The sequence below is a fragment of the Pinus tabuliformis genome, chromosome 2_1, assembly GCF_031772625.1.
Source record: "Pinus tabuliformis cultivar Carrire ecotype Pingquan chromosome 2_1, CPIR1, whole genome shotgun sequence".
Lineage (NCBI taxonomy): Eukaryota > Viridiplantae > Streptophyta > Pinopsida > Pinales > Pinaceae > Pinus > Pinus tabuliformis.
Genome location: NC_142299.1, coordinates 294,977,945 through 295,050,033, shown reverse-complemented (window position 1 = coordinate 295,050,033; position 72,089 = coordinate 294,977,945). Strand labels below are relative to the sequence as shown.

At 37.4% G+C, this 72,089-nt stretch overlaps 2 protein-coding genes and 2 pseudogenes across 2 annotated transcripts; 2 read left to right on the top strand and 2 right to left on the bottom strand.

Moving 5' to 3' along the window:
• Window positions 1-8,691: 8,691 nt before the first annotated feature.
• On the bottom strand, window positions 8,692-9,325 carry LOC149199964 (laccase-12 pseudogene; annotated as a pseudogene).
• A 14,174-nt stretch (window positions 9,326-23,499) lies between these two features.
• Window positions 23,500-27,234, bottom strand: LOC149199963 (uncharacterized). Its single transcript, XM_089400790.1, has 2 exons — window positions 27,179-27,234; window positions 23,500-24,016 (listed from the first exon to the last, which is right to left on the bottom strand). The coding sequence occupies exons 1-2, from the start codon at window positions 27,232-27,234 to the stop codon at window positions 23,500-23,502; spliced, it is 573 nt and encodes a 190-aa protein (XP_089256916.1).
• Window positions 27,235-41,502: 14,268 nt separating this feature from the next.
• Window positions 41,503-45,731, top strand: LOC149199962 (pentatricopeptide repeat-containing protein At1g73710 pseudogene; annotated as a pseudogene).
• Window positions 45,732-47,587: 1,856 nt separating this feature from the next.
• LOC149199961 (amino acid transporter AVT6A-like) lies at window positions 47,588-49,104 on the top strand. Its single transcript, XM_089400788.1, has 4 exons — window positions 47,588-47,774; window positions 48,088-48,291; window positions 48,407-48,872; window positions 48,960-49,104. The coding sequence occupies exons 1-4, from the start codon at window positions 47,588-47,590 to the stop codon at window positions 49,102-49,104; spliced, it is 1,002 nt and encodes a 333-aa protein (XP_089256914.1).
• The last annotated feature ends 22,985 nt before the right edge of the window (window positions 49,105-72,089 follow it).

Genomic DNA, 72,089 nt, shown 5'->3' with positions numbered 1-72,089 from the left:
ATGGAAAGCACTCATTCGTTTGGAATTAGGGTTTCCAAACATAGCCAAAGGAATTCTTACCCAATTCCTTTCTTTTACCTTCTCCTCGTTGCAATTAACTCTTACTATGCACTGTCATATCACCCAACTGTTTGTTATAAAAACACATCAACTATTACCATGTCAAGCTAATACCAAGCATGTTTCCCTACAACTGCTCAAACATGTTAGTCTCACGTTCCAAAGATTAAGACATTATGTATATTAATTTGAAATCAACCTTTACCAAGTCTAATAACCATGTCGTACTCAACAACCAACTCACATTCATTAGTCGCAATACATAATGCTACCACCATCACCTACTTACACTCAAGTATATATCAATTGTCTCAACACATATGTGTTAGTACAATCATCTTAAAAAAGATCGTTTGAACACATACTCATATTATGCAATTCATCAAACATTCAACCAACTTGCAAACATATCATGTTAAATAAATCAACTAGACAAGATAACATACACCAAACGTTCAAACACCAAATGGACATCATAATCAAACAATCAACACCAAATATATGACATAAGCAATCTCATACCTTAATGTATCTCAAGGGAGGCTATATTGTCTGCACAATCAAGCTAGATTAACATGATATAACTTCACAACATATCATCTCAAACATAAACAAGGTAATGATATCCATAATAGTCACTAGCTAACATGTTCACATCCTAAACTCATAAACAATTATCATTCATACATAATAATCACATCATTATAGTCAGTCTAGATTAGTATGACATAATATCACATCACATTAACTCATACTTGAATGTCAAAACCATAACCATTTGTATAGAACAATCCAACTTAGTATGGTACACATAACATCAAGATAATAACCCTAATCATCAAGTTACTAGCATATAAAAGAAACAAGTTATATATCATTCTCATTAACAACATATAACCTCATCATCAAGCTACATATCATATAACAACAACAAGTTAACCTAAAACATACTTTTCAATAACATAATCATCAAGTTATCTGACACAAAACAACACTAGTAATGTGTACAACCATAGATTACTATCATTCATGGCTATCTGACACATATGCATATTACTACACTAATCAACTAGCATCTATCTTACATGTAACCACAACAACAATGGAACGAAAAGCATATGCATAACCATAATGCATATAACAACCCTTAACCTACATACCTGCATGCCCAACATACAAACTTGTATGACGACATGTTCTTGCCTCGAGGTCCAATGTTGGACCCTCAATTTAATGATCTTCATCTCCTACTCTATCTCACCTCTATCTCAACTAACATATCAGCGTAATAACAAACCAATATAATCATGATGGCCTAATTGTATACAATAACTTCACAACGCATGTCTGACCTACCATACATGCATAACCATAACCATGACAATACATACGTAACACCATATAGACACTAACATACATAACAAATGCATATACAACCGTATAATAAATACCACTTTTTACAATAAGTACTTGAATATACAACGCAAAATATGATACAAATAAATCTCCTTCTCCTTTATTGTAAATAGTTGATAAAGTTCCATCACATAACCTAATATTAAGACTAGATAACTATAACTTCAAAATAAAAATAAGAATGAATAATTATTAGGACCTTAATTTCCAACCTCTCGTTAGTATGAAATATTGAATTGCTTTTAATGTAGGTATCGTGCACATGAAATGGTAACGTTGCCATGTTCTTTATCAATATTCACTTTCCTCGAGCATTTGTTCGCATTTGTTCATGTTAAAATGATCTGTCTCAAAAAAAAATATAGTAATTTAAAACTCATAGTTGTCATTTTTGCATCCACATTTTCTATATGGAATAGTTACATACATTTATCAAAATACATCTCTATTTTACAAATTTTTAAAATGTGATTTCTAGTTTATTTATGGTTAACTCATTGCTGATCCTTGTAAAAATTACTGGGATGTGCTAATGATTAAATATTAGAATTTTAAAGTTATTTATAATATTGGAATAAGAAAAATATAATTCATTTTCTGTTGACATGTGTTCACATGGGTAATTTGAAAAAATATATTAATAATAAAATAATTTATATTAATGTTTATTTTATATATATAATTTCTAATTGTACTTTAATGAATTGAATTTAAAAAAAAAGAAAGCAAACTTACTTGAAATCGAAACATAACACTTAAAAAATAATAATAATAAAATTTATTTCAATGTGGATGGTGATTAAAAAATTCCAATTTTTATGATTTTCTTTAACTTAGTATCTGCAAATTGTAATTATGTTTTTTATTAATGTTAAATAAAATTATAGGTTTTTATAGAAAAATATTATAAATATTTTATTAATTAGAATTTAGAATTGACATATAATATTAAAAAAATAATAATACTTTGAAAATATTTCAATTTAAATTATAATTAAAGTATGGACTTTTAATGGGTTAAAGTATTTAAAATTTTAATATATTAAATATTTCAAAGATCACATTTAACATATGATGATTTGGAATTTAGAATAGACTTTCATTAAAACATTTCTATTAATTAAACCATTTTTACAATTTATTGTTAATAAGATATTTACTTGAAACTAAATGTTTAATTCATCTTCAACATAGTATATGTCATGTTATATATATAAATAAAATAAAATAAATTATAACATATAATATAAGAGATTCCTATCTATAAACATTTTCATCAAATATTATAGACTTTTCATCATAAAAATATTTGATTTTATGTGTCTTAATGCATTATACATATAATACACACAGAGTTAAAGTAAATCTATACTGGTATAGAATTCATGTACTTGCAAAGCTCCTTTTATATATATTTAGCATAGTGTTAACATAAAACACAAGATGTAAATATTTTTGGCGTAAGCCTTTTTCAATCTAAAATATATGATTATATATGTGGCAATGCATTATACATATAGAGTTAATGTAAATCTATATTTAATCACATATTATGCGTTTGCAAAACTACATTTATGTGAAACGTAGTTAATTTTTGACATATATATAAAAGAAAAAGATTGAAGTAGATTAGATTACTCTATAATACCAAGAGAAGTATCAAATCGCTCGTGTAAAGCTTTTTAACCCTAAAGGATTTGATTTTATCTTCTCAATGCATCATTTATATGTAGTTAAAGTAGATGTATACTTATATGGAGTTCAAGAGAAGTACACACTATTGTAATTGTGTATAATTGTTTACGGATATGATTATTTGGGCTAATCACAAAAAATATCAAACTATACAATGACACTGGTTCCGTTTTGAATACTTGGGAATTGTTGCAGATAATTACTCTCGTTAGACAAATAAAGTATTGACCGACGTATTGCTTCCGCCTCCTCACTATTGCAACATCGCCTTCACTTGTTCATCTTTGAAGTGGTGCGACCACCATAACTCTATCAATCTAAAGGGACTTTTACCGAATAAATTTAGATGATCATGGATTGAAGAGGGATACACAGTGAATTTCATAAGGTAGTTGTAGTTGCACATTGTTGTAATAGTAGTTGCATAGTTTGCTTTTGTAGTAGAGGACTATTGTAATTGTCTTTAGGTTTTGGAATTTTGATGTTTGTAAACACTTGTTTGAGTTATTTTTAGCAGTTGTATCTATGTGTTGTTTTGAGTTTTTTAAGTGCTATTAGAGCTTGGCGAGATTTTGTTTTGAAGTCAGATTAACATAACCAGAAGTTAAAGAGATTTGTGTGAAGATTGTGACCTCAGTGTGCAACCCTTTGTATGAGCATGAGTCTTGCGATCTCAGATCGCGTGAGTTGTAGTGAAATCATTCAAACCAATACATCTTTTTCTCAATACAAAGACAACTAGAATATCAACTGATTTTTTTGTTTTTGATTATATAAGTGTGGATTTATTTGTTGTGTGGTCTGTTAAAAACCGATAGGGCAAAAAAAATTTCAATCCATTAATCAATTATGATATTACATATATACAGAAGTATTGTCTCAAGAGAGGAAAACTATCTTGGACACACAATCTGTTGATTGAGAGAATATCTCAACCACACACAAACATAGGAACATAGTTAGGAACAAATTCCTCTAGATAGAAATAATCACAATTGAGACAAGTAGGAATTACATATTCCAACACACCCCTTTAATGAGTACTTGTCTCAATATCAATTTGCAAAGTCTAGTTGTGGTTAAACATAACAAAAGAATAGGTTGATGCCCATATAAAGGAGAAACCATCCATTGGAATGCATGGGTGTTAACCTCCACAACCATCAGTCTTATAGGATGTCCTTCGCATACATGGTTCTTTCAACCATTATAACTGCATACATGTACCTGTACCTGTAAATCCCCCTCCAATATCATAATGGGTTTTATCAGATTACCTGTAACCATGCTTTGGGTTTTATTGGACCACCCTCAAACATACCACCAGGGGCTCTTATCCACCAAGGCTCAACACAGCCACGAAGGCTCAACTCAACCATGAAGGCTCTAAGACAGCCTTGAAGGCTCACCACAACTGCTCTGGGACACAAATATGCCACTAGGGCACTCCAGCCACTCTGGGCTACAAACTTTCCACTAGGGCACTCCAGCCACTAAGGCTCACCAAAGACCCAACTCAACCAGGCCGAGGGTTTTCTCGGCTAACCCTAAACCATGCCAATAGGAATATTTGTCGCACTTCACTCTTACATGTAGTTTCTGGCTTACCACAAACCAACATTGCAAATACAAAGTGGTTTTTACATTATCACGAACTATATGGGGTAGACATGCCTTACAAGGCTTACACCACAACTTCAAATTTTGGAGTTACCAGGTACATACATTACAAAGACCACTACAAAACATCATAGACTTGCTTACACATGTGATTCACATTACAACATAAGAGAGTCTATTCCACAAACACAAACAAATTCACTCTAACTTTCACCTAGTTGTCCATCATCGTTTAATCGTTGTCGCTGCTCGTTTTACATCTTAGACATATTTTACTTTGTCAATTAAATCTTGGAACTCCATGCTTAACATGTTGTCATTTGTTAGAGTCGTGAATTCGAACAAAATAACATTACTTAAATTGAGTTAGCTAAGCTCAATAAGACGCATTAATTTTATCCATAATTCCAAGACATAAAAATAACTTTCATGTTAACCAAACATCATATTTTTATATCTCTGCCCAACATGACTTTTGACCACTATTTACAAACAAAAACAATAACACAACAACCCACTCTCCATCCAGTTGAACTCTAGAAAACTCTAGATCTGCACCGATTTCGCCTTAAAATTAAGCGTAAACACTCCTAAAACCCTTATACGTTCAGAATTAAGCGTGAAACCCCTTAAAACCCTTAAATAGTGATCACCCTAGACACTTCTACTGACAACTTCATCGCTGGTGTGCACAAGCACCTCCGCAGACAACAACATTTGCAGAACCAGCTAGTGGTGCAACAACCATAATGATTTGCACGCTTCCGCTGCGCAGGGTGACTCCATATCATGTTAAATTTCAACACACAGGTATGTCAGGTCTTATCTCTTCAAGCATTCCAACAAATCTGCAATATTTTCCATACAACAATGAATCTGCTCGTTTTTTGTTTGCCCATGAATGTAACGAATGAAACCAAAGAATTCATCCCGCACTCAGGTCCACGACGCAAATTCATGCAAGCTGACAACTCGAACCACGGGTCCGTTGCAGGCTCTTCACACTACATGCAGCTTCTTAACCAAGAACTACACATCACTCGTGCTCACCACATATCTTTTGATCCTTGTTTACATGGCCCACAACGTCCAAAACTCAAGATTCACTACTACATGTAGGGGGGTTTTAAGACAATATTTGAGTCAATTGTCTTAACTTAACACAAAAAGAAATTTGTGTATTGTCTCAAATAATCTCTTTAAGTGGGTGTCTCAAAATATAATGTCTCAAAAATTTGTCCCTATAAAGACAATATAGAACACATATTATTATTGTCTCTATAAAGACAAGAATTATTGTCTTTTTAGAGACAATAGCTAAGATTAAAAACATATTGTCTCTATAGAGACAATATGTCCATAATTCAAACTATTGTCTCTCTAGAGACAATATAAAAAATTATTTAAAAAAAAATAAATATCCATAATTCAAACTATTGTCTCTCTAGAGACAATATAAAAAATTATTTAAAAATAAATAAATGTCCATAATTCAAACTATTGTCTCTCTAGAGACAATATAAAAAATTATTTAAAAAAAATAAATGTCCATAATTCAAACTATTGTCTCTCTAGAGACAATATAAAAAATTATTTAAAAATAAATAAATGTCCATAATTCAAACTATTGTCTCTCTAGAGACAATATAAAAAATTATTTAAAAAAAAATAAATGTCCATAATTCAAACTATTGTCTCTCTAGAGACAATATAAAAAATTATTTAAAAATAAATAAATAAAATCATTTTGAATGTGTGCTAGCCCGTATCATTCTCACCTGGAATAGATTCGTAAGATAATAAGCAGGAATCTTCCACACAATACATATATATAATTTCAGTTCCCCATTAATGATATTTAAAGGGGAATTATAAAACAAGGGTGAGAATATTTGCAAATCTATTCCAAACATTAAAATTCAGGCTAGAGTTGGGACTTACATTTATAATACATTTTTGCAATTTCCAAAGACTTAAATTTTAGGAAACAAAGAATGTGTGCTAAAAAAAATTTGATACCTTCCTCTTTGGCAAAGCGAAAGTTAGAAAGGACATGAGATAAAATGTTTCCAAAACAAAGCCTGCACTATTGATTGTGAGGATCATGGTACTATGGGGTTTGACGAAGGGGCTCCCATAGAGCAGCCCAACATAGCAATTGAATAGGGTGAACACATAAGGAAGGCCAGAGTACTCTTTCGTGGACTTGAACTTGTATATTCTCTAGAATGTTGACCTGCAATTCAGAATTTCAGTATCAGGCCTGTCAGATCAATCAAAACTGCATAGAATTTCACTCAGAAATAAAGTAAACATTAAAAAAGGAAGCAGCCTGCCACAAGAAAAAACAAAGAAAAGAAACAATAGCACTGGTAGCAAAGGGTGCCCTATACTTACATAGGGGATAAGTAGAGTGCTAGAGATGTTTCATTTCCTGTTATAAACATCACCAACAATTTAAGCATTATTTTCTCATTCCAGCACAATATAGAAAAAATTAGCTCTCAGATACTCAATTTCAATGCAAGGTGCACCTTTTCTTTCTCAACATAATACCAATTTATCTAGCAAAACTGAAATTTGCAAAGACAGAATCATTTGTATAAGAAAACTACAAACTGAACAACATGATGGACTGGGTTTTCTATAGGAATTGATTATAAACCCACCATCCTTCACAAAAAAAAATAAAAAATTCTATTGATTATATAAAGTGTAGTTAGGTGCATTTGCAGTTTACTAGATGGAACAGATTTATAATATTAGGGAAACATAGAATTATAAATAGAAACATAATAATAATAAATAAATCAAAATTATGATAATATTATATATATTTTTTAAACATCTCTATTTCTTTTAATACTTTGCTTATTAAACCTAGATTCATAAAATTAAGTTTTTAATTCCTTTAATACTTTTAATTACCAATTATGTCTATCTATCCGAATAATTTTCTTAGCCTGAATAGAAGATTCTTCAACCACACTTCTGTATTCTGCTCTATAACCACGAGGCCTCTTGTTTTGGCCCCATTGTAGGAGAAGATCTCCTCATTCTGCAATGCAATGCCTTGAGGGCTGGTTTTCTTGGCTAGTCTTTCTATCTTCACTCTTCTCACGGAACGGTTCCGGAATGGAGTTTACGTATTCGAGAGCTTTCTGGTGGTTCCTGTTGCTGCTTGTCGATGACCCTCCTTTCGTCAAAGAGAAAGAAGAAACAAAATTTAGGAAAAACTTTCTTCTATAATGGTAATTGTGTCCTCCATCTCTAGGTAACAAGATACTAGAAATAAAAGAGAACAGTGGGGCATCAAACTAGATAACAATAGTTCTTGCCAACACCAAGGCTGGCACTACCAAGCAAATACAATTTTGCATTACCCGTGTCTTCTCAGAAAGACTGGTTGGGCTTTGGGGATGATAATAGAGGTCTTTAACAACATCTCACTAGACAAAATCCAAATGCAACAATCATGCACAAAACAAGTAAAACAAAACAGTTCAACATGCTCAAACTTATATGCATCACTAGTAGTGAAGCAACATCTCAATTTAAACATACCAGCCCTTTAACAAGCTCCATTTGACCCCTCCTGAACGTATTCTCCAACATCCACTGCAGGTTCACAAAGGAAATGAAGATACCATAAGGGAGAAAATATATTGCTCCTCAACAAATCATTAACACACAAGCTAAAATCAACAATACGATTTTGCATAATTAACTTCTTGTATTTTATTGAAGTGAACACCATTCAATCAGTGATTTTTACCTCAGTGATAAATACATGAACTCACTGGCCATCAGTAGTCCTCTTAAAATCACCATTCAAACCACCACATAGAGCACAGTTCATACCACAACCTGGCATACCATGGCTAGCTACATTTGGACGCCTCATGCCTTGGAGTTGGTATTGCTACCGTGACCGTTCTTCACTAGGAACACCATATTCAATCCCCACGCTAAATGGTCGTCTAAATGGTAGTGTAGAAACCACACTCCTGTCCAAAGAACGAAGATAATTTGCATTTAATATCGAGCGAGCTGTAATTTGGGAATAAAATCGGCAGGATAATAATCAAATTGAAGAGCAAATGAGTTTATGTATGTATATACCTGGATTGTCAGCCTTGAATCTTATGGCAACCCACCCACTTATTGGAGCGATGACGGTGTTGCGCTGTGGAGGATCAACCAGATTAAACTTAAGCGGGTCGGTTATTGGGTTATAGTTCCCGAAACCTTGTCCCACCACGTAAAAATCGTAACCATGGAGATGCATCGGATGGTTCTCTGCCACTAAGATGTTTGTTATCTGATACACCAGTTGTACTATTGAGTTGTAGGTGACAACTCTCACCTTTGTCGCCAGTTCAGGAGCCCAAAGTCTTTTGGGAATATTGTCCCCTGTATAGTTGAATCTAAGGGGAGGTTTTGATGGAAAATCCGTCAAAAACACGCCATTAATACCGAAATAATAAGCTTGGAGGAGGGCGACACTGGGCAATACGAATGACATGTTGTTCATGCTTGCAGTGAGCCTAGTTCCGTTGGGATGAAAATAAACTTTAGCATTTACAGAAAACTGTGTAATGTAGTCACCACCGCGAGGGTATGCGAACTTTGTGGCCAGAGTTTAGCCGCTCTCTCGAGCAAGCAGTAAAACCCATAAGATTGCACGGTACTCACCAAATATACATGCTAAACAGATAAATCCAAGAGTATGTACTAAAGAGTAAACTCGACTCTGAATGCAAAATTTAGGAGCTAATTCTGTAAATTTACGAGCAAGAATTAACTAAAAGCCCAAACCCTGTGAAGCATAAACCCTTGTCATCATGCGGTGAGCACTATGCCATTCATTCAAACATTATAAAATGTTGTATGCAATGATAAACATTATGAGAAGCATTATGAAATGAAAACCCTGCTGACCAAACCCAGGGATGCTTAAAATCATAATACATATAAACAGTTATAAAATGCTTTGTTGTAGTCTTGGAAATATCATAATTTTAACAGTTCAGAAACCCTGATGTGGGTGCATACATTAAGACTGTCTAGGTTATGGTGAGACGCTGTAAGGAAAGCGCTCATCCCCTGCCACAGAACTCCGGCCGTAAAGACCATTCAACAATTCAAAAACTGGCATATAAATAAACATAAATTCGCATGAACTGGAGCATTCAAATAATCATAACAGGCATGGCTAGTTTGTGAACTAGGAAGCCATCAAAATGCCTCAAGGAAAATTAACTTGAAACCAACATTATTTAACAATGATTCACATAGCAAGTTGCAAGAGAGCTCGAGGCTCATAAAAACATAGTTGACTGTTCAAACCCTTGCAAGGGCTAAATTTCCCAAACCATACCGAAGTTGGCAGGCCTGCTAGGCCCAACATCGGCCAAACCCTCTGTGCATTCGACAAATAAAACAATTGTAAGGGCTGGGCCAGAGTGCCATCTCAATTAAGGAAAAAAAAATATAATAATAACAGGAAAATGTTCTCTTCACGCTATGAAGCCTGCACTACTTACTGTAGGGCAATTAGATAACCAGAGGAAGTTGCGGGAAACCATGGGTACATACCGGTTCACTGAGCTCTTAGCGGAGGAGACCCTGAAAGCTGGGCAGCCACTCCTGCGCCCTTGCACGACTTGCTGGAGGAAACCGCAAACCTTGTCCCTAGCAAACAGAGACAAGCCGAGGCACATTAGGAGCTCGGCCGAACAGAAATCAAGAACATCAAACACTTTAGCAAACAGCATAGTGAACAATTACCTCAGGGCAACCATCATTTAGAAATGAACTGGTCTGAGTTGATCCGGAGCCTGGCTACGCTTCAGGGCTCTAGCCGTTCGTCATCCCAGCAAAGTTCTGCGAGTGCTCGGCACTAGGTAGGAGAGTGAAGCTGTAGCAAGGCCGGGACACAATGCCTTGGCAAACCACAATGGTGCGACTAGCTGAGTGTCGTATCGAGCAAGCCTCACCTCGGGTGGGCTTCCATGACTCCGCACCGTCGATCTGGGGAAGAGCCGAGGCGCAGTGGTAGAGGGTGCAACGACCACACCCTCATCACGTGATCGAGCTGGCGGGAGTTAATGCCATAGCCAGGTGTAAGAACATCAATAACAGCATTTAAGTTTGACAGATAGCTCTCTGTCCTCCATGGAATATTTTCCAATGCACCCGTAAATGACTAAGGATTTTTACCTGAAGCAAATATTAATATGGAACCTGCGCGAAATAGTATTGGTTGTGAGTATTTAGATATACCATGATAATTGAAAAATGTATGTGGTTGAGAACCCATTACGCATTTTAAAAGACGTGATAATAACCAACGTTAATTTTGAGGTGTACATTTCAGAGCCCAAATACACTCAAAATTGGTGAGGTATATTTGTGATACAATGCTGGTGTGTATTGCATCAATATGCGTTGTTCAAGGAGTGATATCGGGAACATGGGATCCGTGAAACGATCTGTGGTGGATATAATATCTTTTAACCATACATATAATGATTGTATACCAAACCAGAATTTGAATTTGGATCTGGATCGAGATCGTGCGCATGGTACAGTGACTTGGGACCAATAAAACACAATTCAATCGATGATAAGTTATTTAACCTTTATATTTTTAATTAACTATTTTCATTATCATTTTTTTATTTAACAACTTTCATATATTAGCAAAATAATACTTAAAAAATATTATTTCTTTATTATTATGAGAAAAAAGAATAATGAAAGACCCTCCATAGTTAAAGAAAAAAATGATATTAATATTTATTTATGAGTTTTTTTTTATATATTTATTTATGACCTTCAAAAAAAACCATGAGAAGAAGAATAATTATCATGAAAAGGGAAAAATTAATAAACCAAAAAGATAAAAAGTTAAAATATTTGTGTGGAAAATTCAAAATTATATATCTAATTTTCTCTTTGAAATTTATAATATTTAATATTTAATAAATAAAAAAATTGTTGAGTCTATATGCTCATTCGATAGTCCAATATCCAATGTGAAGGCAATGTATAAGTATATCCATTCCTAAATAGAAAAACAATGTCGACTATAATAAAAATGAAAAAACTGTTATGCTTATTTAATTAATTGTCCATATAACCTAATATAATTTCATGTAAAGTAATTAGAAGTACAAAAAGATATGCAAGATATTTAATATGTCACATCAACTTCATATATATCTATATATAGAAACAAATTTGTTAAAAGAAAATATTTTAATGTTGTATAAAATGAAATATCCAATGTAGGTTATCAATAAAATATTTTAATATTAATTAACATTGACATATATTTAAAAATATATCAATAACAAAAGATGAATTAGGTTGTTTTTTGCACTCTCAAATAAGTTTACACAATATGAAATTTGATCCTTATCTACTCAGGTTAGATCTGTGGTTAAGATGGATCTGTGCTAGTATAATTAGTCATATGAAATTTGATCCTTCTCTTCTCAAGTTAGATTTGTGGTTAAGATGGATCTATGCTAGTATAATTAGTCTTGAGTGAGAGAAATGGAATAATTAGGTATCAATGGAAAAATGGGCTAGGGATTTGGGTGAAAAATCATGATGGCTAGGGATTTGGCTGAAAAATATGAGGTCTCTCGTCACGGTAAGGAATGCATCACCAAATGAAACACGTAAAAATATATTGTAAATTTTGAAACACGTTTGGTGTTAGTTACTTCACAACGGCACTAGGAATTTGTACTTTTAAAAAAATGTATAAATAGAATTTTCTGAATCTTTAATGGGAAAACATTATTAAAATGATAGATAGATACTAATATACGAAAATTTAGCATTTGAATATAACACATTTAAATACATGTTTTTTACATTTACATATAATGTGGAAAATATGCACCCTTTGCATCTTCAACAATGAAACAACTCATTGCCCATACATCCACATGATCAACAATGTGACACATCAACATGGGTATTCGGTAGGCTAGCATAGTGTTTTTCTTTTCACATGAACACAAGTATCTGGTAGGCTAGCATAGTGTTTTTCTTTTCACATGAAAAACCATCTTGTATCCCACATCTAGGGGAGAGATGTCTAATGTTGTGCAGGGACCAGTAATTGATATAGTACTAGTCCCACCAAACCACAAGTTGAGACTTGTGCCACCAATATTTAAACAAAAGTAAATAATATTAAGTGCAAATATGTTTTAATTTATGTCCAAAATTTCCCCAAACATTGACTGGGCCCACAACTATCCATAAATAGTATCTTGATACTTAAGAGTACAAATCATATTGACCGAACTAGAAAATAGATAAAACCATAAATCCTTCCAAAATGGTCTATTCTAGAAGTACAAAGTAGCAGTCACGTCAACCCCCACTCATGAGAACTGAAGCTATGTATCCCAAATAAATGTCCATACCTACACATAATAAAAGTGAATTTATGTCAACCATAATTCCTATGTTGTTCAACATTTAAACTCATTGTGTTCAATAAATGACACCCAACCCAATAACATTTAAACCCACTATGTTCAATAAATGACACCCAACTCAATAACTTCAATAAATGACATGCAACCCATTCTATTTCCCATTAAAATAGACCAAAGCACATGGATCAACAAAAAACAAATTCCTAGCCATTGGATCACATCCAATTAAATCCAGGTCACACATTCAAAAGGAAGCCTTTGCAATCCATGTCCTTCCTTGCCACCAATTAAATTCAAGTGCAAAAAACTATAAAATAAGTTCAACCACTACTGAAGTTTGATGTTTAACATTCAAACTATTCATCGGCCCTGGAGACAGACCATCACAGAACATTTGACAGTATATTAGAATATCATACTTAGTTTATCTATATGTATTTACTTTTAAATCATGCATATGATATCATGGGAAAATTAAATAAAGTTTGGACACAACATTGTTTGATCACAATTGCAACCTAGTAGATTTCCTAGTGTTCACAAATATGTATGTTTATTACTTCATCTCATAACTAAAATCTCACAAGAAAACGTGACACATATGTATCTAAGTTGGGGCAAGAGGAAATAAAGAAATTGAATTAGCCAAGAGTAAAAAAATTGCAACAATATAGTAGCAATAAAGGTTATTTTAGTGAACAATATAGTACAAGTACCAACATTGTTCGACAACCTGGTAATTGGGTCTTTTGGCTGTAGTCTAAAAGAAGGAACCAGTTAAGTACGTTGGTCAATTGGAGGAGCACCAAGGACCACACTTTTTGTCAATGGCACCAAAACTACCATTGAAAGTACATCCAAGAGAAACCAACATACCATGGGGAAATAAAATATCCATCTTGCATATAAATAATATGTCCAGTAAAGACAAATAACATAGTGTGGAAGACAAACATCCACACAATCAAGTTAATCTATTGTGATAATTTGATAGTCATCCATATAGTCATCCAATATATTTCATATACTTGTGAGTAGAGATTGCATTAAAAGAGTCAAGAGGGGTCTCCCTTTGTAAACAAGCATCTGTAAGAAAAGTCATGACCCTCTGTCTAGCATGATTGAGTGGGTCATTGCACAAATCAGGATACAATTTTCTTACATGATGAAGTGGAGATAAGTTCTTATTAGTTAGAGGAAATTATAAGCATGCAAACATAAGACAAATAAATACACAAGCTTCTACTTGAATAAAGGATTTATATTATGTAATGCCCTCCTCCCACATTTACCCGTGATAATCGGTCCACCGGGGTAAACATGTGATGAAGAGTTACTATGATATGATTAAACTCCCTAAGTGCAGTTAAGGAAGTGGAACCGACGAAACAACTCTTTACAGACCTCCCTCAGGTGCTACAAGACCCCTAGGAACCAATCCACTAGTCTCGGTGCCCAACCCTTGAGTTAACCTAGCCTTTCAACCGTATCCTACATCACTTGGTCTATGTGACACTATACTCTACATCACTACATAAATGACACTTCAAGTGATACCTGTAGCCATTATTGCAGGGAAGTTAACTTTAAAGTGATAATATCTCTCTCTCTTTGTGTGTTTTGAGATAAGTTGATCGTATCGCTTCGATAACACTCAAGGTGTTGGGTTCATCTCAAGTGATACCCATATCCATTATCGTAAGGAAGTTAACTTTTAAAGTGATAATATCTCTCTCCCTTTGTGTGTTTCCAAAGAAGTTGACCCCATCGCTTGGATAACACTCAAGGTGTTGGGTTTGTTACAGATGATATTAGAGCAAATTACAACATTATCCTAGTGTTGGAAATAATTAGGCTTAAAGGTTAAAAGTTGCTATGGTTTTTGTTATGGTGATGAATTCTAACTAAACACTAAATTGATTGCATTACAACAATGAAGAAAAGACATAAGCATGTGATAAGAGTACAAATGAAGTTATAATATTGACAAGGTTGACATCGCAAATGGTTATTTTGATTATTTGAAGGTTAGTGTTTCATTTCATTAAAATGATACTGCAAGTACCAAAACAACAACATGAGATAGGATTGGTGCATGGAATCCACCATCCAAGACACCTTCATTTCAGCATTTGCATGACCTCTAGTCTATTCCAATTCGCTTGCGTGAGGATAAGTTCGATATATCAGTTGACTAATCAATATGCAAGCTAGTCTTGAGTCCAATAGATGCATGAAATCAGGATTGACACCTCCAATGGGGTGGGTTTAGAGATTCCCATATAGGCTATGATGCCTTATGGGAGTGGATTAGGTCTGGCTTTGTTTTAAACCTTGATTGCATGAAGACAAGATTGAAGGGTTAATAAAACTGGAGAGTTGATAAGTGTGAAAAAGCTTTTGTTTTCTCTATTTGGATAGTTCCACATCATATAACTTGTTGAAATAGAATGGAATATCCCCATAATGGTATTTTGTTCCAGTAAGTGCTCTACTTAATGGATAAGTGAACTACAAGAATCAAAATATGAATTTTTCTTAGCATACTTGGTTGAAGTTGGGCTGTCAAGCTAAAGTAGAGGAGAGGTTGTGCACCCTGCTAAGAAGTCTGAAGTTGCAACTAAATCTGAAGGTAGTTGCTGATTTTTCTCAGGAGAAGAATAAGAAGACTAAAAAGTGTCTTGTTCCTTATACACCACACCAACATGCACACAACCATCTGTCCCTCTTCAGTGTTTCCATGGTTATGGTCAGTGTTTTAATGGTTATAGGTAGCATTTAATGTTTATAAACTAATGCTCGCATTAGTTTCAAATCTTGGAAATATGAATCAAATAAATGAATGGAAAAAAGATATTGTATGAATAATATCAATGATATGGTTTGTCTACCTTGGGAAGAGGTCAAATAAGACCATCAATTATCTTATTGGTCCTCAAAGTTAAATTGATAAATTAATAGGTTGAGAACAACAATAATTTTATGAACATGGTAAAGTTCATAAGAACTTTGGATTAATATGCACAACTACATTCTATGTTGCACTACATTCTTTAGAATCAGTCAGTTTAGTAGAGAATTAGTTACTTTGGTGTTTTAAGGTTAGTTCAATACAAGACCAACCTTAGCCAATTTGAACCACCAAATTAGACTAGTACAACTCTAAAACCATTGGGACCAACCCATTCCATTAGTTCTAGGTTAGTTTCAATAAGAGTGTGCCCTTCTCATCTTCCTCTCAAGTCATTTTGTTGGATCCTTCCAAGAATGGTGATTTGGAGAGTGCCATAAACTGTCAGACTGTTGTGAGCACCTAAGATCATAAGTAGTTAAGCCTTGACAAACAGGAATTTTCAAGGAACTAGTATAGACATCCCAAAACATATTTAGTGAGGACATGCATGCAAGGAACTATTACAGACCTCCCAAGATAGTTAGTGAGGACGTGCATGACCAAAAAGTATCAAAAAAAATTATCCACCCTCAAAAACCTTGCCCAAAACATTGAAGTGTGGTGCAAAACAAACTGCTGGTAGGCTATTAATTCTACCAACAATCATTCCCTCTCCAATTTCACAAGAAGCTCCTACTCAAGCTACCTCCTCCACTATGGTTATAGTAAGTTTTTGCAACTGTGTGAGCTACAAGAAATTAAAACTTCCTCGGAATCTCCACCAACCTTAGGGAACTCGACTTCTCTGCATGCCCTAACTATCTTGGGTAGATTGATCAGTTAACTGGATGATCACTAAGTTTGACTGTAGTCCCATTGCTTAAATGACCTTCCACTAGTTCCTCCAAAAGTTAGAACTAGTTTAACTGACAACAACCTGAGATAATTGACTTTTATTGCTACAAAATAGCAATCACATTTGGAGAACTGAACTCTAACTCCTCCAACTCGAATTTACTGAGTAAACTACATGACACAAGCCATGTCACACAAGTCAACATCATTCAAGTTGTCTGTTGATGTGGAAATTTGAATTTTTTCAATTTAATCAAGGAAAAATCAAATTGAGAATTTCTTGCTGCATTTTTCAACACATAGTTTACTAGAATGTATTACTTTCACTATGAACTTGGCATAGTTCACATGTTAAGTTCATAAGGTTTTGGGCTGATGTGGTTCTATGTGTTGTGTATATAAATAATAGGTGTCCATCTCATGCTATCATAAACAAGAATCCCTATGAAATGTGGTATGGCCACATTCCTTTAGTGAGGCATCTCAAGGTTTTTGGTTCCTCCTGTTATGCCTTGATACCTAAGGAACAGATAAAAAAACTTAGTGCATGGAGTCACAAATGTATCTTCTTTGGATACTCATACCTCCAAAGAATACCATCACTATGATAAAGTGAATAAGAAGTTTATAATATCTAGAGATGTGATCTTTCTTGAGTCTTCCAAGATTGATAATGTTGTTGAGTGGCAGCGTAAACGTTTGGATAGATTTGAACATGCAAAGTATTTTCAAGAGTTTTATAGTGAGATTCGACATCTCCTCTTAGCTCTATAGTTTCTATGAAGAGCCTTGAATAAATCAGGTTGAAGGAAATTCCTTCCCCTGCTTTGTTAGGAAAAAGCTAAGAGATTGCTGGTAGCAGGTAGCCAAATCTGACAAGTAGTGATGGTACATGTAAGATACAAAGCAAGGATTAATGCAAAGGAGTGTACTGACTATATACATATCATAAAACATATTTCATCCCACTTAGGATTCCTTGCATCATGCCTGGTTAGTCATAAGATCATGTTGGTCACAACCTCTGTAGCTTAAATAAACAAATGGTAATACTCTTCATCTTCTAAGTTATGTAATAAACAAGTGAAAGGGAGCAAGACATGAAGAGGAAACACATGGAATGACTTTCAGTTCTTTCAACCATGCATGTCATTGAAGACAGAATGATTCGACAATGATAAGAAACATTTTAAGCTACACTAAGAGGTGTATTTCAAAAGATGTGCTTTGTTTTCCATACCTAGCCTCCAAAGGGTTATGCATCAGATGGATTCTTCATGCGGTACTGATATTCTCTCATACCTTCGGTTTCTCGGTCCATTGAAGGGGTGGTCGTGGATTTCATATTGGAGGGACAGTCTCGGAATAAATGGCCCAGGGCGTGGCATTTTCGACAGCGGAATGGTACATGCTCGTAAAGTGAGGATACTTTTATGCGCCAGAGTCCAACAAAAGAAGTCAATTTTGGGGAGAGCAGGAAAAGACCAAATAAATTTCCATTGAGTTGGCTCTAGGGGGACGCTAGGGACAACCATCATACTTTTGTAACCTTCTGCTGCTGAGTAAGAGCCTGAAAGAGAACCCCACCCTCTTTTGTCCTTAGAAGAGGCCTTTAAGGGAGATTTTCCTTGGAGCAAATCCAACAATAAATTGGCTTCACCATCCAGCCAATGAGGGACCTCCCCCAAATTCCAACCATCCCATAGACTTTCTGCATCATTTGTCCAATTGGAGATGTCCCAAAGGGTTTCCAGATTGCTGGCCTGAAGCCAAGCTCTGATATTTTCCAGTTCTGCCATCTGATTCAAGGGCTGATCTCCAATAATCTTCCCAAATTTTTATTTCTTTCCCATTACCTGGGATCCAATAAAGCATATGATTGAAAAGTTTCAAAGTCATGAGACAGATTTTGAAAACTGGTGATCCTTTGGAAATTCTAGGAGGCTAGTCCAAGCACCTCAAACACTGCCCATGAAAATATTTTTTCCACAAAACTCTCTTGCTCCAACTATGATTCCCAGAAACAATGTTCCAAAGGAGCTTGGAGCCCAGAGCAAGATTTTGGGCTTCCAAATCCCGCATTTGGAGACCTCCTTCCAAGAATGGCTTGTTAATAGTGTCCCAATTAACTAAATGGAGCCTTCTTTCATTCTTTTTCCCTCCCTCCCACAGAAATATTCTCAGGAGACCATCCACTTTACTAATAATGGTTTTAGGGGCTAGTAGAATGGAGTTTTGATAAACTAGGAGATTTATGAGAACAGATTTCATAAGGATTACCTTCCCAGCATTATTCAACCATGAGGCTCCACAAGCTTGTATTTTGAGTTTTAGCTTGTCTGGCAGGGGCATCCAATGAGCTACCTTAGGATTTGATTTGAAGATTGGGATCCCAAGATACTTAAATGACTCCTAGGTCCGGGTTCTTTCCATTTCTAATAGCCTTGCTATGTCTGTCAAATATTTGATCGAGCAATTCTAGCCATAGATCATGCTTTTTAGATAGTTAATCTTGCTGCCCGAAACCTCCCTATAAATGTCCAGCTCCTTCTTGAAGGTTCTAGTAGAATTTATGCTAGCTCCTCCAAGCAATAATGTATCTTCAACAAACTGGGCATGATTTATGTCTTTAACATTGTGAGCCATTCTCAGGCCTGGCAGAGTTTGGATCTGTTGACAGTAGTCTAGATAGAAGCTGAGCACTGAAGCTTGAATGGCGTAAAGAAGCGGGGACAAAGGGCAACCTTGTCTTAGCCCCCTCAAGGCCTAGAAAATTTTTGTTGAACAACCATTAACCAGAGGTGCTATCCAAGGGGAGGAAATGCAAGCTTTCACCCAAGTTATGAGAACTTTTGAGAAGCCAAATTTCTCCATCACAAAAAACAGGAAATCATGTCTCACTCTGTCAAAGGCATTTGTCAAATCTAGCTTAATCACCATGCCTTTCTCTTTTTGATGACAGCTTGAATGAATTGCTTCTTGCACCAGCAAAATATTGTTAAGAATCTTTCTCCCTTTTATGAATCCTCCTTGGTTTTCAGGGATGATGACCGACACAATTTTCTTAATACGGTTGGCTATTATTTTTGTAATCAGCTTATAACTTGTATTACACAAAGAGATGGGCCTGAATCTGTTGAAATCAGTGGCGCCTTTGTCCTTCATAATCAAGGCAAGGAAGGCCGAGTTGGTACTGCCTCCAATCTTGGTGCAGGTTTGAGATTTACGGATCATTCTCAGAAGGTCTTTTTTAATTGTAGGCCAGCAAGTCAGGTAGAACCTTGCAGTGAACCCATCAGGGCCTGGGGTTTTATATAGATCCATGCAATCCAAAGCTTCTTTAATCTCATTCATACTGATCAGAGAAACCAGCATAATATTGTCAGAATCTTGAACAAAGTGAGGAATAAGATCATCGGATAGTCTTGAGAATCGATAGGAGGGTCTTCTGAGGAAAAGTAAAGATCTTTGAAGAAGGAGTGGGCTGCTCGCTTTATGCCTTCAGAATCTTTAACCACAGTGATTTGATAGTGAATTTCATTTACTATTTTGAAGTGCTTGCATGCTTCAGCTTGCTTATGGAGGTAGCTTGTATTTTTGTCTCCGGCCTGTAACCAAAGATTTCTGGACTTCTATCTCCAGAACTCTTCTTCATCCTTACTTTCTCTATGGAGATCTTTTTGTAGCTCTACTTCTTTTTGAAGAAGGAATTGAGTTACATCATAATTCTCCATTGTTAATTGATGGCCTGCTAAACTGTCATGCATCTCTTTTCTTTTGGCAGTGAGCGTTTTCAACCTTTTAGCCCACTCCTTGAGCTCCCTTTTAAGTCTCCTCATTTTTTCTTCCCACACAAAGAAAGGAGATCCTTCATGAACTTGTCAGCTCCAGGCCTCGGAGACCACCTCCGGGAATCCTTCTTGATGAATCCATAGAGAGCTAAATCTAAAGGGAATGGGGCCAATATTTCCATTCAAGGAGATCTCAAGCAGAATGGGTTTATGGTCAGAGGTGTATTTCGGCAGAATTTTAGAGGTGGCCATTAGACCACAAGTCAAGAAGGAGGATTGGACTAGAAATCTATCCAGACGAGCAGCAATGTGGTCGGGGCCTATCCTTTTGTTTGACCAAGTGAATTTCCCAGATGTGGGCTTGATATCCTCCAATTCCCAATCTAAAATGAGGCCTTCAACCCATTCTCTAGTTGGGTCCCTGACCAGCGAGCCCCCCTTTTTCTCTTTTGCAACTAGCGTAACATTCAGATCACCTGCAATAATAATATTTTCTGGGTTGTGCAAGAAAAGATAGGACTGGAGCGAGTCCCAACAAATTTTTTTCTTAGATGGTAAGGTTGGAGCATAAATATTGAACATACTTACTTGGTGGACAGATTCTTTATAGAGGAGCTTAGTGAGTAGCCAATGGGGGCAAAATTCTTCGTGAATCAGATCATATTTGGAGCTGTTCCAAAAGGAGGAAATCCCTCCAGAGGCGCCTCTAGCGCCATCTGCTCTCCCTTGGCCTTTATGCCAGAATGCTTTGCTTGCTTGGAGGAGTAGAAGGTCCTCCAGTTTTGTCTCCTGGATGAGAAGGATTTCAGGCAAGTACATCCTTACAATGTCTTTCAGAGATTCTTCTTTCAACCTACTGCCTAACCCTCTGCAATTCCAGGAGACGTATTTCATTATTCACTGGCTTGGAAGGTTGTGGCTCCTTTTGGAGCCTGACCATGCTTGCACCTAGATCTAACATTCATCATTCCTTTGAGAGTTTTCTGAGAGCCTTGGAGAACATCCAAATAAGTTTGTTCCTCTCTCTATTTCTTCTTGGACTTTTGACCCTTGGCCAACTTGATAGGAGTGACTTGCGAGTTGTCTGAATCTGAGACTCCATCTTCAGAATCTCCCTCAGAATTGGAGCCCAGACTTATGCGCTCCTCGTTTTCTTCTTTTTCCCCTTGTTCATCCTCTGATGGAGGAAGAGTTGACTTTGCCTCTACTTCTTTCACTTTCTTCAACGGGTCTTCAGGTTCCTCTTGGGTTCCAATGGCATCTGTCTTTACCCTAGAGGAAGAACCCTCTTTTGGAACTTCTTTGGCTTTTGGTTTAGGCCAGGGCTTCACCAATGACCCTGAATTTTTCTTCTTAGTTGGTTTTGGGACTGCCTTGCCCTTTTTGATTTCTTTCCATCCTTCTTTGTCCACTTTGTCCATGGTTGGAGATTTTGGGCAATTTCGTTGGAAGTGTCCATGTTCGTGACAGGTTTTGCATTTGAAAGGTCATTGCTCGTAATCCAATTTTTGATAGTGATGCCATTCTCTGACTGTAAGTTTTACCGCTTCAGGCAGTCCAGCTTCCAGATCGACTTCCACACAGATTCTTACGCATGTATATTGGCCCTTGTTATCTTCTTGTCAATGAAACGACCTAGGCCATTTCCAATCTTTTGCAAGGTGTGATAGCTCCAGCAATGGATCAGAAGATTGGGAAGCCGGACCTAGACAGGGACCTCTTTAGGGGTATTGATTAAGGGATCGAAGTCGGGGGTCCACTTATTAAGATACAGACCCTGATTTCCCATAAAATGCGGACCGTTTCTAAAAACCAAATCTCAATCTTCTTTGGAGGTGAACTAGAAAATGAAATACTCTCTTTCGACAACATAGCAGATCACATTATTTTCCAGCTGGGGCCTCCAGTTGCGTTGGATCAAGTCATCTGTTGTTTTTGTAGAGGGCCAGCATCCCATAAATTGTCCTAGCAACCCTCTGTCAGCCAGGGCTAGGGCGATTTTTATCAGTTGGTCTTCTGGCATGGCGATCTCAGGAATTTTCTCCAGTTTTTTGATGAATTTCAGGACTTCTAGAATCAAACATTTCTTCCCTTTTTACGAGAGCAATCTTCTGAATGCTTCTTTTAAAGAGATTGGTGGGGTGGGAGAATGCTCCGCACCCCCAGGCGCACTCATGGCGGCGACTATGCTTCTCTGCGATCACAAAACCCAGACGCGGACGCTGTGCCAGTAGCGGCACTGGCCGGAGGAGGGAGGCAGAGCTCGATTGTGGGGATGTCGGGAGGGATTGAGAGCCTAGCAGCAGGGGTTGCCAGGCAGCGGACCTGCAGAGGGCCACAGGGGTTGCCAGGCAAGGGGCCTGCAGAGGGCCACAAGGGCCAAGGAAGCATGGGCACGGGAGCTCCAATTCACAATGCGTGCGCAGATCACCCTGAAACTCAGCGCTGCCCTCCATTTTCTTTTTTCTTTACAGAAATGGATAGTGAATCTATTAAATACTTGGCCTTAATGCCAAAAACCGGTTTACATAAGGTGAGTCTGATTCCACAAGAACCGCACAACCATGCAAGGTCATGATGTTTATGCTTAGCTCACATCTCTTTTTGCCTGCTACTATGTAGTCTATTTCTGAGATTTTCCCAACTTTATGGATACATACAAACTGGTTTAACAAAATGCAGTAAAACATGACAACTATCTAAATTAAGGAATTGGTTCCCATGATTCTTGTCCTCCTCTGAGCAAGGCTCCAGCCATAAGGAGGGTAGCTTTGTTGGCTTCGATGTCCGCCTCCTTATTGTTAGCTCTCAACACATGATAAAAATTCAACTTCTGGAAGGAGTCTCTAAGATCTGTTACTCTGAAAATCAGCCTTGCAAGCCTTAGATCCATTGGCTTAGAATGAGTCACCATAGTATTAATTATTACTTGGGAGTCCCCTATTACATTTGCCCCCCTGATGTTCAACATTTTCATAATCTTGAGACCTTGGAAAAGAGCCAAAGCCTCAACTTGAATGCCAGAAGCTATGCCCAGACCCCAGGCGAAACTGTGTATCCTTATGCCATCGGGATTCAAAATGACGCCTATAGATCCAGCTCTTCCAGGATTGGCCTTTGCAGTGCCATCAAAAAAGAGGGAGAATCTCTGCTGATTTGTGGCCCAGTCTTTGAATTCATTTGCTGAAATTCTTATTTGCCAATCTTTGAGGAGGGAGATACTGTTTGCACTTTTTTGGAACTGGAGTTCAAGATAGGAGCTCCAATTTATATCTTGCTAACTGAGATTTAAATCATCTTTAATATCTCTCAGATTCTCTTTAAGTTGGCTTTTAATCTTGACTGCCACAAGCTTGGCCTCTTGTTCATAGCTTCTAAAAATCCTTTTATTTCTCTCAAGCCAAACCTGCCAACAGATTATTTTTGGGAGAGCAGTCCAAGCAGCTCTGATGATTTTGTTTTTTGGGGGAGTCCCGGGATACCTTTGCAGCCATTTAGTAAAAATATCAGGGATGGAGGAAGGCAACATGATGCTGAAACTCAGAGTTCCCAACAATTCTGTCCAAATCTACAAAGTAAAGGTGCATTCGAGCATCAGATGAACTACGCTTTCCTGGTTTACCTTACAAAGACTACACCTTGAAGGACCATGAAAACCATGTTTCTGGAGGTTATCATCAGTCAAAATTTTGGAGTGACAAAGCAGCCAGCTGAAGAAGTCGATTTTAGGCAAGGTGGGATAATGCCATATCCCTTTCCAAGGCTTAGGGTTTGTGGCCACATGGGGACGCTCACATAGCTTGGCGTAACCTTGAGCAACAGAGTATCTGCCAGTCTACGTACCCCATCCTCTTGTATCCCTTTTTCGAGCCAGCAAAGGAGACAGGTCGTGGAGCTTGGAAATCAGGATCTCATGCTCCATAGAAAGTTCTAGGGGTGTTTGAAGATTCCAACCAGCCCAACGAGAGTTCTGCCAAGTTGAAATGTCCCATAGAGTTCGCAAACCAGCCTCATTCATCCATCTGCGCAATGTTTGGAGTGAACAGCAGTCTCCCAGAGGCTCGTTATTCAAAATTTTATCTGTCCAGAGGTTGATCCTTTTTCCATTACCAGGAACCCAGAAGGCATGATCTTTGATGAGAGAGCAAGCTTTGCTGCAAAACTTCAGGAAGGGAGTATTTGAATGCTTCTTAGGATGATCTAGGTAGCAAGAATGCTGGCCTTTGAAGTATTTTTTCCAGAGAGCTAATTGCGCCCAGCCAGGTTTAGGGGTGATAATTCTCCAGATTAATTTAGCTCCCATTGCTACATTATGGTAGCCAAGATTCTTGAAATTCAAGCCTCCTTCCAATAGCGGTTTGGAGATACATTCCCAGTTGACTAGTAGAATCTTTTTCTCGTTCTGTTTACCTCCCTTCCAAAAGAATTTTCGAATGGTCTCCTCCATTTTTTTGAGAATGCTAGATGGAGCGAGAAGGATAGAAAACTGGAACAGGGGAAGACTGGAAAGAACAGATTTGATGAGGACCGACTTACCAGCAATGTTGAGCCAGGAATATCCCCAGGCAAGTAGTTTGTTCTTGAATTTCTCCAATTGGGGGAGCCAATCTCTGCTGTAAGATTTTTTGAGAAAAACCGGGAGGCCCAAATACTTGAAGGAAGTCCAATTTGAGGATGCTGCAAAACCAAAGATTCTGGATATGGAGTTGAGCAAGCTGGAAGTGGTGTTCTAGCAATAGATATGGCATTTTCCTTTGTTTAGACTGCTTCCCGATACCAAACAAAACTCATCCAAAGCTTTTTTAAATCTGGAGGCAATAATCCCAGAAGCTGCTCCCAATAGCAGCGTGTCATCCGCGAAAAGAGCGTGATTAATGGTTTTCACACCCCTCGCAATACAGAGTCCAGCAATATCCTGATCTGCTCTTTTTTTGTCTAGATAAAAACTGAGAACAGAGGCTTGAAGAACAAATAAAAGAGGTGAGAGAGGGCACCCTTGCCTGAGCCCTCTCATGGCTTTGAAAAAGTCAGCAGCTCTGCCATTAATTAATGGGGCAATCCAAGGCTCCGAGATGCAAGCTCGAATCCAATTGATAAAATTCTCACCAAATCCAAGTTTATGTAAGACTTTCAGCAGAAAACAATGTCTAACTCTGTCAAAAGCATTAGCTAGATCAAGTTTGACAACCATACCTTTTTCGTTGCGACTCAAGCTTGAATGGATTGCCTCCTGGACCAAAATAAAGTTGTCCACAATCTATCTACCTTGAATGAAGCCTCCTTGGCTATCTAGAATGATTTTGGGGAGGATGGGCTTCAGTTTATTAGTGATGACTTTGGTGATCAATTTGTAACCTATATTACAAAGCGAAATCAACAAAACCTGTTGAAGGAGTTGGCTCCCTTCTCTTTGGGGATGAGAGCAAGAAAAGCAGAGTTCATGCTTCCTCCGATTTTCTTGCAAACTTGGGATTTTAGAACCATTTTGTAAAGATCCTTTTCCACAATGGACTAGCAAATTTGGAGGAATCTGACTAAGAATCCATTTGGCCCCGAGGCTTTTTCTGGGTTCATGGCAAATAAGGCAGCCTTGACTTCATTCTTGGTGACTTGAACTTCAAGGAGGCGGTTCATATCACCAAAAATCAGGGAAGGGATCCTGTCCAACATCTCTGAGTTTTGTCCCAGAATTACCTCTTCGCTATACAAACTTTCAAAATGAAGAGAAGCTGCTTTTTTGATGTTTGCATTATCCTTGTGAATGATGATACCATCTTTGATTTCAGAGATGGAAGTGGTACATTTCCTGGCCTGGGCTTGTTTGTGAAAGAAGGAAGAATTCCTGTCCCCCGCTTTGAGCCAAAGACTGCGAGACTTAAGTCTCCAGTATTCTTCCTCAGCTAGACATGCCTTGTGATAATTTTGCTGAAACAAAGCTTCTTTATCTAGGATCTCTTTTGTTATGTCAGCTGTTTCGGCTTGGAGCTGATGGACTTCTAGCATATGCTGGATTTTTTTCCTTTCGTTGGCTGGATTTGGGAGAGTTTTGGCCCATATTTTCAAAGCCCTTTTCACTCTTCTGAGCTTTTCTTCCCAAACAAAGAAGGGAGAGCCTTTGACCGGTTGCACTCAAGTGTTCTTAACTACTTGCATGAAGTTTGATTCCTTAGCCAAGAGCGGGCTAAATTTGAAAGGTATAGGTTCAAGGTCAAGCTGAGACATGAGTTCCAGCTTGATGGGTTTATGATCCGAAGTGTTGCATGGGAGAATATGCACTCTAGCCTCTAATCCAAGCAGAATAAAATAGCTTTGAATTAAGAATCTATCCAATCTAGCAGCAATGTGGCCAGGACCAATTCTTTTATTAGTCCAAGTGTACTTACCGGAAATTGGATCGATGTCCAGCAGATCCCAGTCCTGAATAATATCCTCTGCCCATTCCCTTGCTGGATCTCAAACAATGCTACCTCCTCTCTTGTATGCTGATAAGAGAGTGAGATTGAGATCTCCTGCTATGATGATATTCTCAAGATTAACTAGTTCTGCTTGGGTTCTTATGGAGTCCCAACAGTCCTTTTTTTCCACAACGTTCACGGGGGCGTACACATTGAAGAGGTTGATTATTTCTTTTGAATCTATGTGCTGCAATTTTAAGAGCAGCCAATGAGAATTGAGGGTTTCAGAGACGAATGTGAATTTGGTAGCGTTCCAAAGAGAGCCCAACCCTCCGGAAGCCCCTCGGGCTGAGATTTCTTTCGCCTCACATTTGTTCCAGAGTTTCTTACTTGCTTGAAGGAAGACAGAGTCTTCCAGTTTGGTCTCCTGGATGAGAAGTATGTCAGGAGTTTCTGTTCTTATTAAACTTCTGATGGCTTCTTCTTTGATTCTACTCCCCATACCTCTACAGTTCCAGGAGACTATCTTCATCATTTGAATTTCTGATTGGCTCATTTGGAGCCTTGGGGTTGGTTTCTCATCATCTTTTCTTTTGATGCTAGTACCTTCTCAAGGGTTGGATGGCTGCCTTGAAGCTTATCCTTGAAAGTTTCTTGCTCTCTTTTTTCCCGATCTGATTTCCGACCTCTTGCGGATCTCCATATCATTGCTTGAGATTCTCCTATTTCCCCCTCTTCCTTCGAGCACTCCAATTCATGCTCATATTCCTCTTCTTCAACAGTGTTTCCTTTGGAGCTCCCAGCCATTGCCATTGCTGGAACACCACTTTCAGCCATCACCTCTATTGTTGGAACACCATTTCCAGCTTGCTCAACTCCATTTCCAAAACCTTTGGGGGTGCCTTTAGAGGGTGATTTTTTATTTTCTGGTTCCTGAGTTTCCTCTACTTGCAAGCTTAGAGAGGCGAATTTGTTTTCTTGAACCATTCTGGGCGGGGGTTGCTGAGGGGGGGCATGAGTACCTTTTCCGATTGGACCGACCTGCTTTTGAGTTTTCCTGGTGCGCTTGACCTGGTTCCAACCTTCTTCTTTCCCCTTATCTGGTTCCTCATTGGTTGGGCATCCTCTGGCGAAGTGGCCGTAGACATGACATTTTCGGCATTTGAAAGGAAACCGCTCATAATCTAGCTTCTGCAAATGAATCCAGTTTCCTACCTTGATTTTGATGGCTTCCGGGAGACCCACCCCTAGGTCTACTTCTACGCAGATACGAGCACAGTCATATTGATCTTTGTTGTTTGCCCTATCTATGAATTTCCCAAGGGCGTTTCCGATGTGTTTCAACAAATCCCAGTTCCAGCAATGGACTGGGAGATTAGGGAGTCTGACCCAAACAGGGACAGCTGAGGGGACATCCACTGTAGGGTCGAAATTGGCATCCATCTGTTGAGGTACAAACCCTGGGGGCCCATGAAATAGGGGCCATTCTGAAATATCAGATCCTTATCTTCCTTTGAGGAGAATTCGAAGAGGAAAAACCCTCTTCCTAAGAAGTATGAAGTGACGCTGCCCTTGATCAGAGGAGCCCAATTCCTGTTTACCCAGGACTCCGTGGTCTTAGGAGAAGGCCAAAGACCTGTGAATTGGCCCACGAGAGCTCGCTCAGCTAAGGAGAGGGCAACTTGAATCGGGGTCTCTAGCGGCAGGGAGATTTCAGGAATGTCATCCAGCCTCTTGACAAACTTGGTAGCTTCGCTCTTCTTCTTCTGCGGCAAGCCAGCCAAGAGCCGAGAGAAAGCTTCGACAACTGAAGGCGGGCCTGCCTGGGGCGAGGTTGGGGCCTCCATGAGGGCGGGCCCGGCTTAAACGTCCTACCCAGTAGAGGCTGAGCGCTCGGAATCCGCAGAAAGACAAAGGGGAACACAGAGGAAGAGGGCAGAGGGCCCAAAGCCTCGGGCCGCAGAGTAGCAAGGGCGCAGGCGCCGAAATGCAGCTAGGGTTCCATGGACTCTAGCCAGCAATACTCCTCTATCGAAAATCACGCTGCCCTCCATTTTCATTCGAAGTGAAATATCGTATTAAACATAGGTTTGATCTAAAGTGGTCATTGTATTAAATATAAAGTTTTGTCTTAAAATATTTTTGTCTCAAAATGCTTTTGTCTTAAATATAAAGTTTTGTCTTAAAATAATTTTGTCTTAAATTGTTTTTGTCTTAAAATAATTTTGTCTTAAACTATTTTTGTCTTAAATATAAAGTTTTGTCTTTAAATTTTTGTCTCAAACTACTTTTGTCTTAAATATAAAGTTTTGTCTCAAAATATTTTCGTCTTAAATTATTTTTGTCTTAAATATAAAGTTTTGTCTTAAAATATTTTTGTCTCAAACTACTTTTGTCTTAAACTATTTTTGTCTTAAATATAAAGTTTTGTCTTAAAATATTTTTGTCTCAACGTGTTTTTGTCTTAAAGTTTATATTTAAAACAAGTCTATTGATATTAATTTTTAATGTAAAATAACTAAAATAAAAAATGAGTATTTGAGACAAAAAATTTCTTTCGTTTTAAAAAAATGTCTCAAAAATACCCTTGGTGTAATAGTGATTGCAAATAGATCTAAATATGCAAGATCTCCCTCATGAACCTCGTGCCTTCACAGTGACAGATATATCGTCCGATCTACACATCCCAACAGATTACGCAGGAGCAGGAGCAAGGCACTTTACTCTGTCTCTCTCCTCCGATTAATAGCACGCCAGTCCAATCTGCGACTGCCTCCACGATCTTCACGATGACACGCACGTCAGCGTCGAGGAACCAAATTCCTGTTGTAGCCTTTACACCTGGATTCGGTGATCTGAACCCACGATGCTCACACACCGGCACACAAACAGGTCGAACGAAACACACACCCATTGCCTTCAACAACAACGATCCGACCTCCACACGCCAACGACCTGAACCTACACACCGCAGGCCCCACCTCCACTAGCGATCGACTCAGATTGGCAATTCCACTGCATACAACAAACAGGCCCATTGTTGTTCACCAATCGCCTCTAGCAGATCTCAACTCCAATAAATTCGACCAATTCACACAAGTTCGATCCAAGTTATCTAGCCTCCCATTTCAGATTTAAAAACGAGAATCTGCAGCCAATCTGCCACTTTGGTCACAATGCCAAGTGACCAGGAACGCTGCCACAGTTGACCACTCTCGGGTCCACAAATTCCCTCGCAGATCAACCAGCTCTCATTAACGAGCCTCCACAACCACTCTCGTATCATTAAGTGCATGTTGATACCCTCTATTAAAGCTATGAGTGAACCTAGGATTTTAATATCGGTAGGTTTTTTTTTTAATAACAGGATGGTATTTTGTTTGATCACATGGAATGGACACTTCTGAGATCAACTCAGCTCTTAGAGCATGAGTTGTGGGTGTTTGCTTTTTGTTGAAATATTATTTTCAACTACAGGGCCTGTCCTTTGCCATACCCCTGTACTGATGAATCAACAGCCATACCTCTACATTGATGAATCTGCCATTAAACAGCTGCAGCTCCAGTCTTTTCCTGAATCAGCCATTACACAACAATTTATTACGAAATGGTGGTCACTCACGGAATGATGGTAATTTATTGCTGTAGTTGGTAAATGTAGGTAGGATTTTTAATTTTATTTTATTTTAATTCACAGGTACAGTTTTGTTTTTATGGCAAAAGGAAAAACATGAAGTCTAGTTTTTTGTTGAATCTGAAAAATGTAATGAAAACACAACAGTGTGTGTAATTTTTTTTTTGAACAGAGACAGAGCTCTCTTTGTAATGCACAGCAGTGCAGAAGTTTTTTTTATGTACGCAGCAACGTGAATGTATGAATGAAATTTACAGCAGCAGTGTAAAATGTTTTCAATGAAGAAATAGAGTGTTACAGCAGCGTTCTAAACAAAAGAAGAGTGTTTTGTAGATGCACAGAAGTGCAGACACAGCAGTGAAAAACAGCCTGTTGATTTTTCAGAGGAGACAGAGTATTTTGTTTTCTGTAATGTACAACAGTGCAGACATAGTAATGTAATTTCTGTTTACAGCATGAGGTTTTTTTTTTAAGTTTTGAACTGTCTTTAAAGTAGTCTTGTAGAAATCCCTCTGTTAGAGGAAGTATTATACATGAATACAACTTCTCTTTTGCTGTGCACTGTTGAAATTCAGTTTTCAGAAAATATTTTTTTTGTGTTGCTGAAACACCAGTTTCAGCGTTGCTGCAACACCAAACTGCGTTGCTGCAACACCGTTTCCAGCAAACGATTTTCAGTTTTCTGAGTTTACTGTGTTAAAAACAGAGTGTTAAAACAGAGCATTTTTTTTATTGTCTGTTATGGAATTTTCATAAATTCCCAACATGGTATCAGAGCTAGTCCAGGCTCTTTGAAGTGTCAAAGAAGCTGAAGGAAGGGTTTATTGCTGTAGCAGCTTCACCAGCAGAGTGAAGACAGTCAGTGAATTTTTTTTACACAGTCAAGTATTGAAAGAATGGCTAGCACCAGCACTAGTATGGGTATGTTTAACACCCATCTCCCACAGTTTAATGGAAAAAACTATGACTATTGGGCCATGACCATGAGATCCGTGTTTATCTCTCAAGATTTATGGGAATTAGTTGAAAATGGGTTTGAAGAACCAACAGATGAAAATCAATTTAAGAGCCTAACTCAAGCAGAGAGAGATCTGCTGAAGAGCAATAGGAAGAAGGATGCAAAAGCCATTGTATTGTTGTATCAAGCAGTGGACCAGAGTGTGTTTCCAAGGATAGCAGCAGCTAAGACATCCAATGAAGCATGGAAAACCCTCAAAACAGCCTATCAAGGCATGGAGAAAGTGAAGACAGCAAAACTACAATTGCTGAGGAGAGATTTTGAGAATTTGAGCATGAAGGAGTTAGACAATATTGACTCATTCTTCACACATGTGATTAGTCTGGTCACACAGATGAGAACTCATGGAGAAACCCTTGAAGAAAGGAGGATTGTGGAGAAACTGTTGAGGGTCCTACCCTCGAAGTTTGATGTGATTGTCACCACCATAGAAGAGACAAAGGATCTCTCAAAATTTTCAGTTGATGAGCTACATGCATCACTCATAACACATGAGCAGAGGTTTAGTAGAAATGAAAACTCATCTCTAGAGCAAGCCTTTAAGACCCAGATGTCTTTTGGAAGAGGAAGAGGTCAAGGCAGAGGAAACAAGAGAGGAAGAGGCAGAAGTCAAAACAGAGGTGGAAGGAACAGCCCAGTAAATGCTCAAGGAAGAGGCAGCAATCCAAATCAGAACCAAGGCCATGGCAGCAGCCAACAAAGTGGACAACATCATGCTCAAGGACAAAGGTATGAAAAATCCAATGTCCAATGTTACTATTGTAAAAAATATGGGCACTATGCCAGTGAATGTAAGAAGAAACAGCATGATATGAACAATAGATCTAATGCAAATATTACTAGAGAAAATATCAGCCAAGATAATGTATTGTTAGCTTGTAACATGGCTGAAACAAACAGTGAAGATATATGGTTTCTAGATTCCGGTTGTAGTAACCATATGACAGGAAACTTAGCCATGTTTTCTGCTTTAGATCAAAGTGTGAAATCACAAGTCACACTTGGGACTAATAGCAAAATCTCTGTTATGGGAAAAGGAGAAGTTAAAATATTTACAAAGAAAGGAGAAAGGAAAACCATAGCAGATGTCTATTATGTTCTTGGAATGAGGTGTAACCTCTTGAGTATTGGACAGCTTATCCATAAGGGGTACAATGTTTTCTTTGAGAATGATGTATGCACCATCATGGACAGAGCACCCAGCAAGCGATGTATTGCTGAAGTGAAGATGACAAGGAACATAATGTTCCCTCTTAGAATAAGAGCAGATTTGAAAAATAAAGAAGAAATTGTAGCAGTGACACAAGAGGCTTTCCAAAGCATGCCAAAGGATGAAAATTCGTTGTGGCACTTGAGATTTGGACATCTCAATTTTGGAGGTCTAAACTTGTTAAGAAGAAAAGGAATGGTAAGAGGATTACCATTGATAGAGAAACCGGACAGCCTTTGTGAAGGTTGCATTTTGGGGAAACAACATAGAGAAAGTTTTCCATCAGGTAAAAGCATAAGGGCAAAGGCACCCTTAGAGATCATCCACTCAGATTTATGTGGACCGATGCAAGCTCCATCATTAGCAGGCAGCCAATATTTCCTAACATTTATTGATGACTTTACAAGAAAAACTTGGGTATATTTCCTTAAGAACAAAAGTGAAGTGTTTGAGAAATTTCGAAATTTCAAAGCACTTGTGGAGAACCAAAGCGGGCTGCATATAAAAGTTTTGAGAACTGACAGAGGAGGTGAGTATATCTCCAAGGAATTCCTACGATTTTGTAGAGAAAATGGAATTCACAAACAGTTTACAGCTAGGTACACCCCACAGCAAAATGGAGTTGCTGAAAGGAAGAATAGGACCATCATGGATATGGCGAGGAGCATGCTGAAGGAAAAGCATTTGCCAAATGATTATTGGGCTGAAGCTGTAAATTTCGCAGTGTATATTTTAAACAGGTGTCCTACAAAAGCAGTGTTGAACAAAGTGCCAGAAGAAGCATGGAGTGGGAGAAAGCAAGGTGTCACCCACTTGAAAGTTTTTGGATGTGTGGCCTATGCACACATACCAGATCAGCTAAGGAGGAAGTTGGACAGCAAAGGGGAGAAATGTATCTTCATTAGATACAGTGAGGAATCCAAAGCTTATAGGTTGTATATCCCATCTACCAAGAAATTTTTTGTCAGCAGAGATGTTCAATTCATTGAGGAGGAAGCTTGGGATGGAAGCATAGAGAAAACAGTGAATGTTAAAAACTGTTTGTCTCATGATGAAGATGATGAGGAAGTGGCTGAAATGCATCCCCAAACAGCAGCGCCAACACAAGGACAACAAGAGACACCCTTGAGAAGAAATGAAAGTGCTTCTTCAAGCACACCACAAGGAGGAAATTCAAGTGCTTCTTCAAGCACTTATACACCAAATGAAAGAGGTAAGAAGTTCATAAATCTAAATGAAATTTATGAACAAGAAGCAGCAAATGAAGGTATGAATTCTTTATTTGCTTTATATTTTCATGTTGAAGACCCTATTCATTTCAAAGATGCAATTAAAGATAAGAAATGGATAGAAGCTATGGATGAGGAGATGAATGCCATAGAGAGAAACAAAACATGGGATTTGGTTGAGCTACCAAAAGGCAAAGAAGTCATTGGAGTGAAATGGGTTTACAAGACCAAGAGCAATGCTGAAGGTAAAATAGAAAGACATAAGGCAAGGCTGGTTGTCAAAGGGTACAAGCAACAATATGGGAGAGATTATGAGGAGACTTTTGCACCGGTTGCAAGAATGGAAACCGTGAGAGCAGTGTTGTCCATAGCAGCTCAAAACAAGTGGAAAGTTTACCAAATGGACGTGAAGTCAGCATTCCTAAATGGAGTGTTAGTGGAAGAGGTTTACATTGAAAAACCTCTAGGCTATGAGAAGAAAGGTGAAGAGCACAAAGTGTGCAAATTGAAGAAAGCTCTTTATGGGATGAAGCTAGCGCCAAGAGCATGGTACAACAGGATAGATTCCTATCTATTGGATAATGAATTTGACAAGTGTGAAGGAGAACCCACCGTCTACATCAAAGAAAAAGATGGTAAAATTTTAATTGTTGTCTTATATGTTGATGATGTTATTTTCACAGGTAATGATGATCAGCTCATTGAGAATTTTAAATCAGTCATGAAAGAGGAATTTGAAATGACTGACATGGGTTTCTTGAGATACTTCTTAGGCATAGAAGTAGATCAAAATGAAAAAGGAATTTTTATCTCACAAGCTAGATATGTAAATCAAGTGTTGGGCATATTTAACATGCAAGAATGCAAAGCAGCGATCACTCCCACAGTAATGGGATTAAAACTCAGCAGAGAGGACAGCAGCAAGGATTTTGATCCTAGTTTGTACAAGAGTATTGTTGGCAACCTTATGTATTTAACAGCTACTAGGACTGACATCATGTTTGCTGTTAGTTTAATTTCCAGATTCATGGAGAGGCCAAAGGAAGCACATTGGCAGGTAGCAAAAAGAATTTTGAGGTATGTCAAAGGTACCAAAAGGTTTGGAATTTTATATACTACTTCAGAATGTTCAAATTTAGTTGGATACACTGATAGTGATTGGGCTGGAAGTGTAGATGATCAGAAAAGCACTTCCGGTTATGTTTTTCACATGAGTTCAGGAGCCATTTCATGGGCTTCCAAGAAACAACCAATTGTGGCATTGTCTACAGCAGAAGCAGAGTACGTGGCAGCTACAGCAGCAGCATGTCAAGCAGTTTGGATGAGAAGGATGTTAAGGAGCTTAGGCCAAGAGCAGGTAAAAGGAACTGTGATTTATTGTGACAACAGTTCTGCTATTGCATTATCCAAAAATTCTGTGTTTCATAAGAGAACGAAACACATTGACACAAGGTTTCATTATATCAGAGAGTTGGTAAATAATGGAGAAATTGTCTTAGTACATTGCAAAACTCAGGAGCAGGTTGCAGACATTCTAACCAAGCCTTTGGGACATAAAAGTTTTGAATTTTTGAGGAAATGTCTGGGTAAGACTGATAACCCAGCAGTTGAAACTAAAGGGGAGTGTTGAAATATCATTTTCAACTGCAGGGCCTGCCCTTTGCCATACCCCTGTACTGATGAATCAACAGCCATACCTCTACATTGATGAATCTGCCATTAAACAGCCGCAGCTCCAGTCTTTTCCTGAATCAGCCATTACACAACAATTTATTACGGAATGGTGGTCACTCACGGAATGATGGTAATTTATTGCTGTAGTTGGTAAATGTAGGTAGGATTTTTAATTTTATTTTATTTTAATTCACAGGTACAGTTTTGTTTTTACGGCAAAAGGAAAAACGTGAAGTTCAGTTTTTTGTTGAATCTGAAAAATGTAATGAAAACACAGCAGTGTGTGTAAATTTTTTTTTGAACAGAGACAGAGCTCTCTTTGTAATGCACAGCAGTGCAGAAGTTTTTTTTATGTACGCAGCAGCGTGAATGTATGAATGAAATTTACAGCAGCAGTGTAAAATGTTTTCAAGGAAGAAACAGAGTGTTACAGCAGCGTTCTGAACAAAAACAGAGTGTTTTGTAGATGCACAGGAGTGCAGACACAACAATGCAAAGTGCAGACACAGCAGTGAAAAACAGCCTGTTGATTTTTCAGAGGAGACAGAGTATTTTGTTTTCTGTAATGTACAGCAATGTAGACACAGTAATGTAATTTCTGTTTACAGCATGAAGTTTTTTTTTTATGTTTTGAACTGTCTTTAAATTAGTCTTGTAGAAATCCCTCTGTTAGAGGAAGTATTATACATGAATACAACTTCTCTTTTGTTGTGCACTGTTGAAATTTAGTTTTCAGAAAATATTTTTTTTGTGTTGCTGAAACACCAGTTTCAGCATTGCTGCAACACCAAACTGCGTTGCTGCAACACCGTTTCCAGCGAACGATTTTCAGTTTTCTGAGTTTTCTGTGTTAAAAACAGAGTGTTAAAACAGAGCATTTTTTTGACTGTCTGTTATGGAATTTTCATAAATTCCCAACACTTTTCCAGTTCTGGTGAGTGGTGCTTAACGATAGCTTCCTATGGATGTGGTGGTTAGCGCTGAGTCTTAGCATTGTAAGAAAACTCCTCATTGTGTCGCAAAACTGTTATGAATTGCGTGTGAATTGGCCGAGGATTGTGGCCTGGAAGAAAAGTGTAGCAACTGAGCACAAATGTATTGTTGCATGTTGCCTATATAGGAATTGGTTCAGGCCATTTGGCATAGGGTTTGCAATTGCAGTGTAGAGCGTCCAGAAATGCCAATGAGTTTTGGCATTGAAGCTTAGCTTTGACCCATTGTGGGCTCAAAACTATTTGCAGTTCAGTGAACAGAGAAGTCAGGTTTTTATGAGTGAGCCTGGTCACTTATAGAGGGGCGAAAAGGATTAAAACTTAAGTCATTTCAGGACACAAAGAAGAAGAAATAAATTTGTTTTCAAATTATTTTTCAGAGGTAACTGTAAGATTGTTTGGCGATGCTTGAGTGGAGATTAAAAATCTGAAAGATATGTCAGATTTGAGTGGCGATATTATCCAAAGACTGTATAGTTGTTGTTATTTCTACATTCAAATGTCGTGGCATTTTACTATATCTACATTTGGTATTGGAGAGAATTTGATAAGGGAAGAATCAGGGATCATACTATTCTTCTAAATATTATTGTGGACTTTTCTGATCTGGTATTTTCCTCTCTAATGTTTAGCTGTGGTTAATTTTATAAAGTTTAAAGTTTACAACTTTTGAAAATTTTGAATTCTTGAATAAAAAAGGCCGGGTATAAATATGTGAACATTTCCTGAAGAAAATGCGTAGTCATATTCTGAAAGAACCAAAAAAAAATTATGGTTTTACAATCCTGTTTATATTGAAAATTGTAAAGTATAAAAGGTGATTAAAATGGGAAAAACCAAGAAGCTGAGAAATTCAAAGCAACAATAAGAGTTGTTTTATGTTTATTTGAAAGAGTTGGAAGTCAAAAGGCAAAAGAATGCCTTGATATTAAAATGCATAAATGAATGGGTAAATGACAACATTCTTCCCCTCATTGCAGATGCAAATATAGCAAATGAGGCTTAGGACATAATTGAAAAGATTTTTAGTGTAAATTGGAGTAATCAAGTTGAGTAGTGTTGTACAACTTGTTGTAGCAGTGTTTGAAGATGGAAAGGAAGGCATATCTACAGGATCAACAAATCAACAAATCTACAGGAAGATGAAGAATTTGTTGAATCCCACTTGAATGTGGATGACAATGATGATGATATGTTACCGGCATTAGTTGAGTTTGGCATAGATAATGCTACCAATGAAGATGCAAGTTATTTGTTGGATCCAAGAATTGAAACTGTTGATGTTAACTCTGATGGAAAACAATTAACTAGTGATGAGTAGTTGCACATGATGCAACACAAACATTTGATTGATATGTTGTTATTTGGCAAGAGAAAACCCACTTGTGTCTAGAAACCAAGTCGAAGACAACCTATTTGCACTAGCAGAGATTAGTAAATAAATGGAAAATGAATCTTATGATGCAACGATGGAAAATGAATCTTATGATGCAACAACACATGAATGGACGAAAGCATAAGAGGAGAAACATCTTACTATAGAGGAGAATGAACATAACCAAACGAAAGCATAAGAGGAGAAAGATCTCACTGTAGAGGAGAATGAACATAACCAATATGGTTCTGAAGATGTTTTTTCATATAAACTTAACATTATTTTTTAGTGTGCAGATGTCAAACATTATTTTTGAGTGTGCAGATGTCAACAACAACCAAGAAGAAGCAATAAATTTTGATGAAGAATTAAAATTCCTTGAAGCATCTCTTGAAACTCCATGTGTTGATGAAGTTTGCATAGAAGTTGTGACAATGAATGTTGAAGACAACATGCATAGAAGTTGTGACAATGAATGTTGAAGACAACATGCATGATTTAGAAAATGACCATGTCAATGGAATCTTCATGTATTGGAGTCTTGAAGAAATAAAATTTTATTATGGACTTATGTTGCAACAAATTGATAATCAAAAGATTGATGATGAAGAGCAAGCTATGGAAGATGACATGTGGCAATGATCCACATACAAGCAGATTTTTGAAGTAGTATAGGACATGCATGGACAACCTGAAATGATTTTCTACATTTTTATGATAAACAAAGATAAAACAATGGAACAACTAAAAAAAATGAAGAAACTGAAATTTGGAGCCTACAACAAAAAGACAAAGATAAAGAAATTCAGAGAGTACACAAAGAGGAAGCAATTCACAGGATACATGAACCGGAAGACAAGGAAAAAAGAAATCCAATCCAAGAGCTGATATCAATGTTTTTGAGTCATTGTAAACCTAACTAAAACTTAGACAAAAAATATGTTTAAGTTATGTTAAGTCAGGTAAATTATTAATAGTAATTAAATGGGAGTGTAGGAGATAATTACTTCCGTTAGAAAAATAAATTATTCAATCACGCACCTTTTCCAACTTCTATAACGCCTGCTGCACCTCCTATAATGCCCACCATTGCAACACTGCCTTAACATATTTAAATTCGAAGGGATGACACCCCCATAACTCTATGAATCTAAAGGGGCAATTACCAATATAATTTTTGTATAAATTTAGATGATCATGGATTGAAGAGACATATGTAATAGTTAAGTAGTTTGTTGTCATAGTAGATAACCATTGTAATTGTCCTCAGGCTTGGCAATTTTGATGTTCTCTAAACTTACGTCTCACAGTTTTTGTTAGAAGTTGTGGCTGCATGTTGTTCTAAGTCTTTCACGAATGACAGCAAACGCGTGACTGTATCATTAAATAAATTGATTTTGAAATTTTTTGTTAGGACATACTAGGTAAGATCTACTAATCTACCAATTGAAATGGAGCAGGACAATGTCGCGCGTCTATTCGTTTACAATAAATGTTTATCATGGTTATTGGGAGAAAAGAAAACTGTATAAGGAAGCATTGTATAATATTGAACACCAAATATTTTCCTAACTCTGTTGAGTTAATTTACACAATCGTCAATAAAATACTCTCGATTCAAGAACTAGTAATCAGTCACTATCTATTAATTTTCGTGAATATCTTGTGGCCGACGTTGTTCTCCTTTTCCCTGATACACTCCAGCGTCGGTTTCCAGCAATGACCTCTTGGTTTCACCAACTTCTCGTAATCTTTCTGCAGTTCAGGAGTATGGCAGAGCCTGCCCTCAGGACGCCCGCCTTCATCAACGTTAAGCCTCCTCTTTTCGATCAGCTTTGTAACAAACTCTGGAAAGACTCTGATCCGAAGGCCTCAGCCATTATCGCTCTTCTGTATGTCAAATGGGTGGCAGAGAAGAGAAGCATGTTCGATTCTGCGAAGCGGAGCTGATAGGCAAGCACTGGAATTACAAGGTAGTGGAGCTTTTGAGGGCGGCGGTGGCGATATTAAGGAAGCCAGCAACAGGAGAGAAATAGAAGTTAACTGACAACTAAATGCAAGAATGGAATTTGATGGTCAATGATTACAGAGAAATCACTCCTGAAATATAACTAATTTTTTCTTAAATTTATCAACATTCTGTTTAAAAAAATAAAATAATAACATTAGAATTTCAAAAAGAGTCAAATTTAACAGGTGCTTCGAGCACGATGTTGGCACGTGCATAGTCACGGCGCTTCACAATTATGGCGAAACAAAGACATTGAACACTTCCCATCATCGATCCCCTCTATCCTTTTATGCGAATAGTGCAAGACCGTCGGCTTTGCCTTTCTGTGTTCCAATGGATTAGTTTCAAAGCCTTTCTCGTGGGCATCTAAAACGTCATTCTTGAAATCCAATGGACGAGGGAAGGAGAACCTAGCCCTTATTTTGTACGAGTATAAAATTCCAAGCTCTGTGGGGACGTTTACCAGGTCTACTCTTCGAGAGACAGCAACGCGTGTAAGGAAGACTTTGTTCCAATAATGTGTCTTTAACTAATTACGCCGTAAGGCGTTTCCCTCTGAAATCAACTCCCCTCTCTGTCTACCTGTCATCTTGTAAGCCACACGATTATATGTTAGACGATTGCAACAATTTCAGCCGTTGATTGTTGATTCAAAAGGGTTGCCCAAACGGTTTGGGTGTTTCATTTGGCATCGGATCGAATAGTTTCATCCGAGCAGCTGAACCGGTCTCTAGTGCTACATGCGTCCCACTAACCCTGTCATTCCCTACCTGAACACTTTCGTTATGCATTTTACTGCGATTTCTTGGCCACTGCTACTGCGATTTCTTGGCCACTGCGAGGGAGAACGCCCATATAAATCTTCAAGCACTAGTTCCGCGCGAATTGAGAGGTGGCGTGCGTCCTGCTATCAACCAAGTCTTCCCGAAGTGTGAGAAATCGTGTTAATATCATAAACTCTGGTTTTGTGTCAATGCGGCAGAGCTGTAAGTCCTAGTTCACTGAAGATCATTTTTTAGAGCCCTACGCGCTGCCAATCAACTTCACGGCACTACAACCTCATCCCGCAGGGATGCGATTCAGGCCGCGCAGAAGGTTTCCTTGTTACGAATCTCCGTAATCTGTTATTATTTCATTCATGTTTTGCCTTTGCCTATCAAACAGAAGAAATGCTAGCACAGTCATTAGTGGATATCCCTTCTTCTTCGGCCCTAAACACGGGATATGTTTATCTTTATCCTTATTGCAATACACATCCCAGGAGGGCTAAGAAGAAACAGAAATACAAGCAACATTTTCAATCTGTACATGTTTCTCCAGGTACTGTAACTCCCAGATCATTTTTTATTTCTTGTGACAGTTGTAAAGGGGCGTCAACATTTCATTCTGAGTACAAACTCATGAGATTACGTTCCTCTTCCATCAAAAATGACGCATATCCATTTCAGAATCATGGTGGCAAACCCTCAAACAAAGAAGTCATGGAGAATAGAAGTAATGAGTGCTTAGTGTCAGGCCAACTAGACGAAAACCAGGATTTGTTATATGAGGAATTTAGTAATCTTTCAGAAACCCAAACAGATGGTGTTCGACATAAGGATGGATTAGGAACCACAGATGATTCGAAGAGTGACACGGCACAGTTTGGGGTGGAGGGAAGGGCTTTGCAGGGGTTTAAGTGCTGTTCCGATGTGGTGGGCAGGGTTGGGAAATGGTTCGAGGGCAGGACTGAAGACAAAAGTAAGGTTTTGCAAGGATTTAAGAGGGCAGTGGATGAAATTAGGGCTCGTAAAGGGTTCACCAACAGGATGGAATCTGGAAGTAGGAATTTTGATGTCTGTATGGAGGTCTCTAGAGACAAGGGGAGTGTTATTGAAAGGTTTCAAAGTAAGACTGGAATAGAAGGCAGAGTTTTGCAAGGGCGTGTTTTGGAGAAAGATGTTGATTTGCTCAAACATTGTTTATTGCATAATTTACAGTGGTTTGAGGCAGAAGGAAGGGTTTTTGAAAGTCTCAAGAACATGAATGGACTACAAGGTGGGATTTTAGAAAGGGGGAATGAAGAGAGGAGGGCAACTGTTAGTAGTGAGTTCCACCAGCAAAATTTGATGAATAATAGGACAGAATGTGGTGTTCTAGGAGAGTTAAGTCGGGGGAGAAAATCGGAACCAAGGATTTATAATGCGAGAAAAAATGGCAGCAGAAGTTATGCAGGTGCCATTGGCATGCATATGGTGCAGAATTTGGTGAAAATAGACAAAAAATTGGAAGGAGGAAAAGATATGCCAACCTCTGTGGGAAGTCTGCAGGATAAGAAAAATATCAAAGAAACGATTTTGCAAGTTGAAGGTCTTAACTGCGTAAGAGAAAATTTTAACAAAGAGAGAAATACTGAAGGCCATCGTTATCCACCAAAACAGTCTCACAAGAGCACACTAGTAAGGTCAAGTTCAGGGTGCAGAAATGTAACAAAGAAAATGGAAACTAAAAGAAAAGGCTCACACAAATCGTATGGTGGGTGTATCCCAGCCATTTTGCAAGCTTTGGATTCTACAGAGAACATTGACGAAGCGCTTGAACCTTGGGAAGCAAACCTCAGTGCAAAAGAGCACTATCCTAAAAGAGCAGTGGCACTGGGAAAGAGCAGTTCAGATTTTTAAGTGGTTTTAGAAGAAAGAGTGCTATGAAGTTAATGTAATTCACTATAATATCCTGCTTAGAATTCTAGGAAGAGCACAGAAATGGGATCAACTGAAATTTTTTTGGGAAGAAATGGTTAAAGACAAGGTCTTGCCTACCGCCACTACCTATGGTACTCTTATAGATGTGTATGGGAAAGCTGGTCTCAAAGAAGAGGCTCTTCTCTGGCTGGATCGCATGATATCACAAGGTCTCTGGCCAGATGAGGTCATCGTGAACACGGTAGTCCATATTTTGAAGAAGGCAAGGGAATTTGAGAAAGCTGAACAGTTCTTCAGGGACTGGTCTTCTGGGAAAATCTTTCTAGGAAATACTACAAATGTTTGTTCATCTAAATCAGAGCCTGATCGACAACAACCGAAGGATTTCTTCTATATTAGTCGTCGGTGTGAAGTAAAAAATCATTTTGAGGACCCACTGGGTAAAAGGGACTGCTCTCCAAATAATTTTCCTGAAGGAGTGCTCATTAAAGGGTTATTAGATGATAAGTGCATGGATCCTTGCAGAGAGAATGATCAAGTTCAGAGGCCACGCAGTTCTTACATGTATAATACATTAATTGATACTTATGGGAAGGCAGGCCGCCTAAAAGAAGCTTCCAAGTTATTTTCTGAGATGTTAAAAGAAGGAATAGGCCCAAATGTTGTAACATTCAATACCATGATTCACATCTGTGGATCTTATGGATATCTTGACGAAGCAGATGCCCTTATGGTGAAAATGGAAGAGCTTCATTGCTTGCCTGACACAAGGACGTATAACACTCTTATAGCATTACATGCTCAAAATGACAATATTGATAAAGCATTTTGTTACTTCACAAAGATGAAGGAAGCAGGACTCGTTCCTGATACTGTGGGTTGTCGAACTATTTTATATGCATTTTGTATTAAACACATGGTCAGTGAAGTAGAAGCTGTTGTCAGGGAGATGGATGGATTGGGCATTCATGTGGATGAGTACTCCGAATCAGCTGTTATTAGGATGTATATAGATCTGGGGATGCTTGAGAAAGCATGGGCATGGTTTGAAAGGTTCCATCTTGCTGGAGGAATGAGCTGTGAATGCTATGCTGCCAATATTGATGCATATGGGGAACAAGGTTATTGGTTAGAAGCTGAAAAGGTGTTTAAGTGCAGTCAAGAAAGAGGCGAGGGTCAAACTGTATTAGAATTTAATGTCATGATTAAGGCCTATGGGATTGCAAAAGTCCATGACAAGGTTCTGAAGTTGTTTGAAAGAATGGAAGTTCAAGGGGTTTTGCCGGACAGATGTACATATGCTTCTGTCATTCAGACATTTGCAAGTTCAGGACTTCTAGATGAATCAAAACACTTTATTACCAAAACGCAGGGAGCAGGGTTTGTGCCTAGCTGTTCATCATTTTGTGCTGTTATTTCCGCCTATGGAAGATTGGGTTGAGCTGCAGAGGCAGAGAAGACGTTTGAAAAGATGGTTAAAGCAGGTGTGGAGCCAGATGTTTTTGTTTATGGTGCCTTGATAAATTCATTTGCTGAAGCTGGATGTGTGGAAGAAGCTGTAAGTTACTTTCAAATAATGCAAAATGCTGGTTTTGCAGGGAACTCTATGGTGTATAGTTCTTTGATTAAGGTTTATAGTAAACGTGGTATTTTGAAGGAAGGACAAGAAACGTACAAATGCATACAGGAATTGGGTGTTGAGCCAGATGCCTTTTTATAAGGCTATATGCTTGACCTTTATGCTCGCACTGATATGGTGACTGAAGCACAAGAACCGTTCAAAGTCTTGAAGGGAAAGTAGCAGGCAAATGAATTTTCTTTTTCCATGATGTTGTCCTTATACAAAAAGAATGGAAGGCTTAATGAAGCCACTGAAATTGCAAAGGAAATGTTAGAATCGGTATTTCTTACTAACGTTCTTTCTTTTAATAGTGTCATTAGCCTGTTCATTGCAGATGGAAGATTGAGAGAGGCTGCTGAAGTTTTTCATCAAATGTTAAAACTAAAGGCTTCACCCAATGAGAATACATACAAAACACTGGGCATTCTTCTGAAGAGAGGAGGCATTCCAAGAGAGGCAGTAGAGCAACTCGATGTTGCACGTAAAAGTGGGCTTCCACATGGTATTCAGGCCTTGAGAATGACAATCTTTTCTGCAGTGGGGATGCATGATGAAGCTTTGGAAGCTTGTGATGAACTGAGAGCTTCTGGGTTGGATTTTGATGTGTCTTCTTACAATGCTGTTATATATGCACTTGGTAGTGCTGGGAGGATTAATGAAGCTTACAAGATGTTCATGATCATGCACGCCAAAGGTCTTGAACCAGATACAATTACTTATGCAAGTATGATAATTAGCTATGGGAAGCTAGGATTGGTAGACGGTGTTAGGAGAATGTTTTACAAAATGAAATAGAAGGGTTTTCAGCCAAACGAATTCACATTCAAGGCAGTGATAGATTCCTATAAAAGTTCTGGGAAGTTTGCTCTAGCTAGATTTGTTACCCAGGAGAGGGAGTTCATGCATCAGTTGCAAGATCATGGTCACGTTACATAAGATTATGCAGATCGGATTTCGAGCTCCATTTCATGTGCAAAGCTTTTAAAAGGAAGCTGGCATATCCTGTATTCATGCTGTTGTGTCTTTTAACATTTTGTAAAATTGTAACAGGTTATTGTTTTGGGAAATTTAAATCTATGCTCCTTGTATAGAGAAATTGTGGATAAAAGGGTACTAGTAGTTCTTTTAGTTTATAACAAAAATGCAAATAAAAAGACATTGGTCATTCCCTCCAATATAAATTATGGCTTTGAAAACAGACTGCAAGCTTTGGGTTTTTGAAGTGGGAAGTTTTGATATTTCTGCTTCACAATAATAAGAGTAATTAGGGTTTTGATATTTTATTTTGTATGACAAGAGAAAAGATGGGCATTATGGATGCTACTATTGTTGTTTCACCAGATAGATAGGCACTTGTATTCGACAGATACTGAATCTGTCAATTTTTCTCTTCATATTCTGGTCATAGATTAGTTACATCTTATTTAGCATAAAGCATTTTCCACTAATGGCTTCGTTCAGTATAGATTAAGGCTTTGAAGGCAGTGTGCAAGCTATGGGGTTTTGAAGTGGGAAGTTTTGATGTTTCTGCTTCACAACAGGAAGGGTATTCAGGGTTTTGATTTTTTAATTTGTATGACAAAAGTAGAGGAGCGCATTATGGATGCTATTATTGTTGTTTCAAAAGATCAATCAGGGTCATCAGGTAACTTGCTCTGTCTCTGGACAGCTTTTATTTATTTATTTTTTCAGTTTTAACAACATTGCTACATGTTAGAGTATATAACCCCTTTTTATTTCAGATGTATTCATGTTATTGATTATGTTAGTTTTGTGATAAATGTGCAGACTGTAATGTCCTGTTTGGCACAAGCAAAGCAGCAAAATGGTTCTGAGGATTGACTAAGATGAGAAATGATCAACTTCCTTTCCAGGCAAAAGTCTTACCACAGAATTTGGATACCCGCCTAAAGGCTAAAACTTGGCAGAGTAGGAGATAATTTTTTAGTGATGTTCAAGGTATCAAGTACAAAAACTAAGGTACTTTTTGTTTGGTTGCATTTTGAATGCTAAAGATCTGGATAAAGTTCTGAAATCGAGTCATCTCTCAGTCCTTGTGAGTTGAAAAAGTCTTTTTATTTGATTACAAAATCATGTACTCGGAACAAATTATTTATTTCTCCTCTGTTATTTGTTTCCTACTTCTGATGTCTTTTGAAAAAATATCATTCCCTTTGTTGTTAGAACAACCGATCATAATCAGTATTTTCTGTTTGAGGAGACCAATTTGTTGGAAGATTATGGAAAGGGATGCAACATAAGGTGAATTACCAGTTTATCACTGCCTTTATTCAGTGATATTTCCCAAGTTGAATCTTGGTAAATATGTGATAGTCCCTTTCTTTTAATCACTGAATCCAATGTTTGAACTTGAGTGGGTTTCTGTTCATCTGACTCTAGATCATAATTGCATCGTGTTTAATATGTTGGAGATCGAGGGAGACCCTCGTACCTTGTGAAGAGTTTAACTATTTGCAATCATTGATTTAGAAGCAGTCCGTTGATATTTTTTTTACAGGCTTCTGTTAGAAAGGAATCAAGATAAGATGAATTGAAAAGTAATTCAATCTAAACATTGTAGGTTATGCATTTTAGGTCAGAGGCTGAATTAGCCCAGTTTTGAGGGTAATATCCAAGGACAAATAGTTTATCGTGTGGAAATATTTAAGCATGTATGTTACAACTAGAGTATTTTAAAAGTACTGCTTGAATTGAAACTTCAACCCAATTTTTGCATTGTGAGCAGTTTAGCAAGGTGAAACACTAACAACTTGTTTCTGTTTAACAAAGTTGAAGTTTTTTATGAAGCATACATGACTTGACATGCTTTATTAGTCTATTTTTTCTTAGATTCCTTTCATTTTTGTTTGAATGGTCAATTATCTGGTGCCACTTTTATATTACTTTGGGCATGATTCCTATCTTATATATGGTTTTGAATTAGAAATCTCTATGTCTGATGGAGGTGTTTTCTTGATTTGGGCAGGCGATGTGCTATCTGGAACATCATCAAATGGCATGCATCATGCAGGTATACTTGAAGAATGGTTTGGATTTCATTGGTGGAATGGACGTGTTCCGATCCTAGTTCTCACCATAGTCCTTATTTTAGCTCCGTTGGTGTCTTTCAAGAGAGTGGGTAAGTCTGCTTTGCTCATCCTGATAAGCATTTTTTAGCACTGATTTTCAGATATATCATATTTCATTTGGGCCTTTTCAGGGATTTAAATGTCTAGAAACTGTTGTAATTATATGAGGGGATTCAACATATCTTGGGAATGTCACATACTGATGGCATCTGCTTAACGATTTGTCTGACTTTTCATGTTTCCCTGTTAGAAATGGCATATGGCATATACATTCAAGGATGTGGATCATGGGTTATTCCTTAGGAGTTGTGATGTTCAAATCTTCATGCCTATATTGATGTGTTCATTTCCATGAATTTGCAGATTCTTTGAAATTCACTTCTGCATTATCAGTTGCACTTGCTGTTGTATTTGTTGTGATTACGGCTGGTATTGTGATTGTAAAGTTGTTCAGTGGCACCGTCAAAGCACCAAGATTGTTACCAGATATTGTGGATTTTACTTTGTTCTTGAAGCTTTTCACTGTGGTACCAGTTATTGTGACTGCTTACATCTGTCATTACAATGGTATGGATTATTTTCCTCCATCTCTGGTCCTGCAGTGTAGTATCTTAGAGTTCATTAGTTGAATTTGCATTTAAAATTATGTTATAATGAATTGTGATGTCTTTGCGCCATGCAGTTCATTCCATATACAATGAACTTGAGGACCCTTTAGAAATGCAGCCCATTGTTGGCACATCATTGGCATCGTGCTCAATTGTATACATAAGTACAAGCTTTTTTGGCTTTTTTCTATTTGGAGACCAGACCATGGATGATGTCCTGGCCAATTTTGACACCAACTTGGGAGTTCCCTACAGTGTTGTGCTGAATGACATTGTTCGTGTGACCTATGTTGTACATCTGATGCTGGTCTTTCCTCTCAATTTTTTTGCCCTGGGACTTAATCTTGATGGGCTTGTCTTTCCAGCGAAAAAGCATCTTGTTTTGGATAATAAGAGGTTCATTTTGATCATTGCTGGGTTAATTGGAATCTTTTTCCTTGGGGCATCATTCATACCAAGTATCTGGGATGCATTTCAATTCAAAGTGGCCACAGCAGCAGTTTGTATTGGGTTCATCTTCCCAGCTCCCGTTGCTCTCAGGTAGAAAAAAAGTTGTTTTTCATTTCTGGTTTCATCTTTCACCTTGCTTGTATGTAACTTCTAACCTCAATTATTTTTTAATTGCAGAGACACCCATGGAATCTCAACCAGGAAGGACATATTTATTGCATTGTTCATGATTTTTCTGGCAGTGGTTTCAAGTTCAATTGCTATAGTGAGTGACATTAATTCTTTGTTCAACAAAGAGGAGGAAGGCCCTCCACGACCTTGAGAATGATTTTTTATGAGCAGGTGGTGCACATACATATAAAGATTATTTGGAACAGAACCGAGAAAAGAACACTGATTTGGGAATTTGCTTGTAGAATTGGTGGATAAACTTTTGTAAAGCCTTGTATCATCCTGCCATGGTCGCTCGGCCTTCTAGTTAAAGATACTACTATATTTGTAGTTGTAAACATTGAAAAGGAATATAGTTGATCTCGCATCAATGATTGAGCGATTCAACTAATCATCCATGAATAGTTGAGAGCCTGTCAAGCGGAAGATTGAAGGTCTGGTTTCTGTCAATAATACTCAACCTCACATAAGTTTGAGGTGCACCAAAATGCATCCCACTGTGTGTGATGATTCCATTGCTCTTCAATAACTTCTCACAATCTTCATCCTCCTTTCCTTCACATTTTAGCCCTGCAAATGTTGCATTGATACAGAGGGCCAGAGTAAGAGTAATTAGTCCATTTTGCCAAGTATTTTCATTTCAACCATTTAAAGTAGAGACATCAACTCAGTTCCACCATTCATTGATGTCTCTACTTCAACAGACAGATAGACCCATTTGAAATATACATACCTTACATGACATGCATAAGTACCAGTCAAACTCCAAGCCATTGAGTACACACATGCACACAAAAACAAGCATACACATACAGACCCAGAGAAACAGAGTACAAGGTCTGCCAACATTCAATTTAAAGTGAGAAAGAAGAGGTAGCACAGCAAATTGCATATAATTGTAAAAGAATCAACATTACTTACCCAATCTGACTTCCTGCATGACCTGTACTTTTAGATACCGTGAACAGCATAAGATCTTGATCTGCAGGAGCATCGATAGAGGGGTAATGTGGCCAGTGATAGGCTAAATCGTAGAGAAAAGTGGATGTTGGGTTCAAGCAAGCTAGTAATGGAAGAGAATAACAAAGCTAAAAAGTTGTGAGGTAAGAGACAAATGAATGTTAAAAAAATAGAACTAATACAAAACTAACTGACCTGAAAGAAATTCAGTGAAATCTTTTAGTGGGAATGCCGAGATCCATGGATTAGATCCGATGAAGTCTTTTTATTGAAACAAGGGTTCCAAATCAATTCAAAATTGAAATAGGTAGACTGAGGAGAGAGTGCCAATCTAGATCTAGGTGGGAAGGTATACTCCAAAGGAAGCAAATCTGAACTTCATTAAAAAAAATAACTAGTGAGTGATCCAATTAGCTTAGAAATAAATAAAATTTAATGAAGAAACAAGCCTAAATCAATACTCTGATAAAAAAATGATACATTTCTAATCCTCTCAACAAATGAACCTAGTTGACAAATGCAACAACCTGAAAAGAAATTAACCAAAAACAAATGATAATTAGAGAATACAATAACATTAAGGGAAAATGACTTACTTTGTTGCAGTGGCCAAATCTGGGTTTAATTTTTTTTTATCTCAGGTAGGTAACAGAGATTATTTCTCCAAGAAACATTATGGTTTCATTGACAACAAAAAGAGGTTGGTGGAGAAATGTATTATTTACCAATAAACGAGAAACGTGTACAAAATCACAACATTGGTAACTTAACAACTAGGTCGATGCAATGAAATTATATTGAGATCCATGTTTGATATCCAACACTCATATCGCCTCATTTTTGGTGAGTTTTGTTTTTCCATGAGTCAAAAGTTCCACTCTTTATTATTGTTTATTTGAAAAGAGATAATGAGCCAGAACTCCAAAAATAAATTCCACAGGGAAAGTTCACCTTCAATAAACAGAACTCTGCCTTCCGTCATAATTCAAACTAGATTTAAGGCCAAATTTACTCAGGAAAATAGGGCAGTTTGAATACTATTTATCCTGAGCTCAACACACTTTTCCTTGACTTATAACTACCCACTGAATCTATTTAAATATATAGAGGTGCCTTGTGTGTGGTAAGAAATATGAAGAAACATGACGTTGGATTGTCTAGAAAAGATCTGTAAGGCAATCTAGGAAGAAACATGACATCGGATTTGTCTAAAGAAGATATGTTCGGCACTTATTTAAGACTGAAGAGGTGGCTTGTCTGTAGGGAAATCTGATTAGATTCAAAGCATTGTGATCAGACTGGATCTTATTAGCCATCCACAGTTTTAGAGTTTGAAAGTCTGAATTGGTTAATATGTAGATGTGCATGGATTAATCTTCCAGACAAGCATATGACTATTCACAAGATTTAGAGAGATAAAATTCCGAGATTTATGAAAAGCAAACCCATGAAATCATTTGCCAAAGATGTTTCCATTAATCAAGAACATGATATTGGAAGGCTCGAAGACGCTATTAGAATACAATTTAGCAAAAAAAACATGACATTGATTATATCCAGAGAAGATCTGTCCAACAATGTGGGAAGAAACATGAGATTGGATTCGTTTGGAAAAGATCTGTCCAACAATTCAAGCCCTAGGGGAAAAACAAGATAACTAAGATGTTTCAAGAAGATAAAATGCCAATAGAGGAAGATTTCATCAGACATAGGTTCGAGTCAAGTAGAAAGGAGAGTAGTTGTGGTGAACAACATCAACGGATGTGCCCCCACACAACGTAAAAGCCGAAGAATCAACCAAGAGGCAAGAAACGATACCAAGGTACGTGAACAAATTAATTATGCTACTTTGCTATTTGAAGTTAGAATATAGACACTATTTGAATAGAGTTTATAGAGTTTTAATACCTTTTTATTTATACACTCTTTAGTAGTCCTTTTCTTCTTAGCTATCTGAATTTTGTTATTTATATTTTTATTAAGTTGAAGGTTGAGTTTAGGTTGGGCTAGTTTCATGTCCGGTTCAGCTTTATGTTGGATGGAAGAATAATCTATTCAATTGTGTGATGTTGTCATTAAAAGTATCTAATGTTTGATCGAGTTTGGATGTTCCATAGGAGAGTTTCAATCCTCAACCCTTCACCAAGAAATTTAAACCTAGAGCCTGATAAAGATTAAACCCTACAAACAAACAAAAATAATTTTCACATTTAAATATGTCCTGTGCTTTAAATTTACATAAACATGGTGAAGTTTTCCTTCTATTTGTATATTTTTCAACATCACTTGATAGTCCCGTAATGCTAGGGAAAATAGAAAACCATTAATCAGCATTTGTAAAAGTCAGTCTCCAATAAAAGAACAGGGTGGTTCCATGAAGATAATGAATGAGGGAACTAAACAATTGCCTAGACAAGTCAGTGCAGCTTGACAAAATGACTCTCCATGCCCTTGAATGTGGCAGAAGATTGTATATTTTTCAACATCACCTGATAATCACATGATGTTATGGAAAATAGAGTACCATTAATCAACATTTATAAAAGTCAAAGCCTGCAATAAAAGAACAGGGTGATTCCACGAAAACAACGAATGAGGGAATTAAAAATTTGTCTAGACAATTGAATGTAGCTTGAAAAAATGACTTTTGTTGTCCTTGATTGTGGAAGAAGACACCATAATCAAATTCACCATGAAGTCATTGTCCTCTTCAAATACACTTAAAAATGCCTATTATCTGCCGAAACTGGTGATGTGGATGGATTAGAGTACATGCATCACTTCAGAGTAACAATGTAGCAATCCTCATTTCATACTTCAGAAGATAACTGCTCTCTATCATCTCTTTCAGTGTCCTGCCACAAGATTAATCTTGTGAATAAACATCTCTATATAACATGAGAGGATTAATCTTCTGAACAATAAACATCTCTGTATAATACAAGATATCACATAGTAAATTATAAAGGGTTTGCTTTATCTGCCTTCCTTAAACTGTCTTTAATTGAATCTACTGAACCTCCCCAAAGTTTAATCTGATCTTCAACTTGTGAAGCCTGCAATTTATGGGTAAAACCAACAATATAATAAAGTGGTTCCAGTTAATGGGGCATTGATTTCAATGTTTAATATATTTTTATTCTTTATCAAAGTATTTTTTGCTCTATTTGCTTTTGTCAATTTATGCCTTACGGCGTTTCCTTTGCAACATTTGGTGCAAATGCTAATATACTAGGCTTCGAAACAAGTCGGAGGAGCCCACCGTTGGACAACATTGGCACGTGCATAGAAAAAGGAGCAAGTTAAGGACAAATGCGTTTCACAATCATGATGAAAAATGGAGCAAGTTCAGGACACTGCACACATCCCAAATCCTCTCTTTGGAAAGAAGCCGTGCCATATGAAAAATGCACTTCGCCATAAAAGCGACTAAAGCACTTTATTCTAAACCACTTTATTATGGACCATTCAACGTATAAATATTTTGGTAAAGTTTATTGTGGACCATTCAACGTATAAATCTATTGGTAGACTTTATTGTGGACCATTCAACGTATAAATCTATTGGTATAAAATATTTATAGTTATCTGTTTGACCATTATTTCTGACTCACGATGACTAAAATGGCAGCCATGTAAAGCATTTAAAAATATAAGAAATTTAATAATTTATTATATTTCATCTATCTAGTTATTAGATTTTAATTTATATCTTTCGCTACAAATATCAGATTTCCATATCAAAATCACCAATTTTAAATGGGTGGAATGATTATAGTTTTGAATTGGTAGAATGATTTCACTGTCATTCTCTTCAAATTTTAGACGGTATTATATACAATTATTTAGAGGACCATTAATATGTCATGGTAACACAGATGGGAAATGATCGCTGGGGACTTCCTAGCGGAATAGACAATAAAGAACTACTGGCGTATTATATACAATTAGGTAGAGGACCATTTATTAATATGTCATGATGATGTGCACTGTGTAGATGGGAACTGATCACTGGGGGACTTCCTAGTAGAATAGACAATGAAATAAAGAACTACCGGAATACCCACATGAGCAAGAAGGTCCAACTGCATGATTGCGAACCCAAATTTCATAATCCTTTCAAGAGAAGGGATGTGGATTCGTACTCTAATTACGATGAGGAAGGAGTCGTAGATAAAGATATTTGTACCTTTCAAAACACACCAGTAAATACAACAATAGTGAGATACAATGGAAGGGTAGTAGAAAATGTATGCAATCTTGATAGTTATAATTCGATAATGTTCTAGACACCCAAGACAATATTGATCAAGAAGAACGCATGAAAGCAAAAAATGGTCATGTTGTTATTAATTATGTATGAGTTGGAGTATCATGCGCAGTGTGGGTATTGTATATGTAGAATCACACATGATGGTTGCACTAGCACACTAATATCAATATATTCAAATATGTGTTTGATAAATAAATTTAAGCCTATGATTAATCTGTGGAAAATAAAAACAAAGATTGCACTATAAATGTGACTCGTGATCTAATATATAAACTATTTAGCGTCGAAACTTAAACATGAGACAATAGGATCAGGTTGTAGTACCAGGCTGCTCTCTAATTATTATTGGAATAACGAGGAATCTTTTCTAGTAAGAATGCCAATAGTTTGCTTGTTAAAATTCGAGCTGCCTGATCTGTTCTCCTTTGGAATGGGCCCGAATGCCTGGCCTTTCCTCTTCCCCTGCTGGCCAGGATTATACTTTTGTGATAGGTATATTATAAAATAATTTTTTTCGCAAAGTTCTTTGGTGTTTGAAAAGATCGACACATCTCAAATTAGCAGTTTCTTTCATGTTGTAGTTTAGGGTTTTTATTAGTCAACTTAATTATTGCATTGTACAAACAAATTATATCCTCTCTTCACAAAATGAGTAAAATCTGAGATGAAATTAGGATTTAATATTGATATTATTAATACCTTCGGCCGGTTTGAATGTATAGGGAAAGTAGGAAACTAATTGCTACTAACATTATGATTATTGGACAAGATTTGAGCCAATTCAAATATGGATCTTTGGAGAGGGAACTCGATTTACACTAAGACCGACACATTTTGGAAACCAAACACGAAGCATAGTAGTAGTGTGACAATAACGAGAAGTGAGACAATCAATAGAATAAATGCCACTAGCGTAACTCTTGCAAAGGAAGAGAAGAGAAACACAAAATAACACAAATAATTTACACACTGAATAACATACGCTGGATTCTAGACTCTTCAATTGATCACACAAATTTGATTAATACAATAAATCTGGTGAGGGGTATTTAAGCTTTTTCATCTAGTTACTCGCCCAAAATAACTTCACATGCACACACACACTCTAAATTCGACTTTTCCCCGAATATGATTTAACTCGAAACTCACTCACCTTGACTCAGTGAACTGATTCTAGCCAACTCTGGCATGTGGGAGTAATTGCAATTTCTAACACTCCCCCTTAATTACGAACATATGACTCAACACAACTCAAACACAACTTTACTTGACCCAACATGACTTAAGATGACTTAACTCTTTTTGTTAGGCTTACAATAGAAATTGACTCAATTATCACCCAAACATGTCTGCTGGTCTATGTCTCAGCTAGGTTTACAATGACTAAAAACTTTGACAATTTTGCATTTTCCTTTTCTCTACTTCTAGATTCTATTTCTTCAAAACTGTTTCATTCTTAGTTGCACTTTCTTGTTGTAGGCTCCATATTTCATTATTTGTTGTTGCTGCAATTTTTCTTTGACCTTTTTTGAATTTGTGCTGAAACACAATCTAATCTTATCTTCTACACCTTCCTCTTCAATATTTTTTCAACCATGGAATGCTACCACAACATTGCATCTTCAAACTATCATCTTTTCTCTTCTTCTTACACTTCATATTCGTGTCTTTCTTTCTCCCATATTTCTTGATACTAGAATATTATCTCTTATTGACGCCATTGCTGAAAAATTGTTTCGATGCATTAATCTTTGCCATCATAAACATTCATGTCCTTTCCTGCATCATGTTCTTCATATTCTCTTTTAGCTCGATTGTTATCCTGTTTAATTTCACACTCAAAATCAATGTTAAAAATATATTCATTATTCTCTTCAGTGAATTTTTATTTATCTTCCTCTTCCTTCTCTGCCTTCTTTTCAATTGCATGAAAGGTTGTGTTCCACTATTATGTTGTTAGTGGATATTCTCATAAAAAAAACCTTCAATCACTTTATCCTCTTCTTGATCATCAACTGCTGCTAGATCATGTACTGCTTCATGAATAGTTCCAACTGCTTCATATCTTGCTGCTAGATAGACAACTTCAACCTTCAATGCTTCATGAAACATGGCGCTTACCATATTTCCACAGTCAATCCCTATTTCAAAAAAGAAACCACACATATCACCAACATAATGTTCATCCACCTTATTGTGGGATATCCAAGCATGCATGTGCTCACTGAAAATTTCAACCTCATCATATCCATCAAATGCGGTTGGATTCAACGATTCACATCTCACTTTGCAGCCATCATCCGCATGTGTTTTGTCACAATGGGATTCACCATCATCTGTACCATCCACGTTACAGTGGAGTCCTTGAGCATTTACATGCTCTTGCTCTGCTTCATACACAGAAGCTTAAAATTCTCTCATTGCAATCTTTGTTGCATCTTCTTCATCCATATGCATGCTTGCATAATGGGTTTCAATTTTATGGTCTTGATAACCATCATCCACTTTTTAGTGGGATTCTCCAAACTTTTTTGTCATCTCAGAGTCTTCCTCATCTACTCTCAGATCTACAGCTAACTTAACAAATTGTGACACATTTTGTTGTTGCATGTCACTCCCCCTTGCACGAAATTCTTCTTTCAAGATCTTCCATGCTTCCTTGGAAGTTGTAGCTTTTGCTACCTTGTACATAATCGTTTCATCCATTTCTTGTTGAATGAAACTCAAAGCTAGGGTATTAGTAAATATAGGAGGTGTAGCAGATCCACACTACACCAATCAACCTTGATTTCTTCTACTATACTTCTCAGTTCCTTGGTTGTAGCCAGAACCTCTCTAAACATGGAAACAATATATGCCTCTTCTTTTCGATTCCTTTTCTCAGTCTTTTCTAGTCATACTTTGTGACCCATGACTACTATCTTTCCTTTGTCTTATAGTTTCTTTCATGTTTCATGAGGATATCTTCCATATTGCCCTCGAAAAAAATATGATTTTCAATATACGCCCTCGTAAGGCACAATCTTCACCCAAAAAATTGTCATGCTTTTAGCCTTACATCCTTTCTATGGTTACGGCCTTTAAAAAACTTTGTAAACCTCTATGGTGGCTCTTGATGACATGGTTCTTGACTACTCATGGCCGATGTTGTAGATGCCACTCGAAGCTAGGACCAGGGCTACAACCCTCTTCTTCTTATTTAAAAAAAATGCTTTTGACTTGAATAAAGTGGTTCGAATTATGGAGAGTCTACATTCTAATGCCTTCCATGATTACGGAGCCCTCCAGTGTTATAACGCACTGACTTCCACTTTCAAGGTGCGTTATAGCTTGAATAAAGAAAAAAATATACATTTCTCTTCTCACAGACAGTTATTGATCCGCTCTCTCTCGACTCTGCAACAAATTCTCTCTAATACCAATTTGTTGGAAAGGAAGAGAAGAGAAACAAAAAATAACACAAATAATTTACGCACACAATAACATAATTTGTGTGTCTTCAATTGATCACACAAAATTTATTATTACAATAAACCCAGTGAGGGGAATTTAAAATTTTCCGTCTAGTAGCTTGCCCAAAATAAATTCACATGCACACACGCTCTAAATTCGACTTTCCCCAAATATGACTTAACTCGAACTCACTCGACTTGAATCAGTTCGCTGACTCTCCTAAATTTAGCCAACTCTAGCATGTGGGAGTATTTACAATTTCTAACATAAACTCTATGCTTCAAGGTTTTTTCTAGTACTTAATTAGAAGATGAAGTTCCTTCTTTTTATTATTTGTCTTTTGCTACATTTTTTTTTAACAAATTCTTCACTATATTCTAATTCAGGATCCTGCAAATTATACATACCCTTGAAATGCTCAGCCTTGAAGGATTCTATAATGGTTCCACCTTTGGTCACGAATTATCTGGCTCTAAAGTTGTAATTGATTAGAACTGATGTTTTATTAATTAAATGACTCTCCAGGTGAGATACCTGGAGAGTGCCCAAGCACTCATACACACACTACATATTCAATCAGGAGAACAACCTAGTACATATAGGATTTCTCACAATCAGGGTGGTTTCAACCACTCCCTAGATAGTAGGATTTGAGATCTAAGATTAGAGTCTCAATCCTATCATCATCATAACAGTAATCTAAGTTTAGCTTTCTCCATTAATTCCAACACTCCCACTTAATGGAGAAAGGGTACTGAACAATAACATATGCCTGCTGGTCTAGTCTCAGCTAGGCTTACAATTAAAACATGAAACAACTTGGTAACAGAGGTTTTCATTTTTGTCTTCTTGCAGCAGAGCCCATACTTGTTCATCTTGAGTCGAGGCTTCATCTTTGCTTTCCTCGCCATGAGGTAGTGATATCTCTTCACCTCATTTCTTCCCTAGTGATGGAAAGCTTGAATTCTTATTCTCGCCCTTCTCAAGATTATGACAAGCTGGATAGGAGAATTTTCCCTCTCATTATTTCTGGTGTCAAACATCTGAAAGTCAACTATGATGTCTTCATCATTCGTTGATGTAACGTCTGTACACACAGGAATATTAATGAGAACATCACAATTTAAATTTAAATTTTCTCCAACTTTGTCTTCTTTTGCCACGTCTTTGCAATCAGCTTCATGTGGCTCGTCCAATGATCTTCAACACTTTGTTCCTCTTCACACCCTTTCTGAAGATCAAGTTGTGTGTCTTCAATCTCAAGATCTTGCACAATAGATTGTGCCTCTTGATTGTCGTGGTCATCAACAGAACTACATTGTTTTTCTGAAATTTCTTCTGACTTGAACATACTTCCCATGCTAATTCCAAATGCCAACATGAGAAAATCATCATCATCAGAATCAAAAATATCTAAAAATATAGACATGTTGTTAAAGTCCAGTCTATCACACTTTGAGATTCTTTTTCGGCTCCACATGGTCCTCTAACGAGCTCCAACAACCCGGTTACCATGAAGGTGGGAAACTTCTCCCTTTGGCAGCTCTTCAACTGTAGAACCTTGTAGACTGTGGTTTTTGTGCCACGCAGGTCTTAGTGCCCTCGGCTCCGACGACGAGCAACTAAACGACCTCTCACAAGATGGAAACACTATCAATATCTAATTTTGATGTATGTAATTAGCAATAACACATATTTCTGAAGATGGGTTCAAATCAGCAAAAAAATTCGCATTTTCTGTGGCATATAATAATTTAGAAGAAAATTTTCCAAATTGTTTTTCAGATCTCCACAACCTGCACCTTCTAGGTTACTTAAAACAATAAAATTTCCAGACAATTGAAAATTAAAAAATGACACAAAAATTAGACAAATTCAATCCACCATGGGTAGAACGCTGCCTCCGCAGCAATGCCTCAAGGTCCACACAAATGTTCCACGGATCTTCCAACCACAACCCTGAAGAAGCTACATATGTGTTCAGATTTTGATAGTTATTTCTATCGCCCTCTTCATTGGGTTAAGCATGTGAACTGTGGGAAGCTGAAGTACGTATCCTTCATACTTCCGAAGGCATTCATCATAGAATCTGTATACCTGTGTAATCTGTCGGCTCTCATGATTTCCCCGGATAAGTGTGATTCGATCAGGATATTGAACCTTCAACGCAAGAAGCAGCAAGAAAGTCTCCACAGAGTAAAAAACCCTGTCAACCAAGTCGCCTAAAAAAACAAATAATTGGTCTATGGACAATCTCACTACGCTCACACTCACTATGGCCTGGAGACATTACATGATCCTCATGAAGAGGATGCTAAATCGAAACTCATTCGCGACGAGAAAGACAAAGATTTGCTCTTCAAATTTCTGGACTAGTTGAATTCGTTAAAGGCAGAGAGAGGTCAAAAGGACTGTGAAAATAGTTTACCAACAGATGACAGAAACTCTGACACAGAACTCCATGGCGGTGATAAAATTGGTGGGCAGGTATGGAGGATCTTCCATTACATTTTATGCTCTTTCATCCATTTTCAATTATCCACAGACCCCCACGAAAACTCGCCCAAGAGATTTGGGTCACAAAAAATCACGAAAGAGATTCACGAAGATGCGTAGCCAGAATCGCTCCCTCTGACATGCAACCTTCTCAGACGGCAGCCCAACATGCAGAGGGTCAGTGCGAGTTAACACCATGGACCTGCGAAGGTCTTCGCGACTGTACACTTGAAATCTGCGACGACTCACAAAATAAAAAATGCGAGTAGTTCCACAGTGGGATTGGTGCATTTAGCCCTCCAATCCAAGCGACGATTTCGCCTCAGTCACACTCTCTACTCGGCTTATAGGATCGACAACCCTGAAGCTTTGATACCATGATAAGAACTGATGTTTTATTAATTTTATGACTCTCCGGGTGAGATACCTAGAGAGTGCCCAAGCACTCATACACACACTACATATTCAATCAGGAGAACAACCTAGTACATATAGGATTTCTCACAATCAGGGTGGTTTCAACCACTCCCTAGATAGTAGGATCTGAGATCTAAGATTAGAGTCTCAATCCTATCATCATCATAATAATAATCTAAGTTTAGCTTTCTCCATTAATTCCAACACTCCCGCTTAATGGAGAAAGGGTACTGAATAATAACATATGCCTGCTGGTCTAGTCTCAGCTAGGCTTACAATTAAAACATGAAACAACTTGGTAATAGAGGTTTTCATTTTTTTCTTCTTGCAGCAGAGCCCATACTTGTTCATCTTGAGTTGGGGCTTCATCTTTGCTTTCCTCGCCATGAGGTAGTGATATATCTTCACCTCATTTCTTCCCGAATGATGGAAAGCTTGAATTCTTATTCTCGCCCTTCTCAATATTATGACAAGCTGGATAGGAGAATTTTCCCTCTCATTATTTCTGGTGTCAAACATCTAAAAGTCAACTTGATGTCTTCATCATTCATTGATGTAACGTCTGTACACACAAGAATATTAATGAGATCATCAAAATTTAAACTTAAATTTTCTCCAGCTTTGTCTTCTTCTGCCACATCTTTGCAATCAGCTTCATGTGGCTCGTCCTATTGATCTTCAACACTTTGTTCCTCTTCACACCCTTTCTGAAGATCAAGCCGTGTGTCTTCAATCTCAGGATCTTGCACAATAGATTGTGCCTCTTAATTCTCGTGGTCATCAACAGAACCACATTGTTTTTCTGAAATTTCTTCTAACTCGAACATACTACCCATGCTAATTCCAAATGCCAACATGAGAAAATCATCATCATCAGAATCAAAAATATCTAAAAATATAGACATGTTGTTAAAGTCCAGCTTATCTCGCTTCAAGATTCTTTTTCAGCTCCACACAGTCCTCTAACGAGCTCCAACAACCCAGTTACCACGCAGGTAGAAAACTTCTCCCTTTGGCAGCTCTTCAACTGTAGAACCTTGTAGATTGTGGCTTCTGTGCCACGTAGGTCTTAGTGCCCTCGGCTCTGGCAATGAGCAAATAAATGACCTCTCATAAGATGGAAATGCTACCAATATCTAATTCTGATGTATGTAATTAGCAATAACACATATTTCTGAAGATGGGTTCAAATTAGCAAAAAAATTTGCATTTTCTGTGGCAAATAATAATTTAGAAGAAAATTTTCCAAATTGTTTTTCAGATCTCTAGAACTTGCACCTTCTAGGTTGCTCAAAACAATAAAATTTCCAGACAATTGAAAATTAAAAAATGACACAAAAATCAGACGAATTCAATCCACCATGGGTAGAATGTTGTTGCTGCAGCAACACCTCAGGATCCACACTAATGTTCCATGGATCTTCCAACCACAACCCTGAAGGAGCTACATATATGTTTAGATTTTGATAGTTATTTCTATAACCCTCTTCACTGGGTTAAGGACGTGAACTGTGGGACCTTGAAGCACGCAACCTCCATATTTCCAAAGGCATTCATCATAGAATCTATATACCTGTGTAATTTTTTGGCTTTCATGATTTCCCCAGATAAGTGTGATTCGATCAGGATATTGAACCTTGAACATAAGAAGCAGCAAGAAAGTCTCAACAGAGTCAAAAACCCTGTCAACCAAGTCACCTAAAAAAAGAAATAATTGGTCTTTGGACAATCTCACTGCGCTCACACTCACTACACCCTAGAGACGTTAATGATCCTCATGAAGAGGATGCCGAATCGAAACTCATTCATGACGAGAAAGACATAGATCTGCTCTTCAGATTTCTGGACTAGTTGAATTCGTTGAAGGCAGAGAGAGGTCAAAAGGACTGTGAAAATAGTTTACCAACAGATGACAGAAACTTTGACACAGAACTCCATGGTAGTGATAAAATTGGTGGGCAGGTATGGAGGATCTTCCATTACATTTTATGCTCCTTCATCCATTTTCAATTGTCCACAGACCCCACAAAAACTCGCCCAAGAGATTTTGGTCACGAAAAATCACGGAAGAGATTCACGAAGATGCGTACCTAGAATCACTCCCTCTGACGTGCAGCCTTCTTAGATGGTAGCCTAACACGTAGACGGTTAGTGCAAGTTAACACCATGGACTCGCGAAGGTCTTCGCGATTGTACACTTGAAATTTGTGATGACTCACAAAATAAAAAATGCGAGTAGTTCCACAGTGGGATTGGTGCATTTAGCCCTCCAATCCAAGCGATGATTTCGCCTCAGTCGCGCTCTCTACTGAACTTACAGGATCGAAAACCCTGAAGCTCTGATACCATGATAAGAACTGATGTTTTATTAATTTTATGACTCTCCAGGTGAGATACCTGGAGAGTGCCCAAGCACTCATACACACACTACATATTCAATCAGGAGAACATCCGAGTACATATAGGCTTTCTCACAATCAGGGTGGTTTAAACCACTCCCTAGATAGTAGGATATGAGATCTAAGATTACAGTCTCAATCCTATCATCATCATAACAGTAATCTAAGTTTAGCTTTCTGCATTAATTCCAACAATAATGCTCCATAACCCATCTTATCATATTAGTGTAGGGAAACAAGCTAGGTCAAGCGGCTATTTTATGCAAATGGGACCGAGCAAGGTCACTAATTGTTTCCTTAGAAGGTTATATGGAACCATGATCATATGTGGCTACTTTGGCTCAAACTATGCCATCGACAGGAATTTCATCTTTGATGATATTGTATATACACTCATAGGTTGAAGTACCAGTGTCAACCATGCATACTGTGTCTGACAACAAGAATATATCTGAGATTTTCTTCGTTTATATCCTCCGTGTATGCCCCTGTAGGTGGCTGCAATAGTGCTTCTTCTTCCTTCCTTTTTCTCGCTTTATCCATTTCCAAATTCTTAGGGTTTCTCTGTGAGGAGCATTGCATTCTCAACAAAATACATTCGAGTTCAGTAGTAGGCAATTTAAAGTATAATGGTTAACTTAAACCTGCACATGCAGAGCTTCAATGCAAAAGACAATTCAAATAGCGTAAATGTTAGAAATATTTGGCGAATTTAATTTTCGTTTTCACGGAGGGGAGAGGCAGAGAGTTATGACTTTCGCGAAGCTACTTTTGTGAAACTAGGTTCGTGCACCGCGAAGCAGATTTCACGGAGCTACCTTCACGAACCGCGAGGCTAATTTCCCAGACTTGGATTTCGCGCACCTCGGAACTATTCCAGAGACTTAATGAATACTCACAGTAAAAATAACAAGATAGGTTTGGAGCAACACACTAAAACTTAGTATTCATTTCTTAAACATGAAAATACATCTACATGAGACTGCGACTCATTTACAAAATAAAATAAAATTTTACAGAGATTTAAACTTACGTGGAGTAACACACAGTAAAACAGAGTAATTGTTGTTTTCACGCGCCCACCAAAAATTTCTCCACCATTTTCTCCACAAAGACTTGCGCTCTTTTCTTACTTCTTACTCTCTAACCTCTCTACATAGTCTAACCAATACAAAATGACTTTTACATTCATATATAACTCAACATACAATTTTACATTTAATTCATGACAGAGCGAAATTAATTTTGATGTTGTTGTTGAGTGTGATCAGAGTCGCGCAGGTGTTTCTGGAGTGTGGGCAAGGTTGTTGAATTAATGCTTGCCCATATCTATTTACCTAAGTACATAAATTCTTTAAATGCCTTTGTTGGGTCTAACTTCAGACCTTCTATCTTCACGCTGAGACGCAACCTGCAAAAATGTCTTCAAGCAGAGACACAACCTGCAAAAGTGTCTGACATGTATGGCTGCTGTCGAGCTGTTTATTGCAGTGGTTGGGATTATTATTTCCAACACTCCCCCTTAATCACAACTGCCGCCATTGACAATTCCCAAACAGTTTATGAGATAAACAAAATTTTCTCCTGCCAATGGCTTTGTGAAAATATCAGCAAGCTGTTCCTGTGACCTGCAGTGCTGCAACACAATTTCATCATTGTTAATCAACTCTCTAATAAAATGATATTTAGCATCAATATGCTTGGTCCTTTTGTGGAAGACAGAATTCTTTGACAATGCAATTGTTGAGGTGTTGTCGCAGAAAATAGTTGTCGCGCCCTCTTGGTCATGATGAAGATCCCTCAACATCCTTCTCATCCAATCTACCTGACACACTGTTGCTGTTGCTACGACATATTTAGCTTATACTGTTGACAGTGACACTATTGGTTGCTTCTTGGAGGCCCATGAAATGGCTCCGAAACCCAAAATAAAAGCATATCCTGACGTGCTCTTTCTGTCATCAACACTGCCTACCCAATCACTGTCAATGTAACCAACCAACCTGAAATCACTGGTTGTTGTGTACAAAACATCATACTGTTTTGTCCCATTGACATACCTCAGAATCCTTTTCGCTGCTTGCCAATGTGTCTCCTTGGGTGTCTCCATGAACCTTGACACCAAACTTACTGTATACATTATATCTAGCCTAGTGGCGGTCAAATACATCAGGTTGCCTATCATGCTGTTGTATAATGTCGGATTGACATTGCTGCTGCAATCTTCTTTGCTCAACTTCAACCCTATGACAGTTGGAGTTGGTGCGGACTTCCTGTTCTACATTTTAAACCTCTACAAAATTCTGCCACATACTTTGCTTGAGAGATAAAAATGCCATTTTCTATTTGCTTCACTTCTATGCCCAAAAAATATCTTAGCAATCCCAAGTCAGTCATTTCAAACTCACTCTTCATTACTTGTTTAAAATCAGCGATGAGGAAATCATCACTGCTTATAAAGATCAAATCATATACATATAAGACGACAATGAGAATCTTACTTTCGCTCTCTTTGATGTAGAGAGTAGGCTCACCGTCACATTTGTCGAAACCATTGTTCAACAAGTAAGCATCTATCCTGCTGTACCATGCACACGATGCTTGCTTCAATCCATAAAGAGCTTTCTTCAACCGATATAATTTGTCTTATTGTCCTTCAATCTCATAACTAGGCGGTTGCGCGACATACACTTCCTCTTTCAGCATTCCATTCAAAAACGTTGACTTTATGTCCATCTGATAAATTTTCCATTTATGCTGCGTGGCAATCGCCATAACTGCGCGCATTGTCTCCATCTGCGCGACTGGTGTGAATGTCTCTGCATAATCTCTTCCATGCTGCTGCTTGTATCCTTTGACAACTAGCCATGCTTTGTGCCTTTCAATCTTTCCCTCAATGTTACTTTCGGTCTTATAGACCCACTTCACTCTAATAACATGTTTTTCTTTCGGAAGACTCACTAACTCCCATGTATCATTCCTTTCTATTGCTTCTATTTTTTCCTCCATTACTACAACCCATTTTTCTTCTTTGACTACATCTTCAAAGTGGATTGGGTCATCTACATGACAAAATAATGAAAATAAGGAATTCAGACTTGCACTACTATCAACTTCATCTTGCTCATAAATTTCATTTAAATTTATGAATTTTGGCCTTCTTGTGCTTGCTGAAGATGGGCTTGATATATCACTTGGTGTCACGCTCCACGATGTCCTTGGAGAAGCACTTGTGTGGCTACGCGAAACTGTCCTATTATTTGTTGATGGCGTTGCTTGCTGCCTGCTTTGTTGTGCTTGAATAGGAGTAGAGGGAGTCACTGTTGAGGAATTACTTGCTGCTGTTAATTCCTCTCTGTCCTCATGTGATATGCATGCTTTGACATTGATTGTATTTTCTAAACTTCCATCCCATGCTTCCTCTTCTATGAACTGCACATCTCTACTGATTATGACCTTCTTGGTTAATGGATTGTAGAGTTTGTATGCCTTGGATTCATCACAGTATCCAAGAAATATGCATTTCTTCCCCTTGTTTCCCAACTTCTTTCTCAACTCATCTGGGACATGTGCATAAGCCACACATCCAAAAACTCTCATGTGAGTGACACTATGCTTTCTTCCACTCCATGCCTCTTCAGGAACAATGTTCTGGACACTTTTGGTTGGACATCTATTCAAGATATATGCTGCACAAGCGACAACTTTAGCCCAATAGTCATTTGGCAAATGCTTTGCCTTCAACATACTCCTTTCCATCTCCATAATGGTCCTATTCTTCCTTTCTGCCACACCATTTTTCTGCGGTGTATATCTTGTTGTAAATTGCTTATGAATTCCATGTTCCTTGCAAAATCGAAGGAAGTCATTTGAGATGTATTCTCCACCTCTATCTGTCCTAAGGACTTTGATGAAATGTCCGCTTTGCTTTTCAACAAGAGCCTTGTATTGGTGAAAGTGCTCAAACACTTCACTTTTCTGTTTTAGGAGAAAGATCCATGTCTTCCTTGTGTAGTCATCTATGAAGGTTAGTACATAGTGACTGCCACCAATTGATGGTGTCTGCATTGGTCCACATAAATCTGAGTGGAAAATCTCTAAAGGTGCCTTTACCCTCACTGACTTTCTTGCTAGAAATGTTTCTCTATGTTGCTTGCCCAAGATACATCCTTCACATATGCTGTTTGGTTTTTCTATGAGTGGTAAACCCTTCACCATGCCTTTCCTATGCAGCAAATTCAAACCTCCAAAGTTGAGATGTCCAAATCTCAAGTTCCATAACTAGTTTTCATCTTTTACCTCTGCTTGAAAGTTTACTTGTGTGACAGCTGCCTCTTTTCTTCCATTTTCTTGTGAGTTCATAGATAGTTGTGCTTGTGCACCTTCTTTCTACAAATATGATATTATTTTCAAGGGAAACATTCTATTGTCTGTCATCTAAACCTTTGCAATCAACTGTCTACTTGGAGGCCTATCCAAAATTGTGCACACATCATTTTTGAAGAAGACATTGTAGCCTTTCTGCATGAGCTGTCCAACGCTCATGAGATTATGTTTCAGACCAGGGACAAAGTAAACATCAGAGATGTATTTCTTCTCCCCCTTCTTTGTTAGGATATTAACTCTTCCTTTTCCCATGACAGAGACTTTGCTATCAATCCCTAATGTCACTTCAGATTTCACACTTTCATCTAGATCAAAAAACATTTGTATGCTTCCTAACATGTGGTTGCTACACCCTGAATCTAGATACCATATATCACTCTGTTTTTCTTGTGCTACATTACAAGCTAGAAACATGTTATCATGGTTCTGATTTCCTCTTGTGAAATTTACACTTGGTTTGTTACTAATATCATATTGCTTATTTCTACATTCATTTGCATAATGACCATACTTCTTACAGTAATGACATTGAACTTGAGATTTATCATACCTCTGACCTTGTGCTTGATTTTGGCTTGGGCCTTGACTTGGATTTTGATTGCTGCCTCTTCCATTTGAGCTTGAAGGGCTGCTTCTTCCACCTCTATGTGGGCTTCTTCATCTTCCTCTAGCATATGATCTTCCTCTGCCTCGACCTTGACCAAATGATACTTGTGTCTTGAAGGCATGCTCCAATGAGGAGCTTGCTGCTCTATTCAGTGTATGTTCATGAGAAATTAGTGATGCATTAAGCTCATCCAATGTGAACTATGAAAGATCCTTTGTCTCTTCTATGGCCACAACAATGGCCTCAAACCTTGCTGGAAAACTTCTCAAAACTTTCTCAACTATTATTCTTTCCTCAAGTGTCTCACCATGAGACCTGATTTGAGTAACCAGCCCACTTACATGTGTAAAAAATGAGTCTATATTATCAAACTCTTTCATAAAAAGTGTTTCAAAATCTATCCTCAACATTTGCAGCTTTTCTGTCTTGACTTTTGCCATGCCTTGGGTAGGATGTCTGGAGGATGTCCCATGCTTGCTTGGACTTCGTTGCTACTGCAACCCTTGGGAAAATACTTTCATGAATTGCTTGAAAGATATAAACATGGCTTTTGAATCCTTCTTCTTGTTTTCCCTTAAGACTTATTTTTGGTTGAGATAAGGCATTGTATGCTACTACATCTGCTGCTTCTTGAAAACCATTCTCCACCAAATCCCAAATGTCTTGAGAAGAAAACAGGGCCTTCATTGTAATAGCCCAATAATCATAATTTTTGCCATTAAACTGAGGTATTTGAGGACTAGTCAAGCTTGTGCTTGATGTTGCCATTTTTGAGCATAAAAACAAGCTTTCTACCTGCTGGTAAATATGCTAAAAAATAATGCGTGCTTAAAAACAATTTTTACTATTAGTAAAAACACTTGTTTTTACACTAACATAGTTTAACTTGCTCTAATACCATGTTAGAAATATTTGGCGAATTTAATTTTCGTTTTCATGGAGGGGAGAGGCAGAGAGTTATGACTTTTGCGAAACTAGGTTCGCCCACCGCGAAGCAGATTTCGCAGAGCTACCTTCACGAACCGCGAGGCTAATTTCCCAAACTTGGATTTTGCACACCTCGAAACTATTCCAGAGACTTAATGAATACTCACAGTAAAAATAACAAGATAGGTTTGGAGCAACACACTAAAACTTAGTATTCATTTCTTAAACATGAAAATACATCTACATGAGACTACGGCTCATTTACAAAATAAAATAAAATTTTACAGAGATTTAAACTTACGCGGAGTAACACACAGTAAAACAAAGTAACTGTTGTTTTCACGCACCCACCAAAAATTGCTCCACCATTTTCTCCATAGAGACTTGCGCTCTTTTCTTACTTCTTACTCTCTAACCTCTCTACACAGTCTAACCCATACAAAATGACTTTTACATTCATATATAACTCAACATACAATTTTACATTTAATTCATGACAGAGCGAAATTAATTTTGATGTTGTTGTTGAGTGTGATCAGAGTCGCGCAAGTGTTTCTGGAGTGTGGGCAAGGTTGTTGAATTAATGCTTGCCCATATCTATTTACCTAAGTACATAAATTCTTTAAATGCCTTTGTTGGGTCTGACTTCAGACCTTCTATCTTCATGCTGAGACGCAACCTACAAAAATGTCTTCAAGCAGAGATGCAACCTGCAAAAGTGTCTGACATGTATGGCTGCTGTCGGGCTGTTTATTACAATGGTTGGGATTATTATTTCCAACAGTAAAACCATTTCCAAATGCATGATAACCGGTAGTTTAAATTTCGAAAAGTTGCTTCATTCAATACATTTAATAGCTTAGTCACCAAATCATTTAATTGACATAATAGCCTATGACGTGCCAATCTGACATGGAACCACACCAATATCCTGAGAGAAATTTCCTTGGACGAAAACATAACCACTAACATATTTCTCCCCTAGGAACCTTTTCCCAGGCCACTAGTTAATGAAATAGCAGTGATCCTGGGGAATTAGTACCCTGGCCTTTCCAAGAAATGGATCCTCAGTCACCGACCTTTCCATCAACAACCACCTTGCTATCTTTTCAAGCACTCAGGAAAAAACTCCCCAAGAATTGGAAACTCTAAAAAAATAGTAGCCCAGTCCCCAGCGTTTTCATGATAAGCTACTCCACTACCTTTTGGAACACAAGGGGAACAGTCTCGGGGAATCAAAAATTTTGCAGTAACCAGTAGACAGAAACATTGTCTCGGGGCCTTTGCACCAAAATTCTTTCTAAAGCATAAGGGTCACACTTCAAAACTATTAATCATTCTTGCACAATGAACAAAAGATCACATGGTGACAATGTGCATGAAAAAAAGGAAATGACATTTCCACCATACGGCTCCTGTTAACATTAGTATTAAAGTTAATATTAATTTTATTAATATTAATATTTTACTTTTATTATTAATATTAATATTCATTTTATAGTATTAATTTATTATTAACATAAACATTAAATATGTTGATGTTTTAAGGGTTTTAATATACATATTACTTTTAATATTGACATTAACACTAATATTAATAATGATATCAACAATAATATCAATATTAATATTAACAATAATATCAATATTAATATTAGTGTTAGCCGAGAGGGTTAGTTCAATTGGTCGAGTGTCTATCATTAAAGCACTTTTGTTATTAAAAGGTTATGGGCTCAATTCCCTCGACACTCTCAGGGTTAGGCTCCATGGTTGATCCTATCCTACACAAAATTTTCCCTTCAAGTCGACAAATCGATGTGACAACATTGAAAAAAATTATCATTATAGTGTTAATATTAGTATTAACAATAATTTTAAATGTGTCTATGTTTCAAGACTTTGGATATTAATGATAATATTGATACTAATATTTATATATAAATATTATTATTATTAACATTGTTAATAAGATTAATAATTTTAATTTTAATATTAAGGTTAAGGTTAATATTAATAAGTTTAATATTAATATTAAAGTTTAATAATTTTATCAATACTTTAATAATATTATTTAAAACTTAATAAATTTATGATAGTATAATAATAATTGTACATTAATATATTAATTTAAAAATTAACACTTGATTGTCTTGGTAAAACATAATCAACATAAACAAAATCATGTTCAACAACATCATGTTCAACGATGATTAACAATAGCATTATGTTTAACATTCTTATAATTAGCTATAAGCACATATTTAGAGTCAACATGATAACATAATCAAATATAGTTCACCTTTGTAGTCAACCTTGGTAGTCGATGTTTAAATAGTCAACTATGGTCAACCTTAATTAACCATATGTTTACCATAATCAATGATAGTCAACCTGATTCACTCATAGTCATCCTTAGTGAAACTTGTTGAGCCTTGAAAATGTCATTCATTTCCATTACACTTTCACTATTATGTCCATTATATCACCTCCACTTCACTACTATGTCACCACATTCATCCCACTTTCATTATCATTGGGCCACATTTATGTTTTTCCAATCTTTATTAATTCTAAGTCTTTTAAGTGAATTTGTGGTTAAAAATTAGAAAATAATGTGCATATGCTTATACCTAACAAATGGGTTGAGGTTGTTGACATGTGTAGGTTGAAAGGAGACTTCTAGAAGACCCTTATGTGGCACTCTAAGGCCAAATTCGAATTTGGTTGGAAAGAATCATGGGATCATGAGGATATGTGTCACATCTCCTAATTGTATTGTAACTCTAAGAAGACATGTGTCTTATCAGTTCCTATTTTGATTAGGACTCTAGAGGTAGAGGGAGAGATTCATGGACTCTCATTAATGAGATGGCTTCTCATCTTTTTGTATAAATAGGAGATCTCTCTCCTTCATTTGTTAGTCCTTTTTAGCTTGTTAGTCCCTAGTTCTTAAGTTTGTAGTTCTTCCTTGATGGCTTTTGAAAGCTTTGGAGGACTTTGTTATACTTTGTACTTTTGAAGAAATTGAATAAAGCTTTGATGTTCTTAACATGGAAGGAGATGTGAAGTAGATGTCATGGAGCATATTAGGATGTAAGGTAGAGTAGATTTCATTTTGTAAATATTGCTTTGTAGAATGTAAGGTAGAATAGATTTCATTTTGTAAATATTGCTTTGATTTGATTTGATTGCTTTCAAGTTTGATAGATTATATTTTT

What these genes read in the sequence shown, in the direction of transcription:
- LOC149199961 (XM_089400788.1), top strand. Translation starts at nt 47,588, where the DNA reads ATGTCTGATGGAGGTGTTTTCTTGATTTGGGCAGGCGATGTGCTATCT. An exon ending in GGTGTCTTTCAAGAGAGTGG is followed by an intron (nt 47,775 to 48,087) that starts GTAAGTCTGCTT and finishes ATGAATTTGCAG; the next exon opens with ATTCTTTGAAATTCACTTCT. An exon ending in TTACATCTGTCATTACAATG is followed by an intron (nt 48,292 to 48,406) that starts GTATGGATTATT and finishes TGCGCCATGCAG; the next exon opens with TTCATTCCATATACAATGAA.
- LOC149199963 (XM_089400790.1), bottom strand. Translation starts at nt 27,234, where the DNA reads ATGGGCAGAGGATATTATTCAGGACTGGGATCTGCTGGACATCGATCC. An exon ending in GGACATCGATCCAATTTCCG is followed by an intron (nt 24,017 to 27,178) that starts GTAAGTACACTT and finishes AAGTGCAAACAG; the next exon opens with TATCTCCCTCCTCAAAGATT.